General features: G+C 33.3%; 6 protein-coding genes across 6 annotated transcripts; 2 read left to right on the plus strand and 4 right to left on the minus strand.

Moving 5' to 3' along the window:
* Window positions 1-3,325: 3,325 nt before the first annotated feature.
* On the plus strand, window positions 3,326-4,489 carry LOTGIDRAFT_153187 (hypothetical protein; the record flags this gene model as incomplete). Its single annotated transcript, XM_009057112.1, has 1 exon — window positions 3,326-4,489. One exon carries the CDS (start codon window positions 3,326-3,328, stop codon window positions 4,487-4,489), a length of 1,164 nt encoding a protein of 387 aa, XP_009055360.1.
* Window positions 4,490-10,327: 5,838 nt separating this feature from the next.
* LOTGIDRAFT_105097 (hypothetical protein) lies at window positions 10,328-32,511 on the minus strand (the record flags this gene model as incomplete). Its single annotated transcript, XM_009057113.1, has 28 exons — window positions 10,328-10,442; window positions 13,713-13,907; window positions 14,103-14,269; window positions 15,109-15,267; window positions 15,634-15,780; window positions 16,381-16,482; window positions 16,820-16,943; window positions 17,235-17,434; window positions 17,745-18,080; window positions 18,433-18,591; window positions 18,689-18,936; window positions 19,767-19,935; window positions 20,108-20,275; window positions 20,604-20,777; window positions 21,019-21,145; window positions 21,431-21,497; window positions 21,663-21,747; window positions 22,372-22,518; window positions 25,930-26,067; window positions 26,383-26,703; window positions 27,328-27,508; window positions 27,916-28,161; window positions 28,649-28,783; window positions 30,029-30,090; window positions 30,546-30,665; window positions 30,862-30,990; window positions 31,657-31,773; window positions 32,353-32,511. Coding segments are annotated over 28 exons (4,497 nt in total), but the record flags the coding sequence as incomplete, so codon positions are not given.
* Window positions 32,512-42,508: 9,997 nt separating this feature from the next.
* LOTGIDRAFT_58550 (hypothetical protein) lies at window positions 42,509-43,133 on the plus strand (the record flags this gene model as incomplete). Its single annotated transcript, XM_009057013.1, has 2 exons — window positions 42,509-42,578; window positions 42,733-43,133. Coding segments are annotated over 2 exons (471 nt in total), but the record flags the coding sequence as incomplete, so codon positions are not given.
* Window positions 43,134-46,318: 3,185 nt separating this feature from the next.
* LOTGIDRAFT_209271 (hypothetical protein) lies at window positions 46,319-50,027 on the minus strand (the record flags this gene model as incomplete). The annotated part of the gene is made up of 9 exons (XM_009057114.1): window positions 49,915-50,027; window positions 49,368-49,589; window positions 49,006-49,080; window positions 48,523-48,656; window positions 48,109-48,269; window positions 47,722-47,805; window positions 47,129-47,354; window positions 46,796-46,863; window positions 46,319-46,424 (listed from the first exon to the last, which is right to left on the minus strand). Exons 2-9 carry the CDS (start codon window positions 49,570-49,572, stop codon window positions 46,319-46,321), a joined length of 1,059 nt encoding a protein of 352 aa, XP_009055362.1. The 5' UTR covers window positions 49,573-49,589; window positions 49,915-50,027.
* A 4,287-nt stretch (window positions 50,028-54,314) lies between these two features.
* Window positions 54,315-55,232, minus strand: LOTGIDRAFT_104642 (hypothetical protein; the record flags this gene model as incomplete). Its single annotated transcript, XM_009057115.1, has 3 exons — window positions 54,315-54,458; window positions 54,731-54,889; window positions 55,047-55,232. The coding sequence occupies 3 exons, from the start codon at window positions 55,230-55,232 to the stop codon at window positions 54,315-54,317; spliced, it is 489 nt and encodes a 162-aa protein (XP_009055363.1).
* A 4,055-nt stretch (window positions 55,233-59,287) lies between these two features.
* LOTGIDRAFT_59489 (hypothetical protein) lies at window positions 59,288-60,219 on the minus strand (the record flags this gene model as incomplete). The annotated part of the gene is made up of 3 exons (XM_009057014.1): window positions 59,288-59,408; window positions 59,689-59,843; window positions 60,178-60,219. Coding segments are annotated over 3 exons (318 nt in total), but the record flags the coding sequence as incomplete, so codon positions are not given.
* Between the last annotated feature and the right edge of the window lie 729 nt (window positions 60,220-60,948).

Consider the following 60,948-nt stretch of genomic DNA (forward strand, 5'->3'; position numbering starts at 1 on the left):
TACGTTTTTATCCTAGATGTCTTTGATGCTACTTATGGTGTTATCAAAACAAATTATCACTTCTTGCCTCTTGCATTTTAGCTCACATTCTGATCGTCTGTCACAAATTTTAAGGAATATTTTGAATTTTATTAACAACATTACTCTGTATGTTTTATAATGTATCTGTTTTAAAGCAATAAAAGATTTATTGAAAAAAAAAGAAAAGAAAAAAAAAAAGAAAAGAAAAAAAAAAATTTTCAAGAGGAAAAAAAAAAAATTGATAAATAAATAAATAATATGATATATTGAGGTGTGGGGTAATCTCTTTCATTTTGTTTGGTAGAAATAGTGGTTGTGTTTTTGACAACATTTTCCGGGTAGCTTCCAATCTTATATGAGTAATAAGTTTTTGATTTAATTAACTCGAATCAACCATTAGATGTTGAAGGACAGTAGATATGTAGTAGGACATAAGAAATGATAAACGGCTTCATTTAGCTTTACGATATTTATTTTTTCTTGGCTTAGAGAGATTTACATTCGCAAACACGGGTTATACTTTTGAAGCACAAACCGTTTTATTCAGATATTACAGTTTGATAGCTACTTAATATCTCAGACCTAGCCATTGTCAAATTGTCACTTCCAGTTGTGTTGTTTCATGATTATCTTTCCAAATTTCAAGTAGGCTCATTAAAATCTCTGACAATCGCCCTTTTAGTATTTTAATGGAATTCTGCTGTCGCTCATGTCCGTCCGTCCACAATTGACATGTGAAGGCGATAGAGTAAAGGCAATAGTTTATGTCATGATTTTTATAACATGTGGTGTGTAGGTTTATATCCACTAGATCTTGGAAAATTTTAAGTTGACGATTCCACGTCCTACATATACTGAAAATGTATTGCGTATAAGTGGCATATTTTGGCGGTAATGCGACCCTTCACACATAGAGCCTAAACTGTCCCCCACAAGTCCTGTATGTTTCATTGCTTTGGTCAAACATTTACTGAACTCTCCCGGACTATATACTAAACCTTTCCAGAAAGAGTTTATTGATTTATATCCATCAAAATTTAAAAAAATATAAATAGAGAATTATCTATTTGAGTGCTTGAAAAATGAAATTTCCATACCTTCGCTCAAATCGATTAGGTATTAAGTATGTTTGCTAAAATCGTTTAATGAAATCAATATTAGGTTGTTAGTAATTTGATCGTTTTTAAATTAATATCGACTCAATGGTACTTCATCAAGTTTCTCTCTATCCCATACTTAAATGTAATTAAATTTTTTTAAATCACAAAACATTAGTATCATACAATAATATTACTGTAACATAAAAGAGCAAAAAATCTGAGAGAAAAGATGGGTGGAAATTGTTATAATCTCATCGAAAGTTAAATTTTATTTCTGATGCATTTTGTCACAGATACATTAATGACCAAATGGAGCTAACGTATCACTGAAATTGAAACTGTATCAAAACAAGTTACCTATTTGCGCGAAGAGATAATTTTTTATGTTCATATTTCAATTCAGTGGCGTAGAGGAAGTATGACGAATGTGGGTGTTTGGACACGAAGCTAATATATCTGAGGCCTTTGCTATTATAGTGGCTAGTTTTAGTGGTTTCGTAAGACTGAGTAATAATTGCTAAACATTTGCATGTTGAAAAAGAACACCATTTCTTTATTGTTTCGTTTCGTCATATGTAAATAAAAACATTCCAGCTTTTTATTGCAGCCCGCATAAAAAAAAACGTTCTTTTCAATTCGCGAATATCAGGCGTCAAATGACCTGTAGGAGTGGCGGAGGATTCAAGACACCGTAATTTCACTTGTTTTAAAAAGTAAATTTTAATAAAGGATTTTTTTTGAAAGCTAGATTTTAATGAAGGATTTTTTTAAAGTTTATGTCGCCTGGATGGTCATAAACAAACGAACTTTCATAAAATATTTAAAACACTATCTGGTGCCATAAAGAAATCTATTTAAAAGATTGTGTATAATTGACCAAATTATTCAAAAGAATATTTTTTATTGTCTGTATGTTTAGAATATTTCTAGGTCAGTAGATTTCGACTCAGTAAATGTTAACATTCAGAATTCAGATAAGAGTAATAACAATCATTCTGTCTACTATTTTCGCCCTTCCCATGTACTATGATATATTTAGCCACAGGAAAAATTATGCTTTCTCTATTCTTGTTTCAATTTGTCATTGCTTTTCTATTTTATTATATTAATTTGTCTAAGTTATTCTAAAACATTTAGGGTCAGTTCTTCTTTTTTATCATTACGAGACCTTTTTCATGGCAGGTCCATCTTCTCAATATTGTTTACGTAACTCAGTTAAGCCTATCAATTGACACTCTTCTTTAGCAATAAAACGTGGATTCGAACACTGTGCCAAAAACTTTATACTAACAGAAGTCTAACTTCCTAAAACTTAATCGCCCTTTTGAGACCTTGGGCTAGCTACGGTCCTGTTTTTTTTTTAGAGTCACCTTATTACAGTAAAACATCTTCTTTTCAGATTAAACCATAGTGATCAATAAATAGTTGAAGTGGCTCGACGAGAAAGAAATGTTTTGTCTGAGAGCTGTTAATGGTTAGTGTTCTGTGACGGAGGTTTTACACGCCAGCTTCAATTTTATAACAGCACATACTCAATGAATTATGTAATTCATTTACTTTATTCTGTAGATCCCAGGTGAATGTTTGTTATATATGTCAATATAATAGTGTTGCGTGTAAATAAGATTCGGGAAGAATTTGTGTTGCGTTGTGATAAACTTCAGCGAGATTCAACGATACGGTTCAAGAACAATCAGTTTTATGCTGATGAATACTTTTTGATAACGTTCGAGAAACTGAAGATAAAAAATGAAATTTAGTGTTACGATTAGAAAACTTTTATGAACATGTGTTACGTCTAAAAAGAAATACTCCCAGAGAGATAAGTATAACTTTTCGGAAGTATCTATGTTAGAGTAAGATAAAATTCGAGAAGAAATAGTGTTATGTGTTATAACGTCTGGAAAGAAGTGTTACTTCCAGATAATGCTCATATATTATATATAGCAGGTAACACTTAGAAGTAATCATAGATATGCTTTCATAACCTTGAAAATCAGATAATATTTAGATATAATCTGCACAAATCATGGTATACGGTTGTACTAAGTTAGAATCTGAATTCAGATAAACTACGGTACGTAGAGAACATTATATTGATTGTGACACAGTGGAAACTATCAGATTTCATTCTCTAGAAAAAAATCTTCTAGACTACTGCGATGGTAGAATATATGTTAAAACTCGTTTTCGTCAACATTATAATGACTAAAATATATTGTATCCTTCTTTGTACAGAACCGAATGTAATGAAATCGGTTAGAAATGGTGAAAAACTTGAAGGTTATTTGATAGAAGCGACTACAACCAGCCTGATGAATTGTGGTAAAGAATGTGTTTATCAAACGAATTGTTTATCGTTTAATTACAATACACAAACTGGAAGATGTGAATTAAATCGTAATGTTAATTCATCTTCATCTCCCTTAATCAGTTCTCCGGGATTTTTATATTCCGACAAATCTAATTGGATAAATGTTGTTACTGATCCCTGTCGAGATGTTACTTGTTTGGATAATGAGAAATGTGTTGTGAAGAATGATACGGGTGTTTGTATAAAATATGACTGTTATATTCCATCGGAAATGTTATATTCTGGTGAACCGCTTTATTCTGGAACGGTTACCGAATATGACGCAGTTTATTCTTGTTCGGGCCCTGGGGTAGTTCGAGAAGACGTGACATTGACCTGTGAACAGAATGGACATTGGGTAGGTGGACAGTGTAGAAAAATATCCTCCTGTTTACAAATTAAACAATGTGAGAAAAATTATACTGATGGAGAATTTTGGCTTTATCCATTAAAATATAATAATACAGAGAGGGTTAAAATCTATTGTGACGGTCTCAATACCACAACGCCAAAAGAATACGTTTCCTTGCCCAAGGGTAACGTGGTCGTTTACTCAAAATATATCATAGATAATACAAACATTGCACTCTGTAAACTGAAAGATTCAGATTCGTCTGCTTGGGGGCAATCGGAGTACTTTAAAGTCCGAGTGATGCCAGACACAATGATCATCGACCAAACCGACAAAGAGTTTGCCAAACTCATAGATGGAGTGCATCAAAATTATGGAATGGCTTCTGATTGTTCACTTTTGATTCCATCTTGTGGACGAGCCGTTACTGGCTATATGATGATAAATACAACCAATACTGGATTGATCATTGATGAATCTTTAGATTGGGTAACGTTTGGATGGACCCCTCATAAACTCTATTATAATAGATCAAGTTCATATATTCTAGAAGCTAAATGTGGAGGGTATTGTGGTGGATGTAAAAGCGATAGTGATTTGATGTTTGTCCTCGATGACGGTTTTGAATTGGAGAATGATGAAGCTATAGAGGTGTCTTGTTGATCTAAAAGTATGGGAATTAGACACATCGTGGATCTGAACACTTAACTCGGTCATTATTTCTTGCACGGTTCTCTATAGCATTGACCATAAAGGTTAAGATTTATTTTTTTGAGAAGGTGGCTTAAATATGGGCATTCCAATTTTTTGAATATGGCATGTGGACTAGCGTTTCTCGGTACTTATAATAATGTTAATAATGTCAATAATGATTGTTTTGGAAGTCTTTGCATTATGCGGCCTCTATTGCTTTTCTTTTAAAAGTCAGTATGCCAAGGTTCAGTCGATTATGGGCTGACCGATTTCAGTCATATTTACTAATGAGAATATATTAAGTAATTACTTGCATTTTAAAAGGATGTACAATAGATCAATGGTGGCTCAAGCCTATAGCGTCACGATTTTTCAGCTTAAGTAATTATTGTGAACATTTGCCATTTAATACTATTACAAACGTCTATTTCTAGCCGGCGAATTTGCAAATTCAGCATTGCTTGAAAGTCATATATCGTTACTAACAAAGACTAGTTTATGCTTAATCACGCATGCTGTTATCACAGGTTTATTGTAAATTGTCTTTTGTTATTCCACATAATGTTCACAAGGATTGGTATTGAATTCATTCAGCCAACTACACCAACCAATCCAACCGGAATTTAAAAATGACTTGGGGAAAAATGTGGAATTAAGTGGAATCCAGTCAGAAAAAGGCAATAGTTCAAGTTTCGTTAGGTTTTATGGGTGTTAATAAGTTGCTTGTCGGATTGTATGAATATTTTAATCAAAAACAACTATCTCTATTTCAGCCTCTGATAGATATTTTGACAGTTGTCGCCTAATGTAGCCTAGAGTAAACAAAATATTAGCCCTGTTTATGGGTATTTTTTACACCTCCGAAGGCGCCTAATTTTATGCATAATATATTACCCTGCCTTTACGTAGACTGTAAATTTGTGTTGGAAATCAATGTTACTTTCGTTTTGTTAGTAGCACTTGAACCTGTGACCCTTGAAGTTTTGATTGCACTTGCTGTCTTAAATGACAGACAAGAGATGAAAAAAAAAACACAGACGCGAAATAAAGGGATTAGGTGGATTATGATGGTAAAGCTGAACTGCGAAAATATCCATCTTTTCTAATATATCTGGGATTTAAGATTTAGAAAACCGGCACCTTCAGAGGTGTGGGAAATGACCACAAAACTGGATTCAGTTTTTCTGCCTCCACACTAGCCGACAACTGTCCAAAATCCTAAACAACGTCAATTTCGAGCTATTATTTATATTATTGGGCCAGTTAGTTCTGTTTGAAAGATTGATTTGAATACCAACCCTTTTTCTAAACTTTAAACATTGTAGTTGTTGACTATTTTACATGCTGATGATTATATACTGTTATGAGCAAAAAAACATGATACTCAAAGATAGGAGTGGAATAGAAACCGATATTGTCTTAAAACTTATTCTCGAGAGTATTCTTTTTATTTATTTGTGAGACAATGACGAAGTTTAATTATTAATATCATTCTTTGAAACAATGCTTACAAATGAAGGTAATAAACAAACAACGAAAATAGTGATGTTAAACCTGGATTTCAAGCTGTTAATATCTATAACAAATTGTTAGACTAAGTCATTGACAAATAAAGTTTTCTTCACAGTCTTCGTAATCGTCCCACAGTTCAAAATAAAGAAAATCTAAATTGACAACGCAATAACATTTTCACGCAACTATGAGCACTCATTAATTTGAATATTTCATCATGAAAAGTATCTTCTATACCTATGTTCAAAGTCCAGCCGTCCTATACGGATGGAACTATCACAAGTGGGATGTGAGTTTCATTGTATATGCAGTCATCTTCTTTATTACATACATGACTGTGTAATCCTACTACACTGATACACAGAAAATCAGATCAAACTACTTTTTAGTACAAAAAATATATACAACGGTAGTATTCTTCCTTTAACCACAAATGTATTCTTATCTCCATCCGATGAGCGTCCCTTTGACACTCGAGTATATTTATCGCTGTAAATAATGCACATAAAAACAACAAATTGGCATAACGCAGACACCATAATTTTGAGCGGTAGTGTCGCCAACATTGACTCACGTATTTTTTCAATAATGGCTTTTCTTATACTCCTGATATCTCTAATGAGATGAAATACTTGCATTTATCATGATATTTATTCCCGTGACAATGGGTCTAAATTTTCAAAGCCGCACGAGTAGAATCTCCAAACTAACCGATAATTTTAAAGCTTGGGGTTGCGGTATTTATAAGTTGTTATTATTTTGTTACAAATTGAAGTGATGTATTTCGATCATTAAAGATGAAGCATGAAATTTTGCAAATATTTGCCATATCTATGCATTTGCCATATCTATGCTGTTCTTCTCTACCTTCCCGAAATGCCGTCTGCTATCCACTTCAGTTTAAAACCTTATTCAGCACAATCTGTGACTACGATACTATTTATAGTAACTACCATGCCTCATTTGTTTCTGTGCCGAATCTTAGACTAGTCATCGAGAAAAATTAATCAAAGGTGTGACGAATTATTATGATCTCATTGTTTTAGTCACCCAATCTTGTAATAAGCTAAGTTTAATTTATTTTTTCAATTTTTTTTTATTATCAACACAAAACAAACAAAAGACAACATGACTGACTTTTTATATCATTTGCTGATGTCGCCGACTTTCAGTTTGGAATCGATTAGTAACATCCTTATCGTTCCAACGACCGATAATCGATATCGCCCACAATCGGAACATTACTGGGTTCGACCAATTTATGTCCAGTTATATATGTTGTAAACATATATTGTTTTCTTTCAGAAAAAGCGAAGGTTATTAATGTCTCACAGGAAAAACAAAGACGAAGTGTTTCATACATTATAAATGGGACCCAGAGGGGATTGTGTTTAAAGTGATACTACGTCTTAGAATGAACATAAAATTTAAGTTCTCGAAATGGTCAATATTAGTATATATTCATCAGTTGCTTACCTGGTGTCATAAAGTTACAACAGAATCCCTGTAAAATCTGGAAAATTAGAAATTTCATAAAACTAAGTAATTATTAAAAAACGCTTAATCTTGATATTAAGCATATTTCAATAGTTAATTACAAATTATGGATAATTACTAAGTTTTTGGGATTAATCGGATTATATAAATATTCTGTTATGTTATTTATGACACCAGGTATATCTACTGGCTCTTATTCGGCAAGTTTAAAATTCTTCAATTTTATGTCCATTCTAAGACGTAGTATCACTTTCACAATATGGGTTATGTTGAAACTGTAAAGTCTATATCAGTCATTTTTCCATAAATGTCAGTAGACTTGTTTAATGAATATTACTTGTAATAAGTTGATTTCTTCATTACGACTATGAGATGAATATTCTAAAATATTCCATTAAAATGCGCACACTTAATGTACCATGTCATTACATATGGCAGGACAAAATTATTGCTTTTTGCTACAAGAAATCTGACTTTTTTTTATCTCAATTTTGATATATATGATTGTTATAAAATTCATGTCAAGAGGTACTAAATAAACAAAATAAAGCAACATCATAAACAGTACGCATATTCTATTTATAATATCAAACATCCGCTACGTTCTTCTCAGAAAGGTTTGTAGGTTGTGAAACACCATGATATTTGTGTTACTGTTGAATGTAGTTTGTTATACTTCGTTGTCTGTTATACTTCCTCACAAATAAATATATAGCTTGCCAGATAAAGTCATATACTTCTACGACAGCAAATAAGATAAAAAAAAAAACGTTAACAAAAATAGAAAAAAACACATATTGCTGTGTAATTTGGCGAAGATACAAAATTACTATTATATATTTATTTATATATCACAGGTATAACTATATAACTATCAGTAGCTTTTATAGTAGACCGAAACATCTGTCTATATTCCAGCTTCAATCAGCTACTTTACAGATATTGGCTGATGTAGAGACAGAAAAAATAGGCCCTGTTAAATGGATCTTCGCAGATGCAGGGGGTTTTAAACCTGTTTAGATACCTCAGATATGAAAAACCCAGATTTGAAAAGAAGAATAGTTTTGTAGTTCAGTCATACCATCATTTTCTTCCTACATCTTTTATGTCATGTCTCTGGTTCCATCAAAGTTTTTTTTTAACAAAAACTGATATCGCATCGGCCATTAAAAACTGCGTGCAAGAGTAACCAACAGGGTAGCAAGATGAATTAGAAAGTCAAAAGACAAACTATCACTGAATGGTAACTCTTTACACACATGTTTAGCAGTACCCCCACTCCCTCCCTGACACTGTATTCTCGCTGTTAGGTTGACTGAGAGGTAATGTTACTGACACTATATTCTCGCTGTTAGGTTGACTGAGAGGTAATGTTACTGACACTATATTCTTGCTGTTAGGTTGACTGGGAGGTAATGTTACTGACACTATATTCTCGCTGTTAGGTTGACTGAGTGTTAATGTTACTGAAACTGTATTACTAACTGTATTCTCGCACTTAGATTTACCGAGTGTTAAAGACAAACTAACACTGAATGGTAACTCTTTACACACATGTTTAGCAGTACAGATAATACCACCTTTTGGACCCCCACTCCCTCCCTGACACTGCATTCTCGCTGTTAGGTTGACTGAGAGGTAATGTTATTGACACTATATTCTTGCTGTTAGGTTGACTGAGAGGTAATGCTACTGACACTATATTCTCGCTGTTAGGTTGACTGAGAGGTAATGTTACTGACACTATATTCTCGCTGTTAGGTTGACTGGGAGGTAATGTTACTGACACTATATTCTCGCTGTTAGGTTGACTGAGTATTAATGTTACTGAAACTGTATTACTAACTGTATTCTCGCACTTAGATTTACCGAGTGTTAATGTTACTGATACTGTATTCTCACCGTTAGGTTGACTGGAAAGTAATGTTACTGAAACTGTATTCTCGCTGTAAGGTTTACTTAGTGTTAATGTACCTGACACTGCATTCTCGCCGTTAGATTATGAAGTAACTCATGTTATACGGTACTAAATGAACTGGTTATTAACAATAATCATCTATTACTATTATCAAATATCCGATACGTTTTTCTCACTTCTATTTATTAGATCATAAATCAATGCAATTCCAATATATTTGTGTAGTAGCAATATTTTATTCATGAACGTAATAACGCGATCATACTTATAAAGTTTCAGTACGGAGGAAGGCTTAGTAGTTATTTTTTGTCACGAATCTATATTCAGATAAGGCTATAGAAATGTACCGAATGTAACACAATAGAACCATCAATTAGTCAGCAAACACACTATCGCAATAAGAATTGAAAAGAAACATACCACATTTAATACAGCTACCACAAAAGGGATCGAAAGGAAAAAATACCACTTTTTATACAATAGAAAGCAAACATACTATATATAATACAAATTCTGCAATTAGCCTTGTGAACAATATAACAGTTTTTAACAGTTACCACAATGGTGGTCAAAATGTAACAAACCACATCTAATACAGCTACCACAATAAGATTGGTTAACAAACATTGACTACCACAATCAGAATTATCAGCAAATGCACTGAACTACATGCACTACGATGTGGTTGGGGCTGCAGAAGCGATAATTTTAGTATCTATAGGTGCCTAAATGATAATCCTTGTCTCTACGCTCTCAAAATGGACTCTTTCTTCAAAATAATTACATCTATATATTAATTTTATTGAAATGATATTTATAAAATGTACACTATAAATAAAGAACGTATCCTGGAACATTTAAAGTAATAATGATGACGCTGATCAAGTTACAAGTTTTGCATCTTTAGCCATACTATAAAACACACTGTCATTATCTTCTATTAAACTCTGTGGTGAATCAAATTCTATAATCTCGCCGTTATCTAACACCAAAATTCTGAAATGAATCATTAAATATATGTTATAAATACAGTCTAGATTATCCGTGAGCATCTCCACAATATCAAGCTATTACGAACTCCTCATTGACATTTTTTTTAAATTATGGAATGCAGCGATTTGATTGGCCCGTAAGCCGGCTAATACAGCCACTCAGAGCTCTCGATAGAAAGCCTGTATAGACATTTTATGGCTTATTGTTCACAATCTTTCTGTTGAGAGCTCTGATTGTTTGTATTCGATAACACACAATCCAATCAAATCGTCGCGTTTACAACTTTCGTGATACAAGGAAGGTGACTATTGCACTCAAGGTATAGACGCAACTTGACATTGTGAAGTGTGATGATGATCTCTGAATTATTCAATTTTATTTCAATAAGCTCTAGATATTTCACTTAATAGTTTTCTGTGAGTTACTTCGGTGTTTTCAGGGTCAAGGACTTCATTTATGATGGTTTTTAATCCCTATGAACAGGTCATTATCGTGAAAATTGAACTAAATTGAAAATGGCCGCCATACTTGATATTCCGAATACTATTTTTGTCATAACATTGCTTCTAGTGCACCAATAGACATAATCTTCAAGTGTTACTTAAATCGTAACACATAATTTTTATCCAAAAAATGTTTTCACAAATTCTGGTGTATGTCAGTATTGGTGTCAAAAATAAAAAGTTAGTAATTATGACAAACAGTCAAACAACATCTCTTACCACCAGTCCAACAACATCTCCATCTCGGCCCAACAACATCGACGACACCAGTCCAACAACATCATCGATTGATGATCTGGTAAAAGTGGACTGTTTGTAGGAAATGTTGTTGGATTGTTTATTTTTATGCGATGTTTAAGGACTTGTAGTGGGGGAAGTTGTTTGATTTATTAGTAGGAAATGGTGTAGATTTGGTAGTGGTTGTTCGACTGATAGTAGGGGATTTGAAAGACTGGTCGTGGGGGATGTTTTTGAACCGGAAGTAGGGGGTGTTCAAAGATGGGTTTCCTTATACTTTTAGTGTCAAATTAGGTAAACTATTTGATTAATTGGTGTTTCTAATGAATTATCCTGTATTCTTAATCATATCATTATGTTCTTATTGCATATAATTAAGAGTTTTATAAATGTTCATGTAGGTACAGTCTGGATAATAAAAAACTTTTTGCCCCTGCTTGATTGGTCACTCATTGAAATTCTGCTGGTAATTCTCTTTTAATTTAGTTAATTATGAATTGATTATGGACATGTGAAACAAACTGGTACTTTTCCAAGTCATTAGAACACCTCTATTTTCTATTCATGAATATAAGTATTCGCATTTTCATTAATGAAAATAGAGTAGAAGGAATTGTAGTACTTGTAATAGATGTTTTTCGACTAGTTTTGGGGGATGATTCAGAATTGGGTGTAGGGAGTGTCATTGGACTAGTATTACAAAAGATTATTAGACTAGTAGAAGCGGAGGTTGTTGGACTGTTTGTTATAAGTACTAATATTTCCAGTTCAAGTAATAACAAACTTTACCAACATCAGAATTTGTGAAACAATTATTTTGATAAACGCAACAATGATTAAAGTTATACGGGACTTCTAACGATTCTTACTGAGTATTGTATATCTTATTTTGATACAATTTAAATTTCGCGATAATAACCTCTCTACAGGGGATAAAAACCATCATAGTTCCTTGACCCTGAAAACATGTCAAAATTATGTCTGTTGGTGCCATAGAAGCACAGTTATGACAGATATAGTACTCAGCATATCGAAGTGCCAAAGTGGCACCCGGTGGAAATGTGTTCAGAAGCGTTATCTGAAGTAGAAAAACAATAAAGCATTGTATATACTCCAAAACATACTTTCATCAAAATCAGGTGTCCAGACTATTTTGCGAAATTCTATTAAAAGTATTTGTACCATTTGTTACAGTGGGCTCAATAGGTGTGCATGAATTATTAATCAACAACGTCATGGGTCAATTGGAAATATTTTACTATGATAAAGAAATATGATGTACGTCTTTTAATCAGATTGAAATAATGTAGTCTGAAATAAATTATTTAATATAAAGCACTCTGTTTGGATGTATATCAACTCACACGTCACACACTGTTTAATATTTCATTTTCTAATTTGTACGTCGGATGTTTGATTAGTTAAGGGAGTTAGTTAAAGTTATTATCAATGCCATGGTCATGATTTATGAACAACATTCGAATCAGTTGGAGGAGGAAGGAAGGTGGTTCTACCCACCTCGCAAATCAAAGAACTGAGAATGGTCAGGCTTTATTCCCCAACACTAAACTGTTTGACCAAGCCTCCTCAGCTCCATAATAATGATCCATAGAAACATCACAGATTCTGTACACGTCATTGTACTTGATACAATAATATTGACATTCCTATTCCCGAATGATATAAACGAAATCATTAGATCAATTTTATTCAAAAACACTCCGAACTTTAGACATACCGAAATGTAATAAAACTGCTATGATGAGAACATTTCAATATACAGCTTCTTTACTTTGGAATTCATTACCACAAACTGTAAAACATAATCCTTCTTTATATACATTTAAACAAGAACTGAAGAAGTTTGTTCTTACAGACAATACTGATTAATTGATTCCATAGCATTTATAACTAGTCCTTTTGTTTTTCTTACCATTTCATTTTACTTAAAAAACTTATACCATCATATATATCATATAAGAAACACAGTGTTTACATTTTTATATTTTTCACCACATCCGTGATGCATTGTAAATGTATATATGTTTTATGAAAGTTTCTGTATTTTTATTATATACTTAGTATATAATTCGCAGTTTCGTTGGGAAACATAGTGGTTACATTTTCATATTTCTTTCCTCATTCATTTTACATTGTTAATGTTTATATGTTTTATGTTATTTTCTGTGATTTTATTTTTTCTGTAATCTTGTATATAATTTGTAGTTTAGTGGGACCTATTGAAAATTAGACTTCTGTCTAAATGGGTTGCCAAATAAAGTTATTATAAGTTCTAATTATTATTATTGATAAAAATTGTGGATTGCTACCTACAATCAAAATACACACTGGGGTGTTTTGCATTCTTTTGTAGGTTATTCTTCCCATTCTCAGATCTGACGGCAATTTTATTCACTCAAGTTTGGTTGAACATTATGACACCATAATGTCAATTTCATTTACTGAGAAATAAAATATCACTGTCAATGGAAAAGAGATAATAGAACATAATGAATACATAATATAGACTTACTTGTCATAATCTAGAACAGTATTTAATCTATGTGCTATAGATAATACAGTAGAATCTTTAAATTCAGATCTTATCGTCTTCTGTATCAAATCATCAGTTTCCATGTCCACAGCAGCAGTAGCTTCATCTAGCACGAGAATTTTAGTTTTCCTCAATAAACTCCTGGCTAAACATAATAACTGTCTTTGACCAACACTGAAATTAATTTTATTCATTTGTCGATTTCAGTTAAGCATTGTGGTGTTTAATGGTAAAATATTATCAATTCATGGCAACAGATAATCCAAAACTTGCCTCCTTTAGATATATTTTCGACAAGGGTTTGTTTGAAAGGTTGGTAAGAGTAAGCATATTTGGGACCAGGTAATAAGGTACATGTTACAAACTTACCTAAGATTATTACCTCCTTCATCACATTCAAAGTTGAGTCCTTCTGGTAATCCAGATACAAATGTTTTCAAATGAGCATGTTCTAACGCCGTCCATAATTCTTCATCACTGTGTTCTTCAAATGGATCCAGATTCATCCTCAAACTACCAGTGAACAGTATAGGATCCTGGAAATGAATATCAACAGTCAACCCAGGTCACAGGTTTGACGATAGTAAAAGACGGGATCCCTTATTTTCATTTATGAAAATGAAAATGCTAATACTTATATAAATAGAAACTAGAGGTGTTCTAATAACTCGGAAAAATACCAGTTTGTCTCATATGTCTATAATGAATTCATAATTAGCAAAATTAGACGAGAATTACCAGGAGAATTCCAATGAGTGACCGATCAAGAAATGTCAAGAAGTCTTTTTTTTGTTTATCCAGATTGTCCATACATGGACATTTATGATTAATTAAAAGTCTTAATATATGCAATAAGAACATAATGATATGATTAAGAAAACATGATAATTCATTAGAAACACCAATTAATCAAATAGTTTGCTTTATTTGACACTGAAAAATAAGGAAACCCACCTTTAAGAGGAAAAGAGCATTTTTGGATCGAGGTCAATAGTGAAGAACATGTGCATTCAATTAACGAGAATAGCTAGAACAGAGAGGTTGTTCTTCGGCCAAATGATGGATTTTTCATATTCCAGGATGTTGTTTGGTTGTTAGATGACAAGTTAACTTTCATTTCAGCGGATGTTTATATCGCATACTAAGGAGTTGTTGTTAGTCAAGGTAATTGGTAATGGCATCGGTTGAATTTGATGATTCTGTTGTGTGGTCTGGTGTGTACGCCGAGCCTACATATAGTCTACCAACTTCAGGACCATAGTAATGTGTATCGTAAGCGACACGTCCGCTATTTGGTATTATATTATAATTCTGAGAGGTCTTCGATGGCAGGTTACACTCATAACTGTATTCTACTACGTTAAAATATACTCACTTGAGGAAGAATAGTGAGATTAGTTCTAAGATCATGTAGCCCTAACTTGGCTATATCAGCTCCATCAATAGTTATACTTCCACCAGCAGATTCTATGATGCGGAATATAGCCATGGATAATGATGATTTACCAGCCCCAGTTCTACCAACTATACCAATCTAAAGTGTATAACAATAATAGTAAAATAACCCTATATTATATGAAAAAATTGCAACGCCAGTAATATTGGATCACATATTTTCATACAGTGACCGAAACTATAGAATTGAGGAATCAAAGAATTCCTAAAACATCATCAATTATTCTTTAAAACTTCGAAGTTTCGGTCTGTGGTATAAAAATCCATATTCTATTATTCAGGCAATTATTTCACTCCGATTGATGTGAATAGAAGGCTGTTCTGGTTTTGTATTCTAGTATGTAGAGTTGAAGTAGTAAATTCATTTGGCTATTCGGGAGATCAAAGATTTCAGCTTGAGAATCTGAAAACCCGCACATCAAGTATCAATACAATTTTTCATTACCTTTTCACCACTCTTAAAATTAACTGTTAAACCTTTTAATACCAGTGGTAAATCATGCCTATATTTGGTTAGTAAATTGGTTATTTCTATCTCACCGCTATCAGGCCATGTATCTTTTGGCTTAGTATCCTGAATATACCAGTCGGCCTGAAATTTCAAGTTTGAAATTTATGAGTATTTCACCTTTGCGAACTGCAAAGTGTTTTCTTTAAAAAAAGTTTTTTTTTAGATTTAAAATGCGTATCGGAGAAAGATTGAGACCTTACTATTTTTATTTCACAAGCAATTGCCTAGTTCATATATCTTGTAAGTGCAGACAGGCCCGAAGCTGCAGGGGGACAATGAATGTTCCAACGACCAGAGACTGGGGGTACAAATGGGGGATAGACTGACTCAATGGGGGGAAAACTGCTGAGGCTGAATTCAAATTTTAGCTTCTCTGCGGTGGAGTCATAATCGCAAGCCTCTCATAGAGCGTCTAAGAGGGTTCTCTCACGAAGATTTTAGAAAATAAGAATAGATTTTGTGCATTCCGACTGGAGAAAAAAGGTAGACATTTAGATTTGTTGAAAATAAAGCGTCGAGTGTACGGTGGAAACTGAAGCTAATGTCCCAAAGTCCCAAGAGTAGACTTGTATTCCGTCAGAAAAGTCATTACGACATTCTCAACAGTTGAAAAGGTTTCTTGCTTTTTAATGTACAGATATTTATTATATTAATGGTAATGATGCAAAATTGTGCACCAACCTCTTGTTCTTTTTCTGAATACTCCACAATTCTCTCTACGGACACGACGTTAACTTCCAGTTGTGATGAAACACTGACCATCTGGTTGAGCATAGCTGTTACCTGAAACCACGCAACGATATTATATGGATATGAGCGTCTAAATACTTAGCTTTAGCTTCATAATAGACTACTATATACTCAGTAAAAGTATTCTTCGTATGACGCAAATATTCTAATTCAGCATCCACAGGCCGGGAAAGACTGGTGATGTTGTCCCTGGGGTACTTAAATCACCACCATATAGGTATCGCCCACAGCACGTCTGTAAACAATAAGCCATAATTTTACTAGTCTGTCTGTAGGAGTGGCCGATTGGCTGGTTGGCTACCATACTCTCCAATCAAATTGCAAATTGGTGGTATGGTCCTTTGTATTTGCGTTTTCTCCAACAGCTTACCTGCAAAGCATATGTTATTGATAACCCTGCGTCACTTCCTGTCACACCAGGCATAAATACTGCTAATAAAGAGGCGGATAATACTGTAATGTTACCAATAACCTCAAGTCGCATACGCAGCCATCTAAAATAATAAAAAAATCATTAGGTTTACTCGTAGGTTATGTTGAGACACAGGAAACTCGATCACACTATATAATTTTCTATCAAGGTAGGCTTACGAATACACATATAAGAACGAATAAAATAATATATACTCATACTCTAGGAAAGCAATATGGAAAAGTACTATTAAGGTGGCTCAACAAGTTTCCTTTAATAGCTTTGGGAAACGTTTATTTGTAAAATAGTTTTTAAAACGTTATTGAATGTTTGTTTGCCTGACGAACCAGATGAGATTGTTCTATAACCTTACCTGCTGATAACAGAGGAAGCAAAATGAAGAGCATTATTCCTATCCATCTTATCCTGGGATTGTTCCCTAAATTTATCTACCACTGAATATGCTCTAATAGAACTGGCTCCAGTTATAGTTTCAGTGAAATGGGAATACAGGGGTGATCTGGCTTTTGATTCATTCCTCCATAGCTGTCGAGATGTAGGAATATAAAACCTCTGTAAATTAAACATACATGCTTCAGCTTGTTAAAATTCAAACAGAAGGAGCTTCAGAAAATACCATGTTGTTATACTCGATTTTAATTTAAATGTTTAGGCTTATTACTAATCCATTATCCTCTGTCCTCTAATGGCAACTACGATATAGACATTTACTGCAATACCACATCAACGGTATTTGACGTTCACCCTCATAGTTTCCTGATTGGGATTTTAATGACAATGGCGTGTTTGTCTTGTAACTCCAACAAAGAATTCGATAACTGTGTTAGAGTTTTATTAGCCTAAGAATTAAAGTTGGTGTTACCTGTATAAAATAATATACTATAAATATCGGAACAGCTGGTGCCAGAAACCAAGGAGTACTGAGCGTAATGACCACAATTATGCTCAACACAATAAACAAACTATGCATAAACAGACGGAATATCTGATTTAAACCAGTGTCCAAAATGTCCACATCTTTTGAAAAGCGATTCATGATTCGTCCACTTGGTGTTGTGTCAAAAAAGTTCATTGGTTGGCGGAGGATGTTTCCTAATAAATAGGCGAACATGATTCCAGATACTTTGACCATGTTATAGAATAGCACAGCTATATAACCGAGAGATGCTAGAGCTGAAAATATATTCATACAACAGTACTAGACAATTGCTGCGAATTGCTAATTTCAACGGAAGATCCGCTGGTACCATTTCACGGTAATTCCAGAGGATAGTTCATCATAGTACAAAAAGTACAAAAATTATGAGTTTTTTTGCATTTCGTACAAGACATTTTATAAATTTTAGTCGGCATAGTTTCGCAGATTTGAAACATACCAGTTCACAAACTGCACTGAAACTCAGGATCTTGGCCTTTCTCATCGTAAATATCCCAATATCAGTGTATTCTGTGTGAAATACTAAAATATATTTACCTTGAACAACCGCAAATACAGAGAATATTCCTAGATAATAAAAAGAATTGAAAGTGACGTTTCGACCATGTTCCACCAAGGATAGATTACCCTGTTGGTTGGACTCGGTCCATATACCTAACCAAATATTACTACCAACAGCTGAGCATTGAGCTAGTAAAAATAACATCAGGGTCACAAGGGATATCCGGATACCAAAGTGACGAAGATAACTCTTGATCACTTTAAAACGTATCTGAAGCAGAAATAAGAAATAAAAAGAATGAATGTAACTATTACTATCAAAATCAGTAGCAGATATGAAGAGAGCCCTACAATTTAAAAAAGGGTACTTTTTGTGTCCAAGGTCTGAGATCTAACGATTTGATTGAAGGGGTTCGTATTCGCCAAATCTTGATAAAAATCAATAAAAAAACATGCTGAGTTTCATGCTTTGCGATCTTCAGACAACTGATATATATATATATATATATATCTATGGATGCAAACTTAAAATAGCCCACCTTTCCCTCTTCGATAAACTCCTCTTCCACTAGCTCTCCTAAATTATGTATACTGGTTATACTTCCTATATTCTCTTCTTGTTGAGGCATACCTTCCATCTCTACCAGGTTGTCCACACTGATTTAGTACAAATAATAGAATTTCAAAAATATAATTTTTCTGCTAAGCTTTTGTAACATGCTGCCCAGAGCAGTACTAAATGGGGGAATATTAAAGAGCTCTTTAATTCTCGTACTCTTTTCAATTTGTTATCATCAATTGCTATAGTCGAGCCCCGAATGACTATATCCTATTTCAGTGTCAATCTTGTACTGGGGGACATCAGAGTTGGCGATAAAAACGTGCATATCGGACCTGTTTTTGGGACAGTCATATGATTCTTCGGGTTATTGAAAGGACAATGAAGCTCCATTTAATAAACACAGCTGGTAAATTGGCATTATTTAAGAATGAAAATGAAAGCATACAGCTATATTATTAATTTGCTTACCTATTGGCATCCACAATTGAATCACTATCGGTATTTTGACAGGAAACCGACGAGGTTGTAGAATTCATGCGTAATAGCGACATGGTTTTGAGAGGATCGACTGGAGCTACAACAGACAATAGTAAATTGTGATCATTATATTGAATAACAGGTCAGTTTGTTCCCGTTTCTAGCGAAGGGTACATGAGATACATTCTCGACATTTCAGCAGTGTATCATCGTAACAGAGTGAGTCAGATTTCGATGCCTATATTCCATTTTACAAGCTATTTCATATTACATTATGATTCTGCATAACAGCTTATTTGCCCCTGTCATGTTAAGCTAACATCGGTTCTCGGTTTGATTTGAAAGCCCAAATGTCTATCAGTAGATGTCTATCAGGGTCTTGAAAATGTTAATATTCCATCACATACCTTCCTTGTCTTCACTTATCGTATAGGTCTTCACAAACTGTGCAAATGGTCCACTGTGATTCAGCAATTCTTCATAAGAACCAACTTCAGTTATCTGTCCTTGGTCGAGGACTATTATACGATCAACCAACGGTAACCAGTGGACACCATGGGTAACTAGAATCCTAGTCTGACGAAAAAAAATGGAATAATAAAGGATAAGAAAATATTATAGCTCAATATCTTGAGGACAACCGCCTAACAAACTAAACATACGGTTGTTCCATATCTTGAGAACAATCATCCAAAAACAAAAATGCCATAAAAGTTTTCTGATTTGTATACCATGTAATGCAACTTACCTTGTTTTTGAGTATACTTTGTTTACCAATGACATGTTTAAAGATATGTTTACCAACATGTGTATCTACAGCACTCAGTGGATCATCCAATAAATAAATATCTTTATTACTGTAAACAGATCTTGATAAACTGACTCTTTGTTTTTGGCCACCGCTTAAATTAATACCCTAAAAAATACAATACATGTATTTTCAATGTTGTAATGGTTTGATCAATCTGAAAGAATATCTGACGCTGACTATCAATTCATATCAGTCTTTGGGACAGTGCTTTAGAAATGAGATAGAAAGTTTTTTGTTTTTAATTACACCAATGAACAACTTAAAGAACAACCGGTTAAAATTGAAATTGTATAATAAAACCAAAACTATCTCATCTGATTTACTATTCACTATTTATAATAATACGTCAAAGTGGGTAAATCGACTTTGGCGTAAAATAGTGCGTCTTATACACACAACTATACGGTATTTGATTAGTGTATTTTAAACTTACTCTTTCGCCAATTTCTATTGATTCACCTCCTGGAAGAACTTTCAGATCTGAGTCTAAAGCGCAATCTTTTAAAATCTGCCAATAATCTTTGGTTACTTCCCCATCAAATAATATATTTTTACGTAGAGATAAGTTCTGTATCCAAGCTTGTTGTGGCACATAAGCTATCGATCCCTATGAATTACAAAACCAAATCCATCGCTGTAACTAAGGCTTTTTTTCTTTGAGGCAAAATGTTTTTCGGAGAGTGGTCTGGTGGTTGTTACCTCAAACGGTAACAACCCTTGCCGTAGATATCAAATGCTAACTAACTGTAGTTGTATGGACGACGACGACGTTAATCCTTTTTTACACATATTACTTCAGTGCTTATTGAATATGAATCTGACCCATGGATTTCGTAGTTTCTCCTTACCTTGACATTGACCTGTCCTTGTAATTTATCCATTTCTCCTAAAATCGCTGATAATAATGATGATTTTCCTGCTCCAACACCACCTACAACAGCTAGCAGTTCTCCTTCTTTGACTTTCATATTGATACTAGAATTACAACACGGTCATATCATGTTGTATCATGGAAAAGAGGTGTCGCTGGGCCTGAAACTGGTATGGAGAATGAGGGAGGGGGATGAGGGTCCACAGTTTGTGTAACCATTATTGGGGGTTGTTTACAGTATGCAAAAAGAAAACTTAACTGCTTATAAAGATTCCCGGGAAGCTTCCACAAGCACCTTTGATTTCGGATGGATGGGAAATAAGAATAAAACAAACGGAAGCTGAATACTGACACACCAAAAAGCTTGTATTGATGTTAATGAAACTTACTTTTTCAAAGATGGAGGCATATCTCTATCCCATGTGAAGGTCCCTTCTGTAATTTCTACTGCGTTTTCTATAAACAAAAGCAGAAAATTTCTATTTTGGATTTATAACATGACGTAGAGTATTGGAAAGATAGCCTGTGAATACTGTGCAGTTATCTATACACTCAACATTCTTTTTTTCTGTAGCAAATCTTAACGATAGATACAAGATAAATATTATCTAGATTGGATACCTGTGTTTTGATTATGTCCACAATTCTTCTCATCTAAGTCACTTCCAGATAAATATTTACCTAATCTTCCTAACGATACTTGTGCCTACAGGAAAGAAATATTGAGAAATTATAAGAGAGAATTAAACACACAAAATAAAACCTGACAATGAGAGTGGCGTACGAAAATAATGTTGAAATAGCAAAGGAGTTGTTGCTAAAAAGGTTAGAAAGTTATAAATTAAATTTAATCATAAATCATGCTCAAGAAGTGGCAGCCAAGATAGCTAATCGGGCTGAATAGTATCAGCACAATCGGGCTAAAAGAGTATCAGCAAATTCAGTCAAAGAATATCAGCAAAATCAGGCTAAAAGGGTATCAGCAAATTCAGGCAAAAAGAGTATCAGTACAATCGGTCTAAAAGAGTATCACCACAATCAGGTTAAAATAGTATCAGCACAATCGGGCTAAAAGAGTATCAGCGAATTCAGGCAAAAAGAGTATCAGCAAAATCGGGTTAAAAGAGTATCAACAAATTCAGGCTAAAAGAGTATCATCAAAATCGGGCCACAATATTATCAGCAAATTCAGGCTAATTGAATATCGGCACAATCGGGATAAAAGAGTATCAGCAAAATTGTGGTAAAATAGCATCAGTACAATCGGGCTAAAAAAGAACCAGCATATTCAGGGATTTATTAAAGTGAGATTAAGGTACAAGTTACTTACATTAATTAGTGCAGATATGCACATTGGTAAATGATTTATTGGTATTCGTAATATATTAAATAATGATAAAGCTACAAACGCTGTTTCCGCGTCCAGATGCTGATTCTCAGACATTAATATAAACATGGCAAAAGTTGCTAAAGTAACCTGCAAGTATACATTAAAACAAATTGCTCACAATAAGAGAATTAAATTGAGGATTGTGTCCACTGTCCTGTACCTGTTTTTAGAGCCGAATCAATTAAGTTACCATTTTGCAAATGTTATTTAAGTCTGGGGTGGGCGGAGTTGAGGGGGTGGGGGTGGGGGGGGACTGGTCTTTATTCCGACTATCTACCTAGAAATATGAATAATCTATATCATCTCAATGTCGTTGTGTGAAAAAAATAATATTTTAGAGTGCGACGAAATGATACAGAGAGTATCTGCTGAAAACTTGGTCCTGGTAATCATCCTACTACTTTGGTAATCATCCTCGAAGAGATCTATGTTGTTAACAAATGACAATCTTATTTAAATTCTCAATGAACAGGGAGTGGATTTTTTTTTCCAAAAATTTAATAAGTAAATGTGGCTTAATCAATATCGCACTGAGATGGTTTTATTTCATGACATAAGACAATGGAATTTCTGAATGTATGTACTCAGTATCGCTCATTCAAAGTTGAAGAAAATAGAGGATGTTTTTGTTTATTTTGCCTCTGAAGATGTTCTTTAACAGTGTTTTGTTGCCTCGATGAATAGACATGGAAACTTGGGACATTTCGTACGAACTTATCGCCCTCAATTACACACTTAATAAGTGTTAAGGCCGATCATACACTTCAAACGTTGCCAAGAAACAAATGGGCAAACTCTTGCTTTTAAGGAGTGTTTGCGAAGAAACTATAGTTTTTAACTATAAAAGCTTTAATTATCATGGTTAAGAGATAAAGATACTAGAAGATAAAAGTGTATTCGTATCATTCATCAGAATTACAATTAAACAATTAACAATTAATATAAACGAACTGTATTGGAGTAACAATATCGATATTTTTACTATTTTACTGGAAGTTGAAACACAGACAAATTTTGGGCTTTGGGTCAGGATTACCTCCACTGATTACAGGAATTAAAAAAGTTGGTTTCAAATATTACCTAGCTTAGATTGAGAATATTTATTCATATAGGCATAGGAAGCATATTTTTAGTTGACGCAGGATCACAAATTGTCTCAGTTCGGTGTGACGGGGGTATAATTTGGTGATAATTCTAAACTTTTTCACAGATTTACAGCATTTCAGCTGTAAAGGCTGAGCTGAAATTTTAGACCGTAGCTCATACCCATTTTACAAACTACAAGCCGGATTCTAAACCTTGGTTTTCGTATCACTCTCGTTCCAGCAATGACAACATTTAAAGATAGCTTGCCAGGCAAGGTAATATACGCCCACTGGCAGCTTTGATTTTGAATAAAAAAATATTTGGCAGTACAGTAACAATCACCAGTATGAAATATCCAACCTTCTGTCATACACTTCTTTTGAACTCTTTAGGGCGATACTGAATAATATTGAATATTGCCCTAGTTCTGGAAAACGTGTCCAATCTTTAGCTCGTGAAAACACTAGAAGGCAAATATTCAATCTTCAGCGCAGTACTGAATAATAAAACCAAGTTTTGTCAAAATCCAACAAGAATCATGCTTTTTATTGTTGAAGAGCTAAAAATATAACAAGTTTTCAAGAGCAAGGGCAATAACTCATACGAAATATTTTTCAATTTCTCTGATTTTTATTAGGGTATATCCTTGGGTGATAACAAACACTCGTGCCAAGTTTCGTCAAAATCCGTCAAAGATTGTCCCTTCTAGAGTGTTTACAAGCTAAAAATTGAACGTGTTTTTTAAGAACAAGGGCAATAACTCATACTAAATATTTTTCGATTCTTCTGATTTTTAATAGGGTTCATCCTTTCGTGATTACGAACACTCACACAAAGTTTCGTCAAAATCCGTCAAGAATTGTGCCTTCTAGAGTGTTTACAACCTAAAAATTGAACGCGTTTTCAAAGATAGCTTGCCAGGCAAGGTAATATACGCCCACTTACAGCTTTGATTTTGAACATACATATTTAGCAATACAGTAACAATCACCAGTATGAAATATTCAACCTTCAGTCATACACTTCTTTCGAACTCTTTAGGGCGATACTGAATAATATTGAGTTTGAATTATTGCCCTAGTTCTGGAAAACGTGTCCAATCTTTAGCTCGTGAAAACTCTAGAAGACAAATATTCAATCTTCAGCGCGGTAATGAATAATAAAACCAAGTTTTGTCAAAATTCGGCAAGAATCATGCCTTCTAGAGTTTTTATGAGCTACAAATTGAACGAGTTTTCAAGATCAAGGACAATAACTCATACTAAATATTTTTTCGATTTTTCTCATTTTCAATAGGCTTTATCCATGGGTGATAAAAAACACTCAAGCCAAATTTCGTTAAAATCCGTCAAAAATTGTGCCTTCTAGATTGTTTACAAGCTAATCATTGAACGAGTTTTCAAGAGCAATAACTCATACTCAATATTTTTAGATTCTTCCGATTTTCAATAGGGTTTATCCTTAGGTGATAACCAACACTCAAGCCAAATCCGTCAAGAAGTGTCCCTTCTAGAGTGTTTACAAGCTAAAATTTGAAATTTATCCTTGGGCGATTACGAACACTCATACCAAGTTTCATCAAAATCCGTCATGAATTGCACCTTCTAAAGTGTTTACAAGCGTTTCAAGAACAAGGGCAATAACTCATAGTAAATATTTTTCGATTCGTCTGATTTTCAATAGGGTTCATTTGTGGGTGATTACAAACAACCATACCAAGTTTCGTCGAAATCAGTCAAGAATTGTGCCTTGTAAAGTTTTTACGAGCAATTGTGGACGGACGGACGGACGGACCGACAGAAAGAGGTGACGGCAATATACGCCCCCCATTTCATGTGGGTGTATAAAAAGTGCCTAGATAAATACCCTGATGTCTTACAATGGTCGATTCATAATCTGTACTATAATTCTTACACAAAATATTTAAATTTGAGGAGTATGTTTATAAGGTAAGGATGATTTGTGTCCAATATGATGATGATTCGAAATGTTTTGCTTCGAGTGCTGACACTATCATCACTATCATCACGAACTTCGTCTTATATCTTGACTACAATGGCCACTGTTCATGTATCGCGGAATGCAACGATTTGATTGACTGCATTTAGCTAGCGCTCAACCCAATCAAATCGCAGCATTTACAAACTTTAGGTGATCCAAGAAATGTGGCTATTACAGTCAAAGTATAAGACGAGTTGGAGTTATCTGCTAATACATTGTGTGACCATCTTTCTTACTTCTATGGTCAATTTCGGTTCTGATGGAAATGTACATTGATGGATGAATGTATATATCTGTGATCTTTCCTTTGTATGTTCCTGGATTCTTATTCTGTTTTTTAATTGAAAAGAAGGTTTTACTCTTATTTTCATGGAAGTGATCCATTCGATTTTTGCGATCCCAAATACTTACCAAAACTGGAACACCAATCCAACAAAATATAGTTGTAGCTGCGAGAAAGGCATTTTTGGTAAGTAGTCTTATTTCTTTTTGTCTGATTTTCATAATTTTGCCCTCAAATGACTCTTCCCATGCAAATAATTTCAAAACCTGAAATCAAAACGATTGTCAAATTTTTATATCTTGTCAGGTTACTATCACTGCGCATTTAAATTCCAGGGCATTTTTTTAATTGAACCAGAGCAGACTATAGCAATCAGTAGCAATGGCGATGGCTAAAGGACACTTAGACTGGGCAAAGATGATATCATTTTTTGTATAAAATAATGCAAACAGCAATTTCCTCTTCGCATTGTCTTGGTAGTATGTATTATTGGCTATGTCCGGAATAGGTGAGCATCCACAACTGTGTCGCTTTAAATGAGTCTCTGGATGAAGATTACAAATCGACGAAAACGGTTTTACCTTAATACCATTGAGAACTTCATTAGTAATTTTGAGTCTGGAATCCTTGATGGTCAATAGTTCGGAATGTATTTTCTTGGTGGCTGTGGACAGAACGGAATTAAGTGGTATGACCATTAGAATTACACCCAAACCAGCTACAAAGCTTACTCCCAGAGTTTGGTACAAAAGATATAGGGCTATGCAAATTTGCAGAGGGCAAGACCATATCATCCATAAAAACGTCACGATTTCTGAAAGTTTTTTACAATCGCCTGACACAAGATTGACTATTGCTCCAACTGTAAACATTTTTCTGGCATCACTGTTCATGGTTAAGGACTGGAATGAAAAAAATAAGTTTTTTAATTCAAAATGTTTAATATAGATCTAATATTCCTTTAATTACCCTACATCGTTTTTGGTTCCTGCTATTTCTAGAACACACATCACTATCGCATAAACAGTACGGAAGCTCATGGGAGAGAATTCTGAATGGAATTGAACACAAATCCCAGGATTTATCATTCTCAATAGCAGAATATTCAGAGTAATTATTCTCCTATTCCCCTAACATGGGTTATAATCAATATTGATTGGCATATAATACGAATTGGAATGGGGTCCAAAAACATAAGTGAAATATTTAACATGTAAATAACATTATATAATGTACAATCAAACTCAAGGCCGAAAATGACTGAGAGTGCAAAAAGACGAGGTACGGTACACTCTTCTGAAATGTTAATACAGTAGAAAATAGACGAGACGGCGCACCGACCACCTCATCTATTCGCGCTTTAATACTATTGACTCAATTTTCCGACATAAAAGCGGTCATAAGATTCGAACGGTGCTCTCATGCAAATGTGAATTACGTTCGGTAATCATGACCACTTCCATTATTCGCAACCATAAGCAACTGGTAATCATTATGGTGTGAGGGTACCTTTAGTAAACGCTTACCTTTCTGTAGACAGCGGCGACAAGAGCTGATTTTATATTCATAGCAAGATTTAAGCTTCGAAAGAAACTTTGATTATATATAGCAGAAGTGGTAAATGAAACTAGAGAGAAACCAGCAACATAAACATATCCCTTCCATTTTGATTCATTCCCACGGTTCTCTATGTAAGTAATCATGATCCTGAAAATATAGAACCATAGATTCTCGTATCACCCTAATAGTAATACCACAGAGACAGGCTTAACAGATGAAGTTGAGGGATAGGCATGGACCATGATACATGTTTATATTGGAATTCAATCTGGCGCTATCCGTTACTTGGATGTGATATACGGATGGGATAATGGCACGTTTAGGGCAAGACGAGCCCAAGGTGACTTAATCCAGCGACTTATTAGATTCTCCCAGATACAGATTACAGTAGTTGAATATCAAGTTGCTCCAAGATTTCCAAATCGACCCCACCCTATCCCCTTTTAATGGTTATGCCATTTCAATATCCTATTCCGGTTCAATGAGTTGTGGACTATTGTAGTTTGGTAGGTGTAAAAACATCATATACACGTAATTCAATTTCTCATACTTACTTTAAAAGCAAAGGGTTGATAAATGTCAGAAGATCTGAAATAACTCTTAATGCGTTTAGTTTAAACAGTGGAAACCAGTATGTTTTAACTAAGACTATGAACAGAGCCACAGCAGGGTGGTTGATGGTTCTGTGTCGTCTTTCATTATTGGACAACAGAGGAATGTCTCCATTTAGGCGATTGTTCTCGTAAGATTTCACGTGTTCTTTCTTAGTATCATGCCTAAAATATAGAAACACCAGACACCTATCTAAAACTGAAATGAACGTCATGACAGTATCTTTGTAAAATAACTCTTGATGCAATGTTACACTTGATCCAATATTAAACTTGATCCAATGTTACACTTGATCCAATATGCCGATAGTCCCTTTAGTAATTCTGTATCGTTTCCATGAATTATTAAGTGAGAGAGTAGGAACGACATAATAATCGTAAAAGGGGGGCTCACGGGCAATTTAATGTTAAACGACAAGAAATCTGAGAGTGGAAGGGGATAGTCTCCTTGCTTGGCCCCTATAGTGGCATTTCTACGAGGCTGTCCCAGCTTTGCCACCCCCCCCCCCCCCCCACTCTCCATAAGTAAAATGTAAAAAAATGACGCTAGAGCACAGATAGGTATGATGGACATTAGCACGGTCCCTAGCCTTTTTCTAACGAACAATTTCCGGCTAAAAATTAGCCAAATGTTAAGAACAAGGTCATGGATAAAGCCAGATGAAGGGTCACTTACTTTCTTCTCTCTTCTCGTAGCTTCTTATCCCAAGCGTTTAAAAAGGGAGGTGCCTGGTGTTTGCTTTTAAATTCTTCGGGTAAATCAAAAACATCTTCATCTTTAATAGGTTTCTTATATCCCTTTACAATCAATCTGTGGTATGATAAAATTGATATTTTTATATACATAGACTACCGGAAGTGTACATAAAGCAGCAGAAGTATAAACGTCCACCGGGATGGTTCAATGCTTTTGATTCAAAGGCTTGAGCTAATAAATGTGCGTAACCTTTTCAACCACATAATATGTGGATGTATTGTGCCATCGACATTAACAAAGACTAGATTATTAGGTGTTTTCATTAAAGTAACATGCTCAATAGTAAGATAGCCTTGTCAGGCAAGGTAATATACGCCCACTGACAGCTTTGATTTTTGAATAAAAATATTTAGCAGCACAGTAACAATCACCAGTATGAAATATTCAACCTTCAGTCATACGCTTCTTCTGAACTCTTTAGGGCGATACTGAATAATATTGAGTGTGAGTTATTGCCCTTGTACTTGAAAACGTATTCAATTTTTAGCTCGTGAAAACTCTAGAAGGCAAATATTCATTTTCCAGCGCAGGACTGAATAATAAAACCAAGTTTTGTCAAAATCCAGCAAGAATCATGACTTTTAGTGTTTAAGAGCTAAAGAGCTAAAACATAATAATACATACTAAATATTTTTCAATTCTTCTGATTTTTCCATAGGGTTCATCCTTGGGTGCCTACGAACACTCACACCAAGTTTCGTCAAAATCCATAAAGAATTGTGCCTTCTAGAGTGTTTACGAGCTAAAAATTGAAGGCGTTTTCAAGAACAAGGGCAATAACTCATACTAAATACTTTTCGATTTTTCTGATTTTCAATAGGGTTTATCCTTGGTTGATAACAAACACTCATGTCAAGTTTCCTCAAAATCCACCAAGAAATGTGCCTTCTAGAGTGTTTACGAGCTAAAGCGTTTTCAAGAACAAGGGCAATAACTCATACTAAATATTTTTCGATTCTTCTGATTTTCAATAGGGTTAATCCTTGGGTGATTACGAACACTCATGCCAAGTTTCGTGAAAATCCATCATGAATTGTCCCTTCTAGAGTGTTTACGAGCTAAAAATTGAACGAGTTTTCAAGAACATGGGCAATAACTTATACTAAATATTTTTCGATTCCTCTGATTTTCAATAGGGTGATCCTTGGGTGATTACGAACACTCATACCAAGTTTTGTCAAAATCCGTCAAGAATTGTGTCTTGTAGAGTGTTTACGTGGACGGACGGACCGACCGACGGACGGACATGGGTGACGGCAATATACGCCCCCCATTTCATTTGGGCGTATAAAAAGATACCTGTTGGCCCACATAAAAAATATTTTGGATGGAAATGATGCTGTTTGCATCGGACATGGTTCCTGAAATGCAAATCAACAAGAATACAGTTTAAACATCATCTTTAATTGTATTTCACGTACTGGTATATATTATAATCATATCAGTTTTCCACGCAGGCCTGTGTGTCACAGCTATATGTAGCACACACAGAACAGGGTTTTTCACAACTCCTTTTAAAAGTCAACGCTGTCATAGTCAAATAATCTAACTTCTTTGCACCAACAATATATGGATGAACGGGTGAGTTCATGGATGAACAATGATGCCTTAGAGTAACTTTCTTCGAGAATTTTTTGAAATAGCACTCTTTCGGGCGTACTACTACGTGATTTGAGTTTCTTTAGACAAGTTGGAACGGATACCACAACATTACTTATATAGGTGTGCCTTAAACGCAAACAATACTTTAGAATTCTTGCCTAGTGCAATTAGTGATCTGGTTTATATATGACTCGAGGAATATGTAGATTTTTACCTTTTGTTTCTCATCATGGACTGTGGTGGATTCAGAAAAACTATGAAGAACCAATTGTAACATCAATATTCCATAATTGATATAAAACAACACAAATTTAACAAAATTTTTTTCATACACCTAAAATAACCGTACAATCATTAAAGTAGGACATTTTACATATTTTCAGAAGAGGTTTTCTAGCCTATCTATGTATAATGGAACTCTTCCCGAATTTCCATCCGATGAATGCATTTCTTGTAAATTCGGGATTTCGTTTCACATACTTAAATACAATGCAAAGCCGGAGTGGCAATGTAGAACATTATACACTTACCTTCTGTACAATAAGTGTATAAAATGGTATGATATTTGCAACAATATAAAACAACCAAAATAAATACAAAAGACATGGTGAAGGCAAGCCAAATCGTCTTGAAACCTGACATAAAATGCCCGCTAGAATCTGCAAAATATGGTCGTGGTTATCAAAAATAGGCCAGAATCCAACAATTATAGAATGGTAAAAATATATTCAGAATGTATTTCAAAGCAATTTGAATGGATGACATCTGGGCAAACGCGATTACCGAGAAATCAGAACAGTGAGCAAATGTCAACAGAGCAGTCATCTTTAAATATACAGATGCAGGCTATGTGATTATGGCTGTTGACAGTATTTCATCAAAGAAATAAAAAATCACTTCTTATGGCTAATGGTGTGTTCAATATAAATCATTTCCTACAACTTGTTGGTGTATGTCTTGATCGAGTCCAATAGTTGACCTCTACCCCCTCTCCACCTTCCCAGAGCCAAAAAGAAACGGGTCAATAAGATATGTCACGAGGTGAGTGATAAAAGTACAAAGTACAAGTACAAAGAGGTGAAGGTTAGCCTACTAGATGTAAGAATCTCTCTCTTATGTCAATTAAGATACATAGATTCAGAAGGATTCAAGTTAAGTTTCAAATAAATCAAATAATCACTGAGCAGGGGTATTCAATTATTCATTATGTAGGGTGAGAAGGTATAAATTAAATGAGTTTAAAATGTGTTTTAATATGACAATATTGGAATGTGTTATTGTGACAGCTCTTTGTCTTGTTATATAAATTACAGTGTTAAACTTACAAATGTTATAAACTTGACTACTGTCGACACAATAAAGGCATCTGCTATTGAAACCTGGCTATTTATATAAGGATAAAAATCTATCAGAGCCAGTATAGATAATGATGCACACAACACCTGAAAAAAGCCAGTTCATATTCTACATTAAGCATAAATGCACCTCAAACAATAATTATTCCACATCGTGAACGCTATATTGATCCCTGGACATTGAAATCTACAGCTTTTAGTCATCTTCACAGTGTTAATGTATAACGAGCCCGGTTTCATACCTTGGCATCATAAGAAACATTTCTTTTATCACAGAATTTGTAAATGCAGAATTTGATTGGACTCGACAAGAGTAAATGCATTGTCTGTAGTCTTTCTGTTGAGGAATCTATGATTGGCGGTACTGATTAGCGTACAATCAAATCAAATCGATACTTTCGACAACTTCTATGACATGTTAAGTGTTTGTCGTAATGCCTTGACATTGAAAAGGTGGATTTTAGAAAAAAAAATTGTAGTACACAACATGATGTTATCAAACTTCGTTAGCCCGATAAGGAACAGAAAATCAATCTCATTTACATTTCATGCCCATTTCAAAAATATTACAATTAGCTGACAATTTTTCATGATAATATCTCTTGGCTTACCACACAAATTGTTGGTAAGTATTGAGAAAACTGACATAATCATTACAATAATTACCGTTTTACATATGCTAAGCTTTCCCAAAGGCAGTGGTTGGGGATTTTCCAAGCGTCGTAAATGTTGAAGAAAGACTGGCAAAGTTAGCCATAAGAATGCACATGGCACCCAAACTAGTATGGTATGTTGAAAACATTCGGTGAACTCGGGATAGGAACTCTTTGAAAACCGAGTAGAATTCTGAAAAATATAATGAACGTTTGATTTTTATCTTGTTTTTTTCCATATTGATTTGATCGTCATTTTTACTTACATAACAAAAAAATGAGACATGGGACTTATGAAACCCGATACACTATTAGTCCACGAGCGAAGGTTAATATATTCGCCTTATCATCTTATGTCAAAAATAGAGGACATAAGTTTGAAACTCAATCCTAATCTAAAACCTTTATCAGAATTAGCTGACGACCTTAGACGTAGATTTTCTGACCGATTGTAAACCATTTTCTAAACCTCAATCTGAATTAGGCCTATTGCAAACTGTAAATTTAACCATGACGTAAACCCTTAGTTTTCATCAAATATTTCAAGAGAAGGCTAGTCAGGAGCAAAAGATAAAAGCCAATCCCATGTGAATTGCACCAGGACGTGTAAGATATGTAATTGTTCGTTTGTCTTAATTTCATCTCCATTTAATTGAAATCGACCTAGATTTGAAATGAATATTTTGTTAAACTACTCTAAAGATACTCTTTCTTAGGCCTACTTTATCGTTTTGTCTTTTTCTTGAAAGAAATTTACAACCTTTTCATTGTTAATATTCATTTTATTTACACATGCATATTTTTATTTTTACATAATAATGTACTCGAAGGTTTATTGTATATTATAGCATAATAATTTGTAATCAATTGGAGAAAAGATTATCTCAAAATTATTCATGTTAAATTAATACATCATGTTTAGATAAGATGGCATCAGTTCGAAAATATTAGGCACCCTTCTGTTTAGCAACCGAATGATGATATGATATGCCTACATACCAAGTTTCATTAAGATCAGATAAAATCTGCAGCCCTTATCGTGTTTACAAGTCAAATTAGATGCATTTTTACTTCATCAAGGGCAATAACTCAAAAAAGGTTCACTCAAAACGAACTAAATTCGAACTTGACCGCGATCTAATTAATATATACCTGTATACCAAGTTCCATTAACATCGGATAAAAATTGTAGCCTTGGTCGTGTTTACTACCAAATTTAACGCATTTTTACTAATAATTTTCACTAACAGTGGTGTAACCTATTTTCGTGCATATAAGGATTTTCTTTATGAATCCCTCACTTTGACCCATATATCATGAGTAACCGACTCGACATCGGCGGCAAAATGCGTCACCTATTTTCGTGTACAATGTTTGATCTATACATAAGTTGAGAAAAACACGTTGTATGGATACCCAGTGGTATAATTAACTTCTCTTAGTATTTATCTTTAATACCTATTCATTATAACTAGTGACAATTCCTTCAAAGAACCATGATTTAAACAAAAAATAGTGACTGACAAAATGAGCTACGTAGCATGATTTATTGCTAAAAGTCATTGAAACAACATAAGAATATGGCCCACATTGTGTTCCATAGAACTTTTCTGCTGACACGGAATCTGCTAGGTGATCACGTGACTTCATTCGTTGGACTTCATTCTAGCAGACCATGCTTGGAATTCCAATACAGCTAAGGATTATAAGAAAATTCGGCCGATAAAAAATTGTGACGTTTGGTAATAACTGAAATCCGCCATTTTGTATTTGTCAAAGTATACATTAATACATTTTACCGTGCTTGAAACTACTGGATTCATTCTACTAGCTGTTATTGTACAGATAACCCATGTTTATCAAACCAAGCAATTGTAGATGTCACGCGAGGTCGCACATGTGAATTATTAATCATTTCCGGAGATGCACAAAAAAATAGGTTAGCACGAAATTAGGTTACTGTATAAGTCAAGGCAATAACTCAAAAAACGTTCAACCAAAAAATGAGCCAAATTCGAACTTGGCTGAGATCTCATTGATATATACATGTATACCAAGTTCCATTAAGATCGGATAAAAAATTGTAGCCCTTATCACGTTTACAAGCCAAATTTGAATAAAACAAAAGGAAATAGCTCAAAACTCGAAAATTAGTCAGAATCGAACTCATAGAGACCATAAATCTGCCTTATTGGACTTGGAATACCATGTTTCATTAAAATCAAACTCAACAACCTATGGTTTCTGTGGTGTTAACACTTCACAAGTTAACTGACAGACGGACGTCCGGATCCGTACACAAGTATTCATCGATTGGTTTAAAGCAGACGACTCTCTTTAATACTGCACAACCTTTCTATATGCTTATAGTCATCTAAAGAAGATAGCACTTATGCAAGTCAGTGTGTGTGTTCGTTCATTCAAGCTTTAGTGGCCTAGCTAATCAAGAAAACCTTACCCAGAACTCGGATCCACCACAAAAATTGTCAATTTCTATCATGGTCATAATTTAATATCACCAAACAAATTATAAGCTGTCCTAATTATGATCATAATTTCCTCACAGCAAAGAAAAGACTGTTGTTAATCCGATTTTCTAATTTATCGAGTGTTCATGACACAACCAGCTGACCTATACTACATTTCGTCTTGATAATCTCGTCTAAATACAGTCATGGTTTTCCAGATTGTCTAAATATAGAAGCTATGAAAGTAGATTAGAATGGTACTTTGTCGAGTAGGCCTACAAAATGCATCAGGATGGGTCAAGTGTCCATTACGGTACATCTAATTTCACCATAACATTATATTGAGAGGATTGTCACTTGCTGACTTGGTGTTTTTAAACTGATAATGATATCATTCTATAGATAAGAAAACACTATCTTATTTTTGAAGATAATTGTCTGCAGATTAATGAATCGTCTGCTAGCAAAAATAAACGATTAATAAATTAATAATTGCCGTAGACTTCAGTTCCAATCCTCGCCGGGTAACTAATTATGTATGCGGACGGCTAGGTCTAGATCTGATATCATGTGATTAATTGAGTAAGTCATACTCATAGTCAGAGCAGACGCAGACAAGTAATTGAAATTGTATCTTTGGTATTACTTATTGTAGCTTATTTTCATCTCATTTCTCTTCCATCAATTTGACCTAGACCATTCAGAGCCTTGGAAGAGCAGAGAGAATAGATAGATCAGATACTCTCTGGCAAGAATCAAAAGTCATTTTCAGACGTTCGTTTGCAGTCTTATAGAAACTATGCAGTTAACGTATTAAAGGGAGGCTAATATCGTTTTCAAACAACAGACTACAAATAAAATTTCCGCCAATCTTCGATAAATTTACGGAACTTGACGAAGAATAATTTGTAGATTTTATTATTCAAAATGGCGGAGCAAGCGTCGTCTCCAAATGAAAAGCAAGGTAATAATTGACATTTTTACATATTCATATCCTTTTTATGCATAATGTATATTGTCAGTTTCATTAGACAAATTAGCCGGACCAATTAACTAATTGTCATGTAAGGCCGAGGTCAGGTTTCGATGAAATAACACCATCATGTTCGAAGCGAGATTTGAAAATGGCAAGACTGTCCTTATTTTTTGTCTCTAATCGTGAAATGAGTGCTTTGGATTGCTTTGTGCTGTGTTAAATTTTTTGGGTCACATAATTGTCATTGGCACCTTTGCAAGATATAAATGAACAAACAAATACCATATCACGTGAGTCTACAATTTAAATGTTCTTTGACTGCAATGGATGTGGCCTTGCCTGATGCCAGAGAATTTCTGTTATCAGGCTAGGACTAGGCTAACTATCAAACTTATACAGGCCTAAATTCCGTCTGATTCCTCAATTGCTTTGATATAGTCAATGTAATTAGGTCTACCTAGTATTAGCAGAACCTACTAGTGGTAGCCTTTTATGGTCTCTGGCAAGGGGTAATAACATTGAAATTGAAAAAACTCTAAGCTAGGACAAGGTAGGCAATAAACAACTTTTAAATACTTATTCAATTAATGTGGACTTTTATTTGGGCTAGCATTAGGCTTGTAATTATATAATAGTTTTGATTAATAGACAGACATTCTAAGCTAGGCTAGAGCAGAGAGTTGTAGTGATAGTACAGGTTTGGGTGTCTAGGGCTACCCTACTGAGAAATACAAACTAAACAGGTGCCCCCTTTTATAGTAAATCTTAAAGATTACAAGTACAACAAAACAATTTACAGATGAATGGTTTTAAATTCAGTGCTTCAAAACACATAGTAAAAGAGGGAGATATACGTATAGAATATCAGATTCTCAATTAGTATTTGTATAAGCTTATGCTTATTCATTCATTTAAAAAATCCTTTTTAAGAAGCTCTATGGCTTGACCAAATGAGATTCAGTGATTGTAAGAAAAACTTTATTTGAATTTTCTCAAAAGAATAAGCTCAAGATTAGATATATTCCATTAATGTATGCATAGATTGTCCTTAAAATGTTAAAAGGTGCACTGTTGTTTTTTGTTTGTTCGTGGAGATATTTTTTTTAATATAAACAATATTATAATACTTTCAGGTAACAATGGAGTTAATGCCCCTAACATGCTAGGAATATCTATGCAGGTACAGCAAGCTCTACAGAATGCAATGCAGCAACAACAACAAGTTTCCAATCACAGTGATGTGAAACCAGTTCTCATTCCAGCTCAGGTAAAATTATTTTACATAAAAGAAAGGAATATATCTGATTTGACAGTATTATAATTGAAAGACTAGCTAACCAGAATAAATGACAACTGGATGTGACAAAGATTAATTCCTGGTATTTTTGATTTAATCCAGATTTTGGTTTCAACTTAAGTAGCTTTAAAGCCATTGTCAGAAATTTTCTCATTGTCCAGAACAGATTAGTTATGACTTTTTCTCTGATTAATTTTTCAATGATTTTAAAACTTTTAAGCATGGCAATGTGATAGGTAGTGATAAAGAAAATAAAAATGGGATTGTTGGGAGATATTCCAGCTTTTTTGTATGTGTATTAGGGCTACATTATGCCTTTTTAGAATCATTTCAAGTTTCTGTAAGATATTTTTGGTGCCTTTTACTACATAATAAATACTTTTGATAACCATAAGGGTCTTTGTTATAGCCATATTATAAAATCAAAAAACCTTTTTACTTCTGACTGAAAATTGGAATTTTGCAAATCCATGCTATAATTGCCCTTGTACCTGAACACAATTCAATAGATGTAAATATTGTAAAGTTTGTAGTTAAAAACAGTGATAACTTTTGATCCAAACTATCTTTGACAAATAAGTCTTGAAAATTTGATGAAATGTATTATCCTTTAATTGGAAAAAACAGTACCGTATGCCATAAATAATGTAAGCTTATAGAAGTAGAGAGACTTTTTTTGAATAATATTTATGGGAGCAATTAGATATTAAGATTCAAAACACACCTAGTAAATAATACAATACATTCTCTAAATACTTATATCAAAATAAGTATGAATTATTCATGAGGTCACATGGTATGGTAATGAGTTGTTGTGTACTGAGTGTGTACAACAGAGTTATATTGACCCACTGGTGCTATACAGTGTAGTCTGTTAAGCAGTATGGCTGACATCAGTACTGAAGGCAGAATTCATCAAGTTACCAGATCAATATTCAAAGACTCTCTAGACTTGAGTTGAATTTAATGGGGAAATTTCAATAATATTCACACAAGTCTCAGAATATTTGCATATAGATAGAAAAACCTCTCTTATATTACTAAAGTGAATATCAAGTGTGGATAATGAGATGCAAATTTTATTCGTGGGGTCTTCATTTTAATGTCAAATGAAGATAAGGTCATGCATACTAATGAGATGATTTGCAAATGAAGGTGAATAATGGATATTCTGTGTGCTCTATTTACATATATTGTGTATATGGTTGAATATTGTGTATGTTAAGAAGTGATTTTGTACTGTAGATCATATTACTATGTTGTTACCAGTCATACAGCCTTGTGTTAGTGTTCTCTGTCAGGTAGTTACCTATTATTCTATTCTTTCTCTCTTCGATGGGCAATGTAGCCTGCAGCTTGAGGATACTCTTTCTAGTCTGTCTGTTATGTTTATTAGTGTCTGGATTTATTTAAAAGATTTTTACGTAAAAGGATGAGTTAGCTTGGGAATTGTGTGTTATGTAAGTAGAAAAAAATAAAATTATAGCCTATTTTTGACAGAATTTGAATCATATCAATATTTTTTAAAAAGAATGAGGTGATTAAGAAACCTAAATCCTCCACCTTTCAAAAACCTGATTGAAGACGATTTAATCTCTGCCAAGTTCTTTTTGCACAATTTTGTTCTTTTGGTGGTGAACAAACGCTGAAATTTGAATATGAGATGTATGATTTATAGTATTTTCTAATCAGTTTTCAGAAAAAAAAAAAAAATTTAAAGGTCATCAGATAAGACTGGCAAAAAGAATTAGATGGCCAGTTGCAGAGAGATTTATATGTATTTATACAAGTCTTTTTTTAAAAGTTGTTATCTATACCTGTATTAATTTTAAATTGTCCAAGAGTGTTTTTGTATCACAATCAAAATAATGTTTTATAGCAGGCCATTTGAAAAAAAACAATTCTTCTGTACCAAAGTAATAAATCCTGTGAAAATCATGCAGTTATTTTCTATTATAAATTAGTAGGGTACATTTCTACATATTGAAGAGTTATTGTGAAATGTTCAAAAATTTTTCATTAGTCTATTTCTGGGTCTTTTCTCTTGGTATGAAGATGGTGAGATAACTGAACTCTTTTAGATTAAGATCAATAGGTCATATCATCCATATGATGGTAGACTGTATTTAAAGTTGAATGAACCCTTAGGATTACCAAAAAATTCTAAATTTTAAAGATGAGTTGTTTTATTTTCATTTATGAAAATGAAAATGCTAATACTTATATAAATAGAAAGTAGAGGTGTTCCAATGACATGGAAAATACCAGTCTCACATGTCCATAATTAATTCATAATTAGCTAAATTAGAAGAGAATTACAAGCAGAATTCCAGTGAGTGACTATCAAGAAAGGTGAAAATGCCTTTTTTTTTGTTTATCCAGGCTGTACATATACATGGACATTTGTTATTGATTAAAACTCTAAATTATATGCAATGAGAACATAATGATATGATTAAGAATACAGGATAATTCATTAGAAACACCAATTAATCAAATAGTTTGCTTAATTTGACACTGAAAAATAAACGAAAACCATCTTTTAACTTTGCCAAAATGAGTCTCTGTTCATCAGTGGACTTACCTGATGTCAAAACTATACAACAGAATCTCTGTATAATCTAATAAATCAATACAACTAAGTAATAATTCATATACTATGTAATTTTGAAACCTGCTTAGAATTGTGTTTCAATCATTATTTTATTAATGGATATATAGTCTTATAGAGATTCTTATTTTAGTCATGGCATCTGGTAAGTCTAACTCATGAATATATATATATATGATATGTATATAATAAGCTTACTCTTATTGACCAATTTTGAGACTTTAAATTTTATGTCCATTCTAAAGGGTAGTATTCCTTTAATGTAAATGAGTTGCATTAGGTATTATTGAAAAGAAAAAGGAATTGAGAAGAAATATTATGTTTCTTAGTTGACTTCCATGGGACAGCTCACTATGTTAATTTTACAGATAGATAGATAGTTTGACCAGACTGAGCTAAATCTGATTGTTTTACTTATGTATTTGTGAACGTTTGTGAGAACAATTTTGAATAACAATTTTTATTTTTGTCAAAACTATTTTATACGAGAAATGAGCCTGCAGTTCCTAGTTGGGGGGAGGGAGCTGTTACACTAAAAGAAATATTGAAATAAAAATCAACAGTGATTGTTGAGGGTTGGCATTTTCATTGAAGACACTTTGCCCATTGGTTTACAGTCTTTGTTTGTTATTGGACATTTTGATGTATGAAAGACAAGTTAAAAATGTTTTTTTCAATGAAATTATTTTTTCTATTCTCTTTGTATATGTGAAGGAATTGTGCAATTTTCATACACTTCTAGTGTTTCAGAAGACTATTTGCATATATTCAAGAACCAAATCAACCCTCGGAAATGGCGAATTTGTCCCTTTAATCATGTACAGCTAATCATTTTAAATTTAACCTGATATTCTTATAGAAATATTAAATTTTCTAATCCGATATAAATGCAGGGTATAGTTTTGAAAAATATCCTTAAATATAAGATTGAATAAGATATTGAATCAGATTGTACATTTTGTAAATATGATATTTTGAAAGCTACTTTAGAGTTGAGCTTATACTTTCAGACAAGCAGTGAGAGTCACGGACTAGGAACACAGACCACAACCAATTCAGCAGCTGTAGCTCAAGCTCTACAACAGTTAATACCACAACAAGTTCCTATAGCCATGTCTACACCTGGTTTTATCTTACAGAATCAGTTTGGACAACAAACAGTGGTAAGTTGTTTCTAGTTTCAAATTACAAATTTAATATCATATTTTATTGAAAAAATATTTTGTGTGAATGAAAAATCTTTTTGAAATTATGTGTAAGCTTATGTATTATTTGGAACACCAGTTGAAATGATTGATTTGAACAGATCAAATTTAGTTTAAGATCCTATACTAGAAATTGTTTTATTTATGTTTCTAGTTGCCAGTAACTGCAGCTCTACCAGCAGGATTCCAACTCACACCACATGATCTTCAAAATCTTCAACAACAATTACTTCTACAACAGCAGCAACTTCAAGTACAACAACTGCAAGCTAATTTACAGCAGGTTGTATCTGCAGCAGCAGCTTCTGTAGCTGCTACCAGTTCAGCAGCAGTGACCCAGACATCAACAGTATCATCACAAGCATCTACACAACAACCATCAACTCCTATCAAGACTAATCCACAAGTGAATCAGATACAACTACAACCAGCAGCTGCATCCCCTCAATTACTGACAGGTCAACTACAGAATATATCATTACCAGCTAATGCTGTACCTGGTATCCAACAGATAGTTTTTGTTAATCCTTCACAACTATCAACAGTACAACCACAGCTACTGGTTCAGAATCAGGTCTGTAATATTTATATAGTTTATATAGAAAAGGTGTCTTGCTAATTCATGGTGTGGCAGTGGTGTTGGCTTGTTGGCTGATAATAGTTTATTTGGATTACCTAATTACTTTCATGAGATATTTTTCTATTTTCACTTAAATTTACTGGAAGTGTTATTGACTTCAAATCTGCAACAGACTGAGTGATTGAAGTAAGGCAAGTGACTTTATGTTCTGATGTCTATTAAAATATTCTTTCACAAAAATATTCTTCTATTCTTCAGAACTCAAAGTTCAAGTATATTATCAATTATTTCAGCTCCCAGTTCTACAAGGAATGACAACCCCAACCCCAGTTGCTCTGTCAGTAGCTCAACCATCAACCACACCTGCTACAATAACACCAACTACTCCCTCTACAACACCTACAGTTACCTCCCCTTCACAATCATCTCAATCATCCAGTAATTCATCATCTTCTATACAAAATATCATTCCACAACTAGTAAGTATTGTAGCACCTTCACATCATAAAATAGATTCAAACAGAAATGAATTAATTTGTGCTTTTGTGACAATGATGTCTAAGTGACTTTCTTGCTGCTGCTTTCAGGATACTTAGATATCAATTTTTATACGCCCACATGAAATAGGGGGGCGTATATTGTCGTCACCCATGTCCGTCCGTCCATCCACAATTGCTTGTAAACACTCTAGAAGGCACAATTCTTGACTGATTTTGACTTCAATTTTTAACTCTTGAACGCTTTAAAAGGTTGAGTTATAGCCCTTGTTATTACAAATGCGTTCAAGTTTTAGCCTGTTAACACTCTAGAAGGTCCAATTCTTGACAGATTTTGACGAAACTTGGTAATATTATACAGTATCACCCCCAAAAGTTCAAAAGAAGTTTATGACTGAAGGTTGAATATTTCATACTTGTAATTGTTACTGTACTGCCAAATATTTTTATTTAAAATCAAAGTGGGCATATATTACCTTGCCTGGCAAGCTATATTTGTTAATACAGTTATGCTAGAAATGCTTTATTATTGTAGGAAGAAAATATAGATTTAGAAGAGTTAGAACAATTTGCTAAAACATTCAAAAGACGAAGAATAGAACTTGGTAAGCAGATAGACATTTTATTTTAATTTGAATGAATACTACTGTTGTACATTGAGGGAAATGTTATAATTTGTTTATTTATGTGATGGATTAGGTGATGGATTGTCTATCACTGTTGAACTCAGATAATATAATGCATTTTTATCCTTTTTAGGTTTTACTCAAGGTGATGTTGGTTTAGCAATGGGAAAACTTTATGGAAATGATTTTAGTCAGACAACAATCTCACGTTTTGAAGCTCTTAATTTAAGTTTTAAAAACATGTGCAAACTAAAACCATTGTTACACAAATGGCTGGAAGATGCTAATGATCTTGCCTCAAATCCAACCGTTATTTCTGGAAATGCAGCACTGACTGCTGAAGCAATTGCTCGACGGCGGAAAAAACGAACAAGTATAGATACAACTATTCGAGTGGCTTTAGAAAAGGGCTTCTTAGCCAATCCAAAACCATTATCAGAAGAAATCACCCAATTAGCTGATAGTTTGAATATGGAAAAAGAAGTTGTGCGTGTATGGTTTTGTAACAGACGTCAAAAAGAGAAACGTATTAATCCACCTTCGCCTTTTATCATGCCAAGTTCTCCAGTGGCTCCCAAATCTGAATTTCCAGTTCTTTCCACGGCTTTGAACACTGCTAATAATCCCACGGGTATGATAATATCTTCAGTGGGTGGAGTTCAATCTGTCAATCAACCACTTTTAGCCTCTGCCAATGCCATCATCAATGCAGCAGTGAATTCAAATAGTAATAATACTTTAATTTTATCCTCAACCATTCATGAACATAATCAGGAGAGGGAGGAATCATGAAGAAATTTTTCTCTTTTATGAATGTATGTGAATGTGAGCATATGCCAAAATTTACTTGTACAGTTTAAATTCCAATCATCAAGTCTTTTGGTTGAAACAACTTAGAGAAAAATGTGGATTTTTGTGAAGTGAAAATGGGAACATGTTTGACTTGTGACAACTGCAACACCGTGTTGTCATTCCAGCGAACACAATTCCTTTACACCTAAATCCCAAACCAGTTAAAATGATGTGCCGAAAGTTGACAATGAACTATGGAAAAGTAAATCCAAATCAATTAGTGCTAATTTCTTTATTCAGATATTTTTTGTATAGATTATTCTTTATATTAATTTGTTATTCAGCTTGGTGCAGTCTCTAAAATTGACTTAGATAAAAATCTTACTTAGAACCACATTAGAATTATTTTTTGTTAAATTTTTGAAAGCATAAAATCCGGATTAACCAACCTTGGCTCGCTTTTAATCCATGGAACCAGTTTTGGGCAAATTGGAAATATTTGATATTTGATTTTGCTTAATTGAGTTTTCAGTCCCACCTAACCCTTTTTGGTTCTAAATCATGTTTAAAACGGTTCAATCAAATATTGTTAGAAATTAGGTTTTCTTTTATACACAGATATTATATCAATTTTGTTAAAATTTTAAAAAAGTTCTTAGTTTTAAATAAATAAGAACACTATTATAGATATACTACTCCTTTCTTTAATTTCTGTAACGTTTCAATTCACATACAGGAATCTTTATATTTGTTGTTCTGTTTTCTATCATTAATATTTTGTGCTTGAAAAAATTCCTGTATGTGAATTGAAACGTTGCAAAAAATTAAAGAAAGGAGTAGTATATCCATAATAAATTCAGAGATTATAATGTCATTTAGAGATTGTTCCTTATTTTTTTTTTTATCAATGTCAATAGATGAAGTTGTTTTATGAAATTCATTTGAGTATAACTTTTTCAGATTTTCTATAAATATAGCTATTTAAACTATGCCATGAAGAGTTCCTCTTTTAGTGAGCTAACTTTTTTAGGCTGTATAAGCCTACCCAATTTGAATTCAAATCTAAATTTAAGAAAATTGATATTTGCTTTCCAAAAGTTAATCTTTTTGCAAAATTATGGCTGGAGATTATTTCTTATGAAATTATGGTTGTTTTTTTGTCTTGATTTTCATTCCTTGTACATGAATTATACAATACAACAATAATTTTATTTTGTGTTCATCTTTTGTTATTAAGGTCATCAATAAATGACCAGTTTGAGGTTATTTTTGTTATAATTTGTATATATTGCATTATATTGTTATCAATGATGAAAAGATTTGTATCAAACAAGTGCGAGAAAAACATATATTTTTCTTCAGTAAATATACTTTTGTTTAGAAACCTAGTTTTGTATTTCATTGGTTAAATTGGTTGATAATAACAGCCAAAAATTATTTTAGTTTCATTTAAGTAAATCTGGCTTATTATTATGTAATGTCTAGTAAACTGATCATAGTGTAGCCTCATGGGAGACATTTTCAGTTTTTGTGTAGAAAAAATGCACATTATTAAATAGACATACCAAGAGCATGATAAATGAACCTTCATTGAAGATAGCAAGACAGATTCAGGGTATAATAATTGAAAATGTTGTTGGGCATATTACTAATACATACAAAGCTAGACAACTTAAGATAAAAATATCAATTTAACTCAGTCATGTCTGTTCTGATCAAGGCATGTGGCAAATGATCAAAATAATTGGCCTTATTGCCACTCAATTATACATTATTTGTTATTTAGGATATCATGCATAAACTTGGCTTGAATATTACAGATGATTACACCTAATGCATTGTGAATATGTGAATAGCTTATTCAATTATTACTGAAAAGGGGAAGTAAGTGGCTTTGGCTTCAGACCAAATTGTTAAGATATTAGAATTAGGCTGGCAAATACTCAAACTAATAACAAACTGTAATAGTGTAATTATAATAATCAATTTATTTCAGTGGTATTCAGTTTTGTTAACAATATCTTTAAAATAGTCAAATTTTCAAAATATTCATTAACTCAAACATTAGCATGTTATATTTGGAAAATGATCAATCATACAAAAAGCTATTATTAAATATGTATATAAGCATGTTATGACAAATTTTAGAATGATATCCTTTACATTAGACTTAATCTTTATTAATAGTTATATGATATTCAAACTTTCATGGACAAATTCCAATTTATTCAATTAAATAAAATTTGATCACATCAAATTAAAATATGTATTTACAAAAGAAATATCGAGTCCAATTTACATGAAAGCACTTTTGAAAGTATATATACAAAATATTGTTTAAAACATTTGTTACGATTAACAAATAAAGTTTAATAATAACAAATTTTATATACATGCATCACAAATTCTTTCATTCACACAATCATTTACATGTCCCTTGGCTGTTTTTACAGGCAATTTTGAGTGTTTACATTAACTTAAGTAATTGTATGACATAAAACTTCAGAATATCCACAAAAGCCTTTTCAATTAGCTTTCTACAAAAACTGCTACCTTACAGAAATATTGGTGAATCTTTCAAAGCATGAGTACATGTAATAAAATAAAGTTCAAAATACCACATACAAGAATGATAAAAGTCAAATAATATAATTGTACAGAAGGCACACAGTTCGCTATATTCAAATTGTCAATTATATCGGTTGACTTAGTCAAATTATGTACATATTAGTACATAATAGATTGTTATTTTTAAATAAATTGTACATGATATAAATAACTAAATTTTAGCACTTTTCTTTCATTGCTGATGTTGCAAGTAAAACAGGGGATGTGCATTCTTGCAGACATTTTATGCCTTGACTATGTCAGCTCTGCATTCCTTATGTCTTTGAGAGAGTCCACAGTGATTGGATCACAGATTCTGATTAATTAAGATATCTACGACAACGTTTAGAAGAACAGGAACAAGTTATTTTAACATCTTCTATAGGAAATTTATAATCATACGTTAATTCTTCTCCTTTCTTAATTCTGAAATATTCAACATTATAATTTTAATACAAAATATAAATATAAACAGGTTTTGTAGGATCTGCTTTAATTGGACCACAACTATGTAACTTATTTACATTAAGGTGAAGTCTAAGTACAAATCACATGTACATAAACAATTTCTTTGAAGACACTAAATCCAGTTTTTTTTTTTCAGAGCAAGCATTGAAAACTATGGAATTTCCAGCTCACAATGCCTAAATCATGAGATTGGCAAGTTTTCGAGAAAATAGTTGAAATTGATGAATCTGGTAAATTTGAGATGTCCTCGCAAGACAGTCATTACACAAAAGTTATACAGCAACACTAAATTGACTCCAAAAAATAAAAAAAAATCAAATATTACTTACTGCCTTGAGGCAAATATAACAATATGTTTTCTGTTATCTACTGTTATTACTTTAGAATAACAATTTGGCTGAAATGGAAATAAACCATCATTAAATATGCTATTATTAATTGTCTTCTGGATAATTGAAATAATAACAGAGCACAACTTTAAGTTAGACTACTACTTATAGAATAATATACCTTTTTATACCTATTTAATAAAAACTCAGGAATAGTATTTCATCAGAAAGGGTAAAGGGGATAAAGCTGTGGTAAATAACATATTTTCATTATACATTCTTTGCAATATAATATGCAACAGTTTATAAAAAAATATTACTTAAACTGCTTACCTCACAGGAATGGTTGATAAATCTTGCAGCACTGCCATGCATAGTGGCGTCAACAACATCAAAATCATCAATTCTAAACATATAACATCCTATACCCTTACTATCATAATACTTTTCACGTTTATCTGTTAATGTAGCACGAATTACCTCCCCTGCATATTCTATCACCATCTCACCAGCATCTATATTACGTTTACAATATAAACCTCTACCATGGATAAATGATCTGAAATATATTGTAATACAAGTATACCAGTTGCTATTCACTCATATGATGGGTTTAAAAGAGTTTCTCTTAACAAGTTGTTAAAAGTCAATTTAAGATTTTCTATTAACATCAGTAACATAATAATCATTACATAACATTGTTTCCTTATAATTTTTATGAAGACAGTTTTTCAGAGTTGGGTTCATGTATATTTTGTCTTTCAGACTATGATAAAGATATTTAAACCTGTGAATCAACCTGCACAGCTACTTATATCTAATCTTTAACCCATTTGATAACAGTGTTAACCCAACATGAATTACTTCTAATGGTCAAATGGGAATATAATCATACTATGTGATGTAATTATCAACATTAATTGTACCTGTATACTCCAACAGCCTCCTTGGCATGTTCTCTTAATTTACGGAATCTCATTGCCATTGGTAAATCCATACTTGTTGCTCTCCTGTAAACAGAAATCATGACATCTTTAATTTTTTGTCTGAATCTTATTTTCAGAATCATTCTTTCCATAAATCAACAAAGGTATAATGCAATTCAGTAAACTTAAAAGTGATAAACAATTGCCTAATTAAACATTTGAAAAACTTGAGATAAAAAAGTGAATAATTGAATATTACACTTTGCTGTTGCCATGTTAACATTATCATCAACGACATCATCATCGGCATCTACATTGAATGTATCATACAGATTTTTTATATGTTGTGTTTTATCCTTTAAATAATGGAAAACATTGAATTCCTACCTAGATGATTTATGAATCATTTCGTTACAGACTTCAACAGGTTTATCATCAACTTGAGGACGTTGGCGATGTTTAGACATAAGAAAACTAAACATGTCACTAGGTTTACGGGATGTATAGGGTTCTGTTCTAATACAACCACTAGGATTAATAACAGGTTCCTATATATATACAATTAATATGTTATAATTCAAAAAATAGGGTCTACAGCATCTAACAGAGCATATTAAAAAGTCTTTAAAAAGTTTCCCTTTCCAATTTTATGAAATATAGAGCTTTTGAAATTCTTGTACCTGAACCAGGTTAATTTTGAAGTTTTATAGTTAGTTAATCTGTTTTATCCACTTGGCATTTCTTTCTCAGAATGTCCAAAAGTTATCTAATTTGAGATTAAAATCTAAAACTGCATCTTACCTCATCTTCTTCTGTAAGTGTATGACTATGGTATTGAAAATGATAATTTCGACAATGTTTAGCTCCATATAGTTGTTCTACATGATAGACTACTGCTTTATGACTAATACCAAACATGGATAAACCATTCACACCTAATAAATAAATACAAGTTGGTACAAGACAGATGCCAAGAGTTTAATCAAGAATATTTTTTTCAGATATAAGTGGCATAGTCATATGATTTCCTTCCCCAACTAATAGAAATCAATCAAAGCTAATTTTAAACTGATATAATCTGCAAAATGATGTTGTGTGCCTTAAAACCAGCCGTTGTTGAAAAACATATTCAAATTTCTTTGTGAGCTTGAATTTTTCACTTGTCCTTAACATCTCATTACCAAGAATGAGGATGGAGATGAAGTATTTAGCATTGAGTGAACCTTAGTCGATCAATATTCACATATTGCACTTCTAAAAGATAAACAAAGACGAACAACTTACTTGCACAAGCCATAGGTTTTAATCTAACAGCTGCTCTAGCATCTTGAACTTTTTCTATCACTTCCTTCCACGCTTCTGTAAATTGTCATTATAACAGAATTTACAGAGAATCACCCCAATTTATATAGAAATAAATAAATAGATCTTTACCTCCTTTCTGAGAAAGGACAGCTGAAGATCATTGGCAATGTCTAGTAATGAGAGGAAAACTTTTCCCAGGAGAGTATCAACAACTAAAGTTTAAAATCTGTGCAAGGTGTAGCAAACAAGGGTCATGAGCAAGTATTAACCACTGGATTAATTTGTCCTATAACTGTATCTCATTCAAAATCTAAAATTCTTAGGAATTTCTAACAGCATACCTTCCATTGAGTCTGCTTGACAGGAGAAACCATCATCACTGGTAATTTCAAAAATCAATTTAGACATTGATTTGGAAGGACTAGAATGTTTTTGTCGAACTCGAGCTTCATGTTCCAGTAAAGTCAACATTGGACAATCTGTAACTTCTTCTTCAACTACTACTTGTTGTAACATTGACTCTTGCTTCTGATGATGAAGCAGCATATGTGATGAAAGACCAGCTGAAGAAAGAGGAAATTAAATGGAGATATGTCTACTCTCTAGCATCTTTCTTAGATAAAAACATTACAGTGAGAGAAATTTCGCCTTATAAAAAGGTTGCAACTCAAAAACATTCCTTTATTTCTTGACTATAGAATGTGAGGTAGGTCAGGTTTAAATTGGTGTTAACATAAAAATATACTTTTAAAAGAAATTACGTGTATAATGTCCTCGGGAGCTGCACGAGACTTTAACTGGAAAAGATCTTAGGGATTACTTTTTTGGCGAAGGAAAACAAAATTAAGACATATTGTAGAATTCATTTTAGAGAATGAGTACACTTACATTTATTAAATGAATGTGGTTTCAAATGACGAACTACAGGACCAATCTTTCGAGGTGTTTTTTTCGGCGTGGTAGATTTATTTGGTAAAGTCTTTTTCTGCTTCTGATTCTTCTTCAAAACAATCTTCTGTTTCACCAGTTGTTTCTTTTGCTGCTGCTGAACAAAACTTTTCACTTTTGGTAAGTTTATCTGTCCTTCGATAATACCATTTTTGGAAATCATATTCAGAACCTTACTTGGGATAGACGTTTCTGTTTTTTTAGTTTTCAACAGTGTTGGTCTGTTCAAAACCTTCCGTAATGTTGCAAACTGCTCACTAGAGTTCTTTGTCCGTTTGTTGTTTTCGAGCATTTTACGTAATTTGATAATTGGATCAGTTGAGGAATTTTTGATCAAGTCTGGAGGAGTTTTAGCTGCTTCATTCAGCTGAGACAAAATTGTTGATGAAGATGGTTTAGATGAAGCGTTTGATGGAATGACAGCCTTAATAGCATTCTGTGAGGAGTGATCATTAGATGAACTGGATTTACGAGTCACATTTCCATTTGTATTAGTTGGAGAGATAGTGTGTGCTATTTGTTGAGATTGAAGGTTCTGATGGACTAGGTTCCCCTGTGGATTCAATGGCAGTGCTCTAGGACCATGTTCTGGGTCCATTACAAAACTTCCAACATATCCAGGCTTCATTGCTGCAAGCTGTTTTCTTGGAAAAATTTGAACAGTAGTTGCACCTGTGCATACTGAATTTATATTTGGTTGCATAACAGAGAATGCTGGACCTGGATTGGAATATCCAGAAATAAATGGTCTTGGAGTCTGTTGAATATAATTGTTTGGGTTAACTGCAGAAATCATTGGAACAACAGACTGGTACTGTGCAGTGCTGGGAACCGAGACTGTTGGCGTTAATCTATTTATATTTACAGTTTGAGGCATTCCAAGCATGTTTACAGTCTGTCCCACTGTTGCCATGGCTAAAGGCTGGTGCATTCCAGGTATGTTATAAGCCTGTTGTACATTAGAAAGATTTATATTTTGTGGCATAACCGCCATGTTAAGTCTTTGTGTCATAACAGGCATATTAATGTTTTGAGATACTCCTGTAATTGTGTTTTGTATTACACCACTACTGTTGATAGCAATAGTTGGCTGAAAACCATTCATGGTCCCACTGGAAACCATATTCATGAAGGTTGGTTGGACGGGTTTTGGAAGGATTGTTTGGTGGTTCTGATTGTTTGGCATTGTGCTGATATTGTTTAAATTGTTTATCATATTGGTTATTACTTGCTGTGTTTGATTTGATTCTTGTGAACAATTGGTATGAAGCAAATTCTTTGGTGGTGATTCCAGAATTGAAGAGTTAGCACTGGATGTAGATTCATTGAGAGAGTCTGAAGATTGACTAGAATTTTGGACACTAGCTTCACCAAATTCTTGTAGGATAACAGCAGCCATTAGATCATCAGGAGTAGCTTTATCAATTAGCATCTGTCCTTTGGTTTTCTGTTTCTGTTTCTGTTTCTTGTGGGTAGTTGTAGTATTTTTCTTTGGGCTACTTAATTCTTTTTCAGAATGAGAGTGGACTCTAGCATTTTTTTCTATGGTAGGAGAGTTGCTTACACCTTCATTAAATACCTTTACTGTATGACATCTCACACCGTTCATCACCTCTTTACCTTTCATAGGACTACCAATTTTTTCCTTTAACTTCTCCAGAATGGCTGTAGCATTCACCTTCTTCTTTCTCGGATCTAGGTAGTCCTCTTTCTTCTTCCTCTTTTTTTTAGGGCTTGTGATGCTAGTATCATCGGGTACACTTTCAGTTTTAGGTTTATCATCAATTATATGACTAGTATTTAAATCTGTAATTTGGTCAACTTTATTTGCTTTATCAGATATATCATCAGCTTCTAACAAACGATCAATTATTCTATCACAGAGATTTTCAGCTGTCACTACCTCTCTGGGAATGTCTATAACTTTATCAACTTCCTTTTTCAACTTTTTACTTCCAGATACTTCTGCATCTGGCGATAACACTCTCTTCCTGGTGTCTGAATGTTCCTCACTATTCTTCTCATCATCAGATACCTCTTCATCACTGGTGCTTACCTCAAAATTACAATCTGCAGCATGGGCCTTGAAGCTCTCCTTAGTTCTATAAGATCTCTTGCAACTAGAACACTTAAATGGACCTTTATCACCAGGATTACACTTGGCCAAACTTTCAGCTTTAATCTTCAGAGCAATCTTATCAAAAAGCGGTACATTTTCTGAAACTTTTACTTTTTCATCTTGAGAATCTTTAAGAATAATTTCATCAATGGCCCTCTGATTGGTTTTTCTAAGAGGATAGTACTTCAGAGTAGTTCCTGAAGATTTTCCACAGGTTTTAACAGTCTCTTTGGAATTTTGATTTTCTTCCTCAGAAGCTTCAGTATGTTCTTTTGTCTTTGAGATATGGTTTGCTTCCTTAGAATTTGATACAATATCCTCACAGAGTTTATGTGGATTCTCCGACTTCATTTCCTTTTTATAATCTACATCTTGTTGATCTTGATCTACATCCTTAACATCCTCTGAACTACTTGAATTAACTTCAATAGGAACATCATTGCTTTCAAAAGAGATATTACCGTTGCTTTCCAGTTCTGAATCAGGGCAATTTTCAATTGCTTCAACTATTGATGTGCCTGTTTGAAGCTTAAAAGGTAAAGTGCCAGATTCTTTCAATGATGATGACGATTCTGGTGAAGATTTTTCTTTTAGGTCTACAGTTGAAGAACTACATGAAGATTCCTGTACAGACAAATCTTTTGATGGGGACAATAACTTCTCACTGTCCTCTGATGATGCTTTTAGATTTTCAGCAGAATGGTCTTCAATGATCATGACATCATCTTGCTCAGGTTTAGAAGTTCCGGCATCTTCATTAACATTTTCAGATATTGATGCATTTTGTACATCTTCTACTAATGAAGTTCTTGCTTCAGAGAGAGTATTCTCTGCTAATTGTACAGCCTCTTCTTCTGTCATATTTTCATTTCCATCAGCAACAACAAAGATAGTGTCTCTTTCAGAATCTAATACATCAGCTGGTAAACTCTCCAGCAGCCATTTTGTGTCTTCTTCTAAACTGTTCATAGAAATGTTCATCTCATCTTCTTCATTCAAATCAAATCCTTCTGTATATGATTTAGATATGGGAATCTTTGAGCTGAAAGATGCTTCCTTTTCGGTGGTATTGACATCTTCAGCTGACTTGGACCTCAAAATCTTCTGGTCTTCCAGCTCAACACTTCGAGATCTTTTATTCCTAGAGGCAGCAGAATTCAGTCTGTCCACCATTTTGGCTAAAAGATTTCCAGAACCAATCTTGTCATCTTGAATTATTGGAGGTGACAAAATCTTCTGGGAATATTTTTGCGGATCTTTAATGTTCAGGGCACGAAGGGTGCTGGGTGACAACAAGCTCAGGTTTAAATTGTTTGGTGACAAGGGATTGCTGCAGGAGGAATTTGGTGATGTTATGGGAGAAGTTGGAGTTCCCAGAGCTGACATTGTTCTACTAGATCCAGATGAGCTGGTTGCAGACACAAACAAAACATCATCATCTTCATCCTTTGTCTCAGGAGAACCCAACAAGAAAGACAAACCTTTGGATCTTAAATCAAGATCTTCAAGAGGCACATAATCTGGATCATTCTCATCATGGACAATTCTTGTGTCATTTATTTTAACGTCAGGTGATTTTAAGGTGGGTTTAACTTCAATGATACGACAAGTATAGATACATCTCCTCCTCGGATCAACTGTACTCCAATATATTCGGGAACATCTGAAAGGTATAATATTCCTGCTTACGACTTTGATCATACAAACAAAAGGATGAACTAAGATCAAGCAGCTCTTTCAACTAAAGTGCTTTAAACAAATACATGAAGCAATAAAAGACAGTAAAACAATTACTTAAATGATTAAATCATAAAACCTGATTCCACTTTGTGCATAACATCCTTCAAGTATTTTGCTATATTCATTATCTCCTTGTTGTGTCTAAATAAGATTTTGGTTACCATCATCAAGATTGTAGCTCTTTAGTTAAATCCTAAGAAAGGCAAAAAGAAAGAAATCTCTACCTATAATTGACTGGTACTAAAAAACCTTTACAATCAGATAGTGGTGTGATTAATCCTAGATTTTCTACTGTACATGAACCTACAAATATAGAAAAATATATTCAAACTGTAACAATGGCATTTCTTGAAAGAAAAAAAAAATATTTATGCAGTTTGTGATGCAAGCAGTTTGCTATTTTAATTTAAGCTCGTGAGAATAGATGGAGGAAAGTCTATTGGAAAAAGACCACCATGTAAAACAACTAGCTCTGTCAAATTCACAGATTTGCAAATGACTCACCAATAACCATGTTCATAACTGAAGGGTCAAGTCCACGATTCCAGGTTTTCTTATTAAATTTCACCTTGTCATTATTGACACAAACTCTTCTGTTTACACAGAACTTGGCACCATGTACCAGCTGAAAATATATTTAATCATCAAAATAAGACATCACAATTCTGTAGATAATCCATGACACAATGGGTTTAGGGTCTAGAGTTGGGTCAGTCATGTTTTTGTGAATTTTTAACATATTCAAGATGGATGAGCAATGCTCATATGCTTGATTGCGATAACTGACTGGCGTTGATTAGGAATGGGCATTATAAAGCTGAGAATAATAAATAAGAACTTTTTAAATTATAAATAAACAACCTAGAAGTTCATAGAAAAAAATATCGATGTCCTTACCTCACCCACTGCATGAGAAGCATGTGATGCACAATAAACTTTCTTATCTTGTTGAAATACACAGTGAGATAGTTTAGCACACACAAAATGATAGTTAGCAGAACATCCTCTTGTACAACATCCTACTGTAGCACCATGTTTAGTACAATATTCACATCTCTACAAACAATATAAATTATCAAGCAAATGAAATGAATGATTGAATTAATGAACAAGCAAGGGAATGAATGAATGAATGCACATGAAACTTTTTTGGTCCCTTAGGAGCCATTATTCTGTATAAGTTCCAAACTTTTAACTTGATTCTATGACTTACCAATTGTCTTCCTCTACCAACTGCAGTATGAACATTTTGTAAGGCTCCAGTTAATTCCTCATAGACTTCAGCTGACCATAGAGCACAGTTAACATGTACCCAATCATCTTGGTGAGCATATAATAGTCGACCAGCATTCTTAATTATAAACAATGTATACAGTGAATATATTGTAGATATGACCATATCAATAATGATGTAAATTTCTTTATCAGCAATTAGTACCTAAAGTAATGCAGTCTTCTAAATAGCTGATAAACCAACTGATACATCTTTATAGTATGGTACTGTGTTTTATTTTTGTTTCTTCTGAGAACAGATACTGTCATTATTCAGAGCTGATGTAAAAAAAAAAGTACCTGTGGAAGATCATCACCAAATTTAGAACAGAAAGAACAATTCCTATCATCTGTACCAATTACAAAATCCATAGACTTTACAGCTGAAATACAGACAAGTATCAAATCAATATTATTCTCCTGTATAACCCAGTCGCAAAGTGGTATAAGGTGTTACCCTGCAAGTGTGATCCATAACAGTACTCATTGCAATGGAGCACAAACAAAAAGCCCAAAATTAATTCAAATTAATATTCTCATAATTTCAGACAGACAACCATATTGTATTATCTAATAGGACTAGTTAGCAATGCTAATAAAAGTAATGTAACTATATGTAACTTGGCAATCTGATATAATAATTTGCTTCAATAGATCCAATTGGTCGAGATCTAGATCCATGATCATTAGTGATAAGAATATGACCTGCTCTATTAGAATTAGATATTACTATCTATAATATAATAGAGAGTATTGTACCTATAGAAAGAGGTTTAACTGGACTACTCGTAAGATGTTTAAATGGTGAGGGCTGGGGTGATGTTAATAATGGTATTCTATTTAACCATTGATGGTAAGTATGATCATCACTAGGTGGTAAAACAGCATCAGGTAACATTCCACTGCAAATAGGACAAGAAAATATAATAGTTTCTACTTTCAGATTCTCATATTTTTGATTAAGACAGAAATTATGCCATTGTTTAAGCAGATTACTATTTTTGTTTCTGTGGATATCTGTGAATCTTTTTTGGAATTAAACTGCAATCTCTTGAGCAGCTGTCCATATTTTCAAGTTTTTGAAATTGTAAATATATTTAACATACAACTTACAGTGGTAATGCTTTATGATCTTTCCATATTTTACATAGTTTGACATTATAGAAGGGAAAACATTTCTCCATTTGCTGAAATCATAAAATGTACCAATTAAAACAGTTAGAAAGATACAAGATTTGCCATGATAATCACAATGTATAGTGGCTGAATTAATATGAGCCTTAACCTTGGACAAATAAATTTCAACAATATCCCTTACAAGACCACAGAAGATATCTAACCTAGAATGCCTCAGTGTCAATACTTAATAGAACCAACCTTAATAAACATAGATTTAACAGACAGATTCATTCTCTTTTTAGAACTTGATGCTTCATAACTTATAGCAAACTGTATAATGCGTACAATATCTTCACAAAATTCATCCTGAAACACAAAATATAAAGTTTAAAATCTTTCTGTTACTGGTAGTCTGGTAGACCAGTGCCAATGCTTTAAAGAGTCTATCTCACATTGGTTTTGTCAGCTTCCTACCTCTATATAAATAGACATATGATCTTCTAGAAGGCAACACTTTTATTTTAAATGTAATTTTGTTACTATTTCAATTCATTCTATAAATTAAATTTGTGTTTACAAATACATCAATTCTAAAATTTCAAAGGCAGGGAATGCTTACCCCTTTTGATGTACGTGATGTCATGTTGTTCAAAAGGTACAGAACAACTACAATCATTAACAAGAGCACCACATCAAAAAAAGTAGATTGTCCTTATGTTTGCTGGACTGGTGTATCTGATAAATGTACTATATATACTTACTATACTGTTATATTGTTGCATAATTACTCTTTCACCAACACTTTTTAAATCAGAAGGAAACACATCAAAATCATATTCATCTTTTGATTTATCAGTTTTTACAACTTTCATATTGTCGTAACACTGATTGCTAGTTGTCACAAAACATTTTGGTTGTTCAATAAGTTTTGTAAATTCTGGAGTATTTGGACCTGTCGAGGGTGAACTTTGTTTAGAAAGAGAGTCTGGCCCTTTCTGAGATTCTAAGATGTCTGCCACAGTTGGTACCGATTCTTTGGTGGTAGTTTTGTTCTTATCACCACTACTTGTTTCAATAAGAAAGGTAAATATTCTATTTATAATTTCATCTGATAGCAGACTATCAAATATTTCTTCCTCTAATGATTTTTCTTGGACAGTCATGGATGGGGTCTGATTTTTCTTGCATGCTGCCACAGCTGACTGAGCTGCTCCAAAGTTGGACACTTTTTCTTGTTCTCCTTGACTTTGGATATCACCTTCAATTTCCAATGGATTGTCATGAGTATTGTCTATGCTTGGTGCCACAATATTTTGAGTTTGAGGTTGATTCTTGTCCTCAGTATCTGCATTATTACCACAATTCAATGTCTCTGTTGCATCATTAGCAGCATTGTCTTCTGTAACATGTGAGGATGGTGCTTCCGAAATCTTTGGGGTGGGTTCATCAGTTCGAGGCACAATTTCGCTAGGTTCTTCCATTGACGTGCACGTAACATTAATTGGACAATTAACAGACATTGATTCAGAAATACTGCTCTTGGGAGATACACATTCTACATTTTCAGCATTAGCACAAGATTCAGGAACAACTATCTTGTCAACAGAAGCTAATTTGGTAGCTTTGTCCAAGGATGACAACAAAGCATCAGTAGAATCCTGTTTATTGACCTCCATAGTGACTTCAGTTTTATCAACAGCTAGTTCTTCATTAAAAGTATCAAAGAGGTTTTTTTTGACACTATTACTAGGACTGTATTTTGTCTGTGATGTCAGACAAACTGTGTGTGCCATTTCTTTCTTCTCTGCTTCTTCCTTTTGTGATTTTAGTTTCTGTCAATAATTAAGTATGAATTTATGAACATTGTTTTAGAAGAGAAAAAACCTATATATACAAAGATCGTACTAATAATGAACAAGTTGGATCTGACAAAAATCATAATCAGAAGAATTCAAGTCCACATGTATTGTTGTGAGGTGCCTGCAAAACATCTTGGAAGGGTATAAAACAAGCTTTTCAGTGGAAAAAAAAAAACAATTTCTTACCATTTTATCTACTTTAACTAAATGATGAGCACTTTTTAAGGAGACCAGAGACTTCAATACTGTACTTAATCCATTGATAAATAATTCTTTCATTGCTATTTCCCAATGTGCTGGTTTGTGGTTGGAACAGATACGACATGTATAGTTAATGGTTTCTGGTAAACAGGCTACCAATTCATACATTTCATCTGCAAATAAGATGTTTGTACCGTAACATGGTATATTTTGATACAATATTTTGATATGTCCCTTCATGAATTATGAGAGAAATTCTGTCAAAACAGAACAGTGAACTCAAACACATGAAACTGGTTCAGAAACTACCAGAAAAGCTATTTCTTTGGAAATTTTAGTGAAACATGATTTAGAATTGACTGTTTTATGGGAATAAATACCTGTAAGTTGTTCACATTTAGCATGAACCCAGCTGTTACAAATAGCACAATGTACCATCTTAGATTCCCAATCATCATCAGAATAACATTTATGACAGATTGGACAGAAATTACCTGTACAAAATAATATGAATAAATATTAACATATATGAAACATTTTGTTAGCTTTGTTGGTAGCAAGCTGAATTGCTGAATTTATGTTCTAATAGTTTGAATATCTTTATTTGTTATGAGTGCTTAATTCTGCCATGGAATAACTTGTACTTAAATCAACTTGTAGCTTACATTAGCAAATACGAACACCACACAAAATAAGCAAAGTGAATTCTCCATAGGGGATCATTAATCCATGAACATTTTGAATATTCTGCTTGTATGTACAGAAAAAGAATTTTGTTGAATAATTTCAAGAGTTCTGATTGATTGATTGTTAATTAGATCTACAAATCAGAATACATGTGTACTTGTCATTTTTCTATTTATGTTACTGGTTCCTCTCAGCAAACATACCTATTATTTATAGTCACACCCTAACTATACTTCTTACCTTTATCCATGAGTTTACCACAGTCATAACATAAAGAGAAATCATAGGTCCATGTGGCATTACCACCTGTTCCTGGTGTGGTCACTCCACAGCTCTTACACTTAACACATTTAGTACACACCCAGATATTCTTCTTACTACTAGGTCTAGTAGGGTAGTTTGGTCCCAGACATTCTGGGTGATAGGTGGACTGACATCTGTACAAGATAATTTGAATTGGTTAGAAAATCTATTATGATATTTCTTGATTGTGAATCACAATTTGTGATTATCCTGTGATAATATGTGGCTATATTTGCAATAATCATCTTTTAATGTTATCGACAAGATCATCTTATGCTATTTGCCATCAACAGATCAACTGGAGTACAAGCAACGAAATCATAAATATATAATACAATTTTAGTTTAACACTTCAACATATTTGAATCATTAACAATAATGAAATACACACGTGATAATCAAATAAATACTAACCTGTCACAAGATAGTAGGTTATTCTGATAACCACAAACATTACAGAACTGACAGTTATCACAGCACCAGTTATCTTTATTATCATTACTAGGTCTATCTTCTTCATCTATACAGAATGTATGATACGCTTCACAACAGATACAACAATATAGCAGCTGAAATATACAACAATACAACATAATCTTTAAATATCATTTACAACATTACAACAGTTGAAATATACAATAATATGAAAGCTTAAATATACAATATATCAAAGCTCAAATAATATAATAATATCAAAAATAAAATATACAAGCTTAAATTTACTGCAATGTAGCAGCTGAAATGTATAATGATATACCCCAATTGCAATAACTGATACAGCAATACAGCAGCTGAAATATACAATACAACAGCTGAAATATTGAACAAATAATATAATCCAGCAGTTGAAATATACAACCAACAGCTTAAGCACTTTCACTGGATAACTGGATTTTAACTCACCTCTTCTTGACCCAGACTACCACATAAATAACATACATTTCTTATACAAGATGATGATGATAAAACTAAAGCCATACCACCCGCCCAAGCTGTATCAGTATCATATTTATCCTGCAAAAACAATAACAGCATTGTTAGCTATGTAGACTTTCTGAATTGGTTGTCAACTGCCAGTCTGATTGTTACAGAAAGGTGAATATGATCAACCATGGTAGGCACACCTGGTACAGCAATCATCAAAGTTGAGCTTAAAAGCGTATAAGATTTTAATTGGGCTCTGTCCCACAAGTATGCCAGTCTTATATTTCATTGATGATGGTAGTAACAAATTGATTTTACATTTCAAATGTTAATTTAAAGACATTTTTCCAAAACTAACCTTGAATTCAGCTTTAATATAATGAGGGTCAACTGGTATTGAAGACCATTGTCTATTAGTATGTATTGGTTGTAAAACTCTAGGTAAAACTTTATTCTTACTTAAAATCTGGAAAATACAAAATAATCCATTACCAGTCTTGTCATGAATGATGTTTTTAACAAGTCCTACTGAGATCTAAACCTATCCCTTTTATTCAGAAGGGAATGCTCCACAGAATATGACAGTTAAACTTATAATAACAAATCTAAATATATATCTGCTGAATGTCAGACTTTACAAAAAAAATAAGAACAAGCAACTATAGTTTTTCCACTTAGATTAAAAAAATTTAATTTTGATTCACATGTACAACTATCAAAATGAACTTTACCTTTGACTTGAGAACTCTT

The sequence above is a fragment of the Lottia gigantea genome (genome assembly GCF_000327385.1).
Source record: "Lottia gigantea unplaced genomic scaffold LOTGIsca_3, whole genome shotgun sequence".
In the NCBI taxonomy this organism is placed as follows: domain Eukaryota; kingdom Metazoa; phylum Mollusca; class Gastropoda; family Lottiidae; genus Lottia; species Lottia gigantea.